At 45.3% G+C, this 72,089-nt stretch overlaps 1 protein-coding gene and 3 long non-coding RNA genes across 4 annotated transcripts; 1 reads left to right on the top strand and 3 right to left on the bottom strand.

Annotated features, from left to right (window-relative positions):
* Positions 1-26,937: 26,937 nt before the first annotated feature.
* On the bottom strand, positions 26,938-28,523 carry LOC127323317 (uncharacterized). The gene is made up of 3 exons (XR_007865542.2): positions 28,410-28,523; positions 28,061-28,304; positions 26,938-27,202 (listed from the first exon to the last, which is right to left on the bottom strand). It is a non-coding gene; the product is annotated as an uncharacterized lncRNA (long non-coding RNA).
* A 7,257-nt stretch (positions 28,524-35,780) lies between these two features.
* LOC139838895 (uncharacterized) lies at positions 35,781-37,622 on the bottom strand. The gene is made up of 3 exons (XR_011756723.1): positions 37,520-37,622; positions 37,234-37,401; positions 35,781-35,931 (listed from the first exon to the last, which is right to left on the bottom strand). It is a non-coding gene; the product is annotated as an uncharacterized lncRNA (long non-coding RNA).
* Positions 37,623-41,589: 3,967 nt separating this feature from the next.
* On the bottom strand, positions 41,590-44,974 carry LOC127323254 (uncharacterized). Its single transcript, XR_011756722.1, has 3 exons — positions 44,881-44,974; positions 43,461-43,578; positions 41,590-41,913 (listed from the first exon to the last, which is right to left on the bottom strand). It is a non-coding gene; the product is annotated as an uncharacterized lncRNA (long non-coding RNA).
* A 3,015-nt stretch (positions 44,975-47,989) lies between these two features.
* Positions 47,990-61,789, top strand: LOC127323312 (uncharacterized). Its single transcript, XM_071829334.1, has 8 exons — positions 47,990-48,270; positions 48,342-48,652; positions 48,727-49,279; positions 49,490-49,625; positions 49,697-49,981; positions 61,099-61,257; positions 61,411-61,600; positions 61,708-61,789. The coding sequence occupies exons 1-8, from the start codon at positions 48,109-48,111 to the stop codon at positions 61,787-61,789; spliced, it is 1,878 nt and encodes a 625-aa protein (XP_071685435.1). The 5' UTR covers positions 47,990-48,108.
* Positions 61,790-72,089: the final 10,300 nt, after the last annotated feature.

The raw sequence follows: 72,089 nt of genomic DNA, 5'->3' as shown, positions 1-72,089 counted from the left end.
GAGAAGGAACAAGTATAATGCTCTTCGGAATAAAGCCGAACGATTCATGAGGCTACCAGATGAAGATCATGAAGTCATGTATGGAAGACTTCTCACCGTTGCCAATGCCTTCCGGATTGTTGGTGCCACCCACATCAATGACTCTGGGATCAAGGAGAAGTACATCGATTGCATGATGCCGTTTGAACCCATTGATGTCAAGACTCTTGTCGGTAGAGAATGCTATCCCTCTCTCACTTCTCAACAAGTCGTGCACGAGATGCAAGCTCTCAAGGTGCTTGAGCAAAACTCTCATGATTCTCGCAATCGAGCTCTTGGGATGACAAAAGGGTCCAACCTTGCCTTGGTGGTCAACTCCGTGGAAGAAGTGATTCCTCCAGAATCTTATAGGGCATCTTGGAGTATGTCCTATCCGGAAGACTTGGAACACCACTACCATGACCACATGGCATTTGATGCGGCCTAAGGCCACGTGGGTTGCCCGATCTCACGAATTGACCGAGTGAAAGACGGGGGAGAGGAAGAACACGAAGAACACGGCGATGAACACGATGAACACACGCAAACACACACCAACCCGATACAATTCCGGTTTACTCCCGATAGCCCGAACCACTATCCCGATAGAATCTCTCAAGGGAGAGACACACGGTAGAATCCCCGAGAGGAAGATCGGTATACGATCGGTGGAATCACACGAGTGAGAGACCGGTGGTAGAATCACAAGTGTGAGAGACTAATCATATAAGGAGTGCCTTGTACAATAGATTTGGATAATCTAAGGAGGGGGTTACCCTAATCCCAAAGGGATGGTGGAGGCATGAGCCTAATTCTCTCAAGTTCATTCCTTTCCTCATAGGTGGGAGCCTATATATAGGGAGCCACTAAGGAGGGGTAGTTTAGGCATAGAAGGGGTACATGGGCCTTGGCCCTAATTGACTTGTGGCTAGCGCTTCACATAGTCCGTAGACTCTCGTGTATGTAGGCCGGAGACTCCGGTCTTGATCTTCATGGGCCGGAGACTCCGTTGTGAGTTGGCGAGGCCGGCGACTCCGGTGTAGCTGCGCCTGCAGCTTCTTCCATGCTTCCACGACCTCGGCCTTGAGTCCTCGAGCATCCATGGCATCCTCCACTTCCTCCGTACTTGGCGATGTATTCCTATCATGGTCATATGACGGAGGATGAAGTAGCATACCATTCCACATAGGTAACTGTACGCACGCATAAAGGAGAAGATTCACCTTTGCGTGACATGTCGGCGTCGATGCATATGATGTGGCGAAGACCGAAGGTCGGGCTACATCATCTCCCCCCACTTGAAAAAGAGTCGCCCTCGATGATAACTCATCATGAACGGGTAGAGGTGGGAGATGACAACAACTCTTGAATGTGGCATCACTTATCATGAACCCTATCAATAGCACAAGACAAGCAACGCAACACTCAAAGAGTAGCCGAAGTTCCATGGGTATAGCAAGAGAGCGCAAGTTGAAGGAGGTCACCTTATCGAAGTGTCGTTGTGCTCTCATTGAGAGATCTTGTGTAGTCGATGTGTGTGGGCGAAACCACTCATTGGAGCTCACTTGTATCATGCTCTCAAGAGCTCGTTTGGTCAACTCATGCTCAATCGAGGTTGACCTTGTCTTCCGTGTACCTACACACACAATAGGCAAAGCAAAGAATGTGTGTGCATGGTATATGAACACATCATCCATCACGATGGTCCATTTCTTTTGCACATCACCATTAGCATTAAGCAATTTACCATAGTAGATGTGGTGAATATGCGGAGTAAACATGGGAACATGCTCAACATGGATATATGCAAAGTCTCCAAAATGTGAGAGAGCTATGGGGGCAATCTCATTTACAAGCATATTAACATTATGGCAAACCAAGCATTGGAAAGAGAAAGTATTCAACATTTTGGTTGCACTAATGGGAGAATATTGCAAGCATGTAGCACAAAACATGTTCAACATTTGATCATTGTTGTCGACAAACCTAGGGAAAGAGCAATTGTTCGGCAAGGTTGTCACAACACAAGCATCATTAGCAACATTGCAAGCAATACATGGGAAAGAGAAATTGTTCGACATATTGCAAGCAATAGGATAGAAATCGAAACACTCATAGCATGGCATGGTCATGTTATCACAAGCAATCAAGTCCACATGATCAACAATGTGGTATCAAGCAAAGCATCACATGGGAAAATGAAAGAAGCATATGACATAGCATTTGTATCATCAAGATCATGCATGCACTCATCAATCTTCATGTCCACTAGTGGGATCATGGCATCATCAACACCCACATGCGTACCTTTGTAGTCCCGCTCATATGAGGTAGGTGTTGTGGAAGTGGTAGGCTCGATGTGGCCTTCATGTTCATCTTCAAGCAACAAGCATGGTGTGATATCATCATCTTCATGCACCATGTACATCTTCTCCGTGATCGGCGTCTCGTCATCCATGGCACCTAATGAGACACAAGAGAACACACTAGAGGTAGAGGGTAAGTTGTTAGAACTTGAAATGGCCTCACATGACCTATCAACTACCACTCTCATCTCACTCGGTGTATCACTCATGCTCTCGAAGTGGAGGCACTCATCAAGCTCGCATATAGTGGAGTCACTCATCTCACATATAGTGGAGTCGTTCATCTCACATATAGTGGAGTCCCTCATCTCCATGGCAATGGCGTCGTCGATGTCCGAGAAACCTAGCAAAGAGGAAGACAACACAAGAGGAGTAGAGGTTAAGTTGTTAGAAATCGAAACATCCTCACTCGACTCATGGAGTGTATCACTCTTGCTCTCAAGGTGTTTGAAGTAGGATTTGCACTCGGCTTTGTCTTGGATGGTCATTTTGGCCTCTCGAGCATCTAGCTCGGCGAAGTATGCTCTCATCTCGGCTTGCTCTTGTGGGGTCATCATGTATATATCTCACTAGGAAGGTGTATATGTATGTGGTGGAAGGAAAGCTACACAAGTATCTCACCTATCAAGAAAGTATCGGAAAATGGTTCAAGCCAAGAGCAAAGTCGAAATGTATCGGGGTTACTCACACACACACACTCAAAGCACACGCAAAAGGCTAAGAAACACTATATGTGGTGGGTAAGGGGTGGATAGCAAACGAAAAAGATCAACGGAAAAGTCTATTGTCAAATGTGGGTAAGATCCAAAGTCAAATGTCAAAAGTGGTGATCTATGTCAAGGAAACACGGAAACACACACAAGAAGATCAATGGGGTTAGCGCGACCAAGGAAGTGAGCAAGTAACAAGATGGTCCTAGCGAAGACTATTAGCTCGGTGTCACGCCAACACAAGAGAGACCGTAGCTTGGTTGCACAAGAAAGAAGCAACAAGATTTGCACAAATGCCACTCTTCTCTTTTCTCTCTTAGTGTTCACAAGCTTTACACTTCTCGGTATCGGTGGACACACACTCTTTTCTATTTTTTTTTCTCTTTTTTTTCTCTATGCTTAGAAGCTTTATTTCTCTCTATGTATATGTCACACTTTCTCTTCTTTTGTGTATCGTTCTCACCGAGCTTGCTTCGGAGCTTCGCTCAACACAACGCACACACACAAACCCTCTCACGGTCGTGACACTTGTGCAATGCTTCGCAACGCTCGGAAAGCCACTCTCAATGGGATAGGTACGCAAAGAAAGAAAGGGCTACAAGGGGTAGGGGAGGCAAGTTATACCTATTGACGTTAGGCGGTGTCAAGCACACGAACTTGCGATGATGATGATGACGATGGTGTCGAAGATGCGCCAGAATCCGGGGTGCCAACGGTGTCGTCGCGGTGTTGATGTAGGCGCGGAAGCGGAATAGACAACCGATGCAGTCCAAATCGGAAACCGAACAAATTAAGTCAATGCCCGAAAAGTTGGGTCAAAACGGGCGGTCAGAAAAATATGTTCCAAAAATCGTCAAAAATTAGAGATGGGCTATGTGGAGTATTTGGGGGATGCTGTTAAAATTTGGAGTTAAACGGGCTCCGGAAAGTTGTCAAAATTTGGGGCAAAAAGTGGAGTCAAAATTGGCCGAAATTTGGGTCAAAATCGTCAAATCCGGTCATGGGGCCGGTTGGACCGGGTCTGGGGCCGGACCATCCGGTTGCCGCCCGGTTGGCGCCCGGTCCGAGCAGTTTTTTGCGAGAAATCCGGCGTGACGTCCGGTTTCAACCGGGTTTTGCGTTGGCAGCGCGTGCGGGAGCTGATGAATGGATGCAGGGAAGAGCAGCGATGGATGGGTGCGGCCAGAGCAGAGGCGTGCCCGCGTGATGGGGCCCTGCAGTGCGGGTGCGGGCGGAAGGCGGGCAGGCAGCGAGCGGCGCTGCTTGATTTGGCGCGGCGGCCTTGTGCTGCTGTGGCTGTTTGGCCGGGGCCGGGCGCGGGCGTGGAGGCGAGCAGGTGGCTTGGTTGGCGTACTGTGGCGAGCAAAGCTAGGGAGGAGCGGGCCGGCCTGTCTAGGCGGATCGAGGCGGGCGCGCGGTGGTAGTTGGCTTGCTGGGGCGCGCGCGAGGATGCGGAGGAGGGCAGCCGGCGGCGGGTCTTGGGCGATGAGCGGAGCTGGGGCAGGCGCGCGTGGAGTAGGGGCGGCAGCCTGCTGCGGTAGTTGCGGGCAGGGTGGGCCAGGGGCGGCGGCGGCAGCTGGTCTGGGCGAGCGGGCGCGCGGAGCCCGGAGGAGTCGGCGATGGTGAGGAACTTGGGAAGAAGATGAACACGTGAGCTGTTCTTGAGGACAACCGGACCAACTTTGCTCAAATTCGCACCAAAACGAACGGAATTGAAGGGGAAATTATGGGGGAAACATAGATCAGCACCCTAAACAACAGATCTGTGGATCAAAACCACAAAAAACTCAACAAATCCGGAGATCAATTTTCGAGCTATTTTTTTGGGAAAATTTTTGGGCGAAATTGGAGAGATTCGAGGGTCAAATTCGTGGCAACCTTTGCTCTGATATCATATGATGCGGCCTAAGGCCACGTGGGTTGCCCGATCTCACGAATTGACCGAGTGAAAGACGGGGGAGAGGAAGAACACGAAGAACACGGCGATGAACACGATGAACACACGCAAACACACACCAACCCGATACAATTCCGGTTTACTCCCGATAGCCCGAACCACTATCCCGATAGAATCTCTCAAGGGAGAGACACACGGTAGAATCCCCGAGAGGAAGATCGGTATACGATCGGTGGAATCACACGAGTGAGAGACCGGTGGTAGAATCACAAGTGTGAGAGACTAATCATATAAGGAGTGCCTTGTACAATAGATTTGGATAATCTAAGGAGGGGGTTACCCTAATCCCAAAGGGATGGTGGAGGCATGAGCCTAATTCTCTCAAGTTCATTCCTTTCCTCATAGGTGGGAGCCTATATATAGGGAGCCACTAAGGAGGGGTAGTTTAGGCATAGAAGGGGTACATGGGCCTTGGCCCTAATTGACTTGTGGCTAGCGCTTCACATAGTCCGTAGACTCTCGTGTATGTAGGCCGGAGACTCCGGTCTTGATCTTCATGGGCCGGAGACTCCGTTGTGAGTTGGCGAGGCCGGCGACTCCGGTGTAGCTGCGCCTGGAGCTTCTTCCATGCTTCCACGACCTCGGCCTTGAGTCCTCGAGCATCCATGGCATCCTCCACTTCCTCCGTACTTGGCGATGTATTCCTATCATGGTCATATGACGGAGGATGAAGTAGCATACCATTCCACATAGGTAACTGTACGCACGCATAAAGGAGAAGATTCACCTTTGCGTGACATGTCGGCGTCGATGCATATGATGTGGCGAAGACCGAAGGTCGGGCTACATCAGCATTCCATGCTAACACCTTTTGGGTTGACCCATCCAAGGCCAAGGAAGACAACATCAAGAGAAACAACTCAAGGGGGTTCACAAGTTCGGGCCCAAGGACAAGATCTTGCTACAATTGTGATGACAAGCGCCATTTCATTGCCGAGTGCCCCTATGAGAATAGGGAGACTCATGGTGGAAGGCTCATCCCCAAGGACAAAAGCAAAGACTCAAAGGGCAAGTATTCAAAAACCCCCAACAAGAAATTCTACAACAAGAGCAAGAAGGGCAAAAGGCCCTCAAGGATTGTGCTAGTGACTAAAGAAGAATATTCTTCCGATGAAGTTGAAAGTTCTAGTGATGATGAAGAAGAAAGCTCAAAGGAAGTGGCCGCCATTGTCACTACCAACATTCCCTCTTCCTCTCTCTTTTATTCACCCAATGAGAATCATCAAATCAAGAATGCACATTGCTTCATGGCAAGGTCCTCCTTGGACACATCAATTGTGCTATCAACTCAAGAAGAGTATACCTCTGGAGATGATGATGTTGATGATGAAGAAGATGCAACCTCAAATGGTTTGGTTGCCCTTGCCTCCCTCTCCACTAACTCTTCATCAGCAAGTGAATCTCCCAATGAGGTCATTCATGTGGAGGAAGAAAGTTGCCTCATGGCTAAATCTTCTGAGGTATCATCTCCTAACCCCTCTACGCCTAACATTTCAAATGATCTAGGGGTTGATCTTGCTAGTCTAAAAGTGAAACAAGAAATGCTAGAGTTTGATGATTTCATTCTTAACCTACAAGGTAACACTAAAAAGCATGTTTCAAATCTCATGGTTCGTATAGCTCAACTAAATGGTACTCTTGAGAAAAAATGCCAAATAGAGAGAGAAGACTCTCTTGAAATACATGCTCTTAAAAATGCTCTTGAGGAATGTCAAGAAACCATAGCGTCTCTTGAAGAGAGGCTAGAAAATCTTGAACAACCTCAAGATAAACTTAACAAGCTCACTAAAGCTAGAGATCTTGCTAGAGCTAAGACTAAAGTGCTTATAAAGGAAAAGGCCAAATTTGGTGTTGATCATGAGAAACTTGTGAACTAGACAATGCTTACAAAGCCTTGAAGAGTGAATACTCTCTCCTCTCCAAGTCTTATGAGAAACTTCAAATTAGGCTTGCTTCATATGACATACCTAGTACCTCTACTCATTCATGTGATCATGCAAATATTATTGAGGAAAATGCTAGGTTGAAGGATGAACTTGCTAAGGCCTCCTCTCCCCAAAGTAAACTTTCCTTGGATGATCTTTTGAGTAAGCAAAGGTCAAACAATGGGAAGGAGGGACTTGGTTTTAATGCCAAGGCTAAAAAGGCAAACAAGCCAAAAGCCAAGCCCGCAGAAAAGAAGGTCATCACTAATGATGAAGCCCCTAATGCCAATGTCATTAATAATGATGATGCGGGAATTGATAATCCTCACTATGTTTTATTTAAAGATTATTATGGTGATGTTTATGCAAAGTATGTTGGTCCATATGATGGTTATGTTGCTTGGTCTATTTGGGTCCCAAAGACCCTTGTTGCTAACAAAAGAGGACCCATTGAGAAATGGGTACCTAAATCCAAGAATTGATCTCATGTAGGACTATGCCGCCGGAGGTTCAAAATGGGTACTTGGTACTGGATGTACAAGTCATATGACCGGCGGCAAGAACCTCGTCAAGGAGTTGAGGCGCAACATAAATAATATCACCGTCTCCTTTGGCGATAATTCTAAATCCGAGGTAGTGGGTTTTGGCAAGGTTGTGGTTGCACACAACATTACTCTTGTGGATGTCATGCTTGTCAAAACCCTTGGTTACAATTTGCTTTCCGTTTCCGCCCTTGGCAAGATGGGTTTCGCCGTCTTTATTGATAAAGATATTGTGGTCCTCTTGTGGAGCAAGACTCTAAAAGTCGCTTTCGTTGGGTATCGCGAACACAACTTGTATGTGGTGGACTTTTCGGGGACCACCACGACAAGTGCGATGTGCCTATTCGGAAAGGTGGATGTGGGTTGGTTGTGGCATCGCCGCCTAGCCCATGTCAACATGAGAACTTTGCAAAGTCTTCACAAGGGGAACCATATTGTGGGACTAATGGAAAATGTGTCTTTTGCCAAAGATCGTGTTTGTAGGGCTTGTGTTGAAGGAAAAATGCATGACTCTCCGCATCCAAGCAAGACTATCATCTCTTCCAAGAGGATCTTGGAGCTCCTTCATGTGGATCTCTTTGGTCCCGTTACTCATGCAAGTCTTGGTGCAAAGAAACATTGCTTGGTGATTGTTGATGACTACTCAAGATACACTTAGGTCTACTTTCTCAAGACGAAAGATGAGACTCAACAAATATTCATTGACTTTGCTACCGAGGTGCAACGCCAACACAACCTCCTCATTATGGCAATAAGAAGTGACTACGGCTCCGAGTTCAAGAACTATACACTCAATGATTTTCTTAGTGATGAGGGGATTCGACATCAATATTCCGCTGCTTACACCCCTCAACAAAATGGTGTTGCGGAGAGGAAGATCCGTACTCTTATGGATATGGCAAGATCTATGATGGCGGAGTATAAATCCCGCTATAACTTTTGGGCCGAAGCCATCTCCACCGCTTGCCACTCCTCTAACCGACTCTATCTCCGCAAGGGCTTGAACAAGACTCCATATGAAATACTCACTGGGAACAAGCCTAATATCTCATACTTCAAGGTGTTCGGGTGTAAGTGTTTCTACAAAATCAAAGGAGTTCGTTTATCTAAATTTGCTCCTAAAGCTTTGGAGGGTATATTTGTTGGTTACGGTGCCGAATCTCACACTTATAGAATCTTTGATGTATCCTCCGGGATTATCATCGAATCTTGTAATGTGAAGTTCGAAGAAAATGATGGCTGATACGTCTCCGACGTGTCGATAATTTCTTATGTTCCATGCCACATTATTGATGATATCTACATGTTTTATGCATACTTTATGTCATATTTATGCATTTTCCGGCACTAACCTATTAACGAGATGCCGAAGAGCCAGTTGCTGTTTTCTGCTGTTTTTGGTTTCAGAAATCCTAGTAAGGAAATATTCTCGGAATTGGACGAAATCAACGCCCAGGGGCCTATTTTGCCACGAAGCTTCTAGAAGACCGAAGGGAAGACGAAGTGGGGCCACGGGGCGCCGCCACACTAGGGCGACGCGGCCCAGGGGGGGCCCGCGCGGCCCTAGCGTGTGGGGCCCCCGTGTGGCCCCCTGACCTGCCCTTCCGCCTACATATAGTCTTCGTCGCGAAACCCCCAGTACCGAGAGCCACGATACGGAAAACCTTCCAGAGACGCCGCCGCCGCCAATCCCATCTCGGGGGATTCAGGAGATCGCCTCCGCACCCTGCCGGAGAGGGGATTCATCTCCCGGAGGACTCTTCACTGCCATGGTCGCCTCCGGAGTGATGAGTGAGTAGTTCACCCCTGGACTATGGGTCCATAGCAGTAGCTAGATGGTTGTCTTCTCCTCATTATGATTCATTGTCGGGTCTTGTGAGCTGCCTAACATGATCAAGATCATCTATCTGTAATGCTATATGTTGTGTTTGTTGGGATCCGATGGATAGAGAATACTATGTTATGTTGATTATCAATCTATTATCTATGTGTTGTTTATGATCTTGCATGCTCTCCGTTATTAGTAGAGGCTCTGGCCAAGTTTTTACTCTTAACTCCAAGAGGGAGTATTTATGCTCGATAGTGGGTTCATGCCTCCATTAAATCTGGGACAGTGACAGAAAGTTCTAAGGTTGTGGATGTGTTGTTGCCACTAGGGATAAAACATTGATGCTATGTCCGAGGATGTAGTTATTGATTACATTACACACCATACTTAATGCAATTGTCTGTTGTTTTCAACTTAATACTGGAAGGGGTTCGGATGATAACCTGAAGGTGGACATTTTAGGCATAGATGCATGCTGGATAGCGGTCTATGTACTTTGTCGTAATGCCCAATTAAATCTCACAATACTCATCATATCATGTATGTGCATTGTCATGCCCTCTCTATTTGTCAATTGCCCAACTGTAATTTGTTCACCCAACATGCTATTTATCTTATGGGAGAGACACCTCTAGTGAACTGTGGACCCCGGTCCTATTCTGTTACATCGAATACAATCTACTGCAATACTTGTTCTACTGTTTTCTGCAAACAATCATCATCCACACTATACATCTAATCCTTTGTTACAGCAAGCCGGTGAGATTGACAACCTCACTGTTTCGTTGGGGCAAAGTACTTTGGTTGTGTTGTGCAGGTTCCACGTTGGCGCCGGAATCCCTGGTGTTGCGCCGCACTACATCTCGCCGCCATCAACCTTCAACGTGCTTCTTGACTCCTACTGGTTCGATAAACCTTGGTTTCTAACTGAGGGAAACTTACTGATGTACACATCACACCTTCCACTTGGGGTTCCCAACGGTCACGTGCTGTACGCGTGTCAAGCTAAATTTCTGGCGCCGTTGCCGGGGACTGAAGAAAAGTTGCACCACAGAGATTTCTAACTCCCTCGTCAACTACGCACCAGCAAGTAAATTTCTGGCGCCGTTGCCGGGGAGATCAAGACACGCTGCAAGGGGAGTCTCCACAATCCAATCTCTTTACTTTGTTTTTGTCTTGCTTTATTTTATTTACTACTTTGTTTGCTGCACTAAATCAAAACACAAAAAAATTAGTTGCTAGTTTTACTTTATTTACTATCTTGTTTGCTATATCAAAAAAAAAAACAAAAAATTAGTTACTTGCATTTGCTTTACTTATTTCAACATGTTTCCTTTTAATTTCACTGTAAAAGATATACCTGTGGAACAAGGGTCTATAATTGGAAGAGATAATATAGAAGAATTTTTCACCCATGTTAGTATGCATGAAGATCTTAAAGATATACCTCTTGCAAAAGCTGTCCCTACTTATGAAGATGCCTCTATTTGTTTGGTACGCATGATGGAAGCTAGATTTATTAGTCTCAACCCCATGATACAACACATGTTTCTTGCACTTTCTGATATGGAGAGGGGAGAGAAGAGAGATTTTGTTCTGAAGGTCTTAGTGCGAGAATTTGCGGATATAGCTAAAGAAGCTAGAAAAGTTTTTAGTAAGCATGATAGGCTTGGCATGTTCACCGATTTTAAAAGAACACTTGAGAAGATGGATATGGATAGAATTAAGTATACTAATAATGTTAATAATGGTGGGGAGATTAAAGCACCAATACCATGTAAGCTCCTAGCAATGCATGAGGCACTAGAAAATAACTATGCTTGGCTTGTTCCGGAAAATTTGTTTGATGAGAGTAGCAAGCCCAAGACTAATGAAAAGGGAGCCGCTGAAACTTATGTATCCAAAATACTATGCATGGTTGAGAAAACTCCACACCCCGCTGTAGATGCACCATCTTTTGATAACACTTGATATACACTTTCTGCGCCTAGCTGAAAGGCGTTAAAGAAAAGCGCTTATGGGATACAACCCATGTTTTTACTACAGTACTTTTATTTTATATTTGAGTCTTGGAAGTTGTTACTACTGTATCAACCTCTCCTTATCTTAGTTTTGTGCATTGTTGTGCCAAGTAAAGTCGTTGATAGTAAGGTTCATACTAGATTTGGATTACTGCGCAGAAACAGATTTCTTGGGTGTCACGAATCTGGGTCTAATCCTCTGTAGGTAACTCAGAAAATTATGCCAATTTACGTGAGTGATCCTCAGATATGTACGCAACTTTCATTCAATTTGAGAATTTTCATTTGAGAAAGTCTGGTGCCTCAATAAAATTCGTCTTTACGAACTGTTCTGTTTTGACAGATTCTGCCTTTTATTTCGCATTGCCTGTTTTGCTATGCTTGATGGATTTTCCGATTCCATTAACTTTCAGTAGCTTTGTGCAATGTCCAGAAGTGTTAAGAATGATTATGTCACCTCTGAACATGTAAGTTTTCATTGTGCACTAACCCTCTAATGAGTTGTTTTGAGTTTGGTGAGGAGGAAGTTTTTAAGGATCAAGAGAGGGAGATGATACAATATGATCAAGGAGAGTGAAAGCTCTAAGCTTGGGGATGCCCCGGTGGTTCACCCCTGCATATTTCAAGAAGACTCAAGCGTCTAAGCTTGGGGATGCCCAAGGCATCCCCTTCTTCATCGACAACATTATCAGGTTCCTCTAGTGAAACTATATTTTTATTCCATCACATCTTATGTACTTTGCTTGGAGCGTCGATTTGTTTTTTTTTTGTTTTGTTTGAATAAAATGGATCCTAGCATTCTTTGTGTGGGAGAGAGACACGCTCCGCTGTTGCATATGGACAAATATGTCCTTAGGCTTTACTCATAGTATTCATGGCGAAAGTTTCTTCTTCGTTAAATTGTTATATGGTTGGAATCAGAAAATGTTACATGTAGTAATTGGTAAAATGTCTTAGATAATGTGATACTTGGAAATTGTTGTGCTCAAGTTTAAGCTCTTGCATCATATACTTTGCACCTATTAATGAAGAAATACATAGAGCTTGCTAAAATTTGGTTTGCATAATTGGTCTCTCTAAGGTCTAGATAATTTCTAGTATTGAATTTGAACAACAAGGAAGACGGTGTAGAGTCTTATAATGTTTACAATATGTCTTTTATGTGAGTTTTGCTGCACCGCTTCATCCTTGTGTTTGTTTCAAATAGCCTTGCTAGCCTAAGCCTTGTATCGAGAGGGAATACTTCTCATGCATCCAAAATCCTTGAGCCAACCACTATGCCATTTGTGTCCACCATACCAACCTACTACATGGTATTTCTCCGCCATTCCAAAGTAAATTGCTTGAGTGCTACCTTTAAAATTTCCATTCCTCTACCTTTGCAATATATAGCTCATGGGACAAATAGCCTAAAAACTATTGTGGTATTGAATATGTACTTATGCACTTTATCTCTTATTAAGTTGCTTGTTGTGCGATAACCATGTTCCTGGGGACGCCATCAACTACTCTTTGTTGAATATCATGTGAGTTACTATGCATGTTCGTCTTGTCTGAAGTAAGGGAGATTTACCGCTAGAATGGTTAGAGCATGCATAATGTTAGAGAAGAACATTGGGCCGCTAACTAAAGCCATGATCCATGGTGGAAGTTTCAGTTTTGGACAAATATCCTCAATCTCATATGAGAAAATTAATTGTTGTTACATGCTTATGCATTAAAGAGGAGTCCATTATCTGTTGTCTATGTTGTCCCGGTATGGATGTCTAAGTTGAGAATAATCAATAGCGAGAAATCCGATGCGAGCTTTCTCCTTAGACCTTTGTACAGGCGGCATAGAGGTACCCCTTTGTGACACTTGGTTAAAACATATGCATTGCGATGATAATCCAGGTAATCCGAGCTAATTAGGACAAGGTGCGGGCACTATTAGTATACTATGCATGAGGCTTGCAATTTGTAAGATATAATTTACATAACACATATGCTTTATTACTACCGTTGACAAAATTGTTTCTTGTTTTCAAAACCAAAGCTCTAGCACAAATATAGCAATCGATGCTTTCCTCTTTGAAGGACCTTTCTTTTACTTTTATGTTGAGTCAGTTCACCTATTTCTCTCCACCTTAAGAAGCAAACACTTGTGTGAACTGTGCATTGATTCCTACATACTTGCATATTGCACTTGTTATATTACTTTGCATTGACAATTATCCATGAGATATACATGTTATAAGTTGAAAGCAACCGCTGAAACTTCATCTTCCTTTGTGTTGCTTCAATGCCTCTACTATGAATTATTGCTTTATGAGTTAACTCTTATGCAAGACTTATTGATGCTTGTCTTGAAGTACTATTCATGAAAAGTCTTTGCTATATGATTCATTTGTTTACTCATGTCATTTACATTGTTTTGATCGCTGCATTCATTACATATGCTTACAATAGTATGATCAAGGTTATGATGGCATGTCACTCCAGAAATTATCTTTGTTATCGTTTACCTGCTCGGGACGAGCAGAAACTAAGCTTGGAGATGCTGATATGTCTCCGACGTATCGATAATTTCTTATGTTCCATGCCACATTATTGATGATATCTACATGTTTTATGCATACTTTATGTCATATTTATGCATTTTCCGGCACTAACCTATTAACGAGATGCCGAAGAGCCGATTCTTTGTTTTCTGCTGTTTTTGGTTTCAGAAATCCTAGTAAGGAAATATTCTCGGAATTGGATGAAATCAACGCCCAGGGGCCTATTTTGCCACGAAGCTTCCAGAAGACCAAAGGGAAGACGAAGTGGGGCCACGGGGCGCCGCCACACTAGGGCGGCGCGACCCAGGGGGGCCCGCGCGGCCCTAGCGTGTGGGGCCCCCGTGTGGCCCCCTGACCTGCCCTTCCGCCTACATATAGTATTCGTCGCGAAACCCCCAGTACCGAGAGCCACGATACGGAAAACCTTCCAGAGACGCCGCCGCCGCCAATCCCATCTCGGGGGATTCAGGAGATCGCCTCCGGCACCCTGCCGGAGAGGGGATTCATCTCCCGGAGGACTATTCACCGCCATGGTCGCCTCCGGAGTGATGAGTGAGTAGTTCACCCCTGGACTATGGGTCCATAGCAGTAGCTAGATGGTTGTCTTCTCCTCATTATGCTTCATTGTCGGGTCTTGTGAGCTGCCTAACATGATCAAGATCATCTATTTGTAATGCTATATGTTGTGTTTGTTGGGATCCGATGGATAGAGAATACTATGTTATGTTGATTATCAATCTATTATCTATGTGTTGTTTATGATCTTGCATGCTCTCCGTTATTAGTAGAGGCTCTGGCCAAGTTTTTACTCTTAACTCCAAGAGGGAGTATTTATGCTCGATAGTGGGTTCATGCCTCCATTAAATCGGGACGATGACAGAAAGTTCTAAGGTTGTGGATGTGCTGTTGCCACTAGGGATAAAACATTGATGCTATGTCCGAGGATGTAATTATTGATTACATTACGCACCATACTTAATGCAATTGTCTGTTGTTTTCAACTTAATACTGGAAGGGGTTCGGATGATAACCTGAAGGTGGACTTTTTAGGCATAGATGCATGCTGGATAGCGGTCTATGTACTTTGTCGTAATGCCCAATTAAATCTCACAATACTCATCATATCATATATGTGCATTATCATGCCCTCTCTATTTGTCAATTGCCCAACTATAATTTGTTCACCCAATATGCTATTTATCTTATGGGAGAGACACCTCTAGTGGACTGTGGACCCCGGTCCTATTCTTTTACATCGAATACAATCTACTGCAATACTTGTTCTACTGTTTTCTGCAAACAATCATCATCCACACTATACATCTAATCCTTTGTTACAGCAAGCCGGTGAGATTGACAAACTCACTGTTTCGTTGGGGCAAAGTACTTTGGTTGTGTTGTGCAGGTTCCACGTTGGCGCCGGAATCCCTGGTGTTGCGCCGCACTACATCTCGCCGCCATCAACCTTCAACGTGCTTCTTGACTCCTACTGGTTCGATAAACCTTGGTTTCTAACTGAGGGAAACTTACTGCTGTACGCATCACACCTTCCACTTGGGGTTCCCAACGGTCGCGTGTTGTACGCGTGTCAAGCTAAATTTCTGGCGCCGTTGCTGGGGACTGAAGAAAAGTTGCACCACAGAGATTTCTAACTCCCTCGTCAACTACGCACCAGCAATGGCTCCCAAGTGGGGCAAGTTGATGTATGTGCAGGTGATGAAATACCTCAAGATGCCATAGTAAGAATGGGTGTGGGATTTTTCCGCCCCATTGAGGGACATGGTGTGGCGTCTCGGGAAGAACTATGCTCTACCACGGTGGAGCCCTCATCTTCTCAACATCAACAAACCCCTTCTAGTGAAGCAAATGATGCACCAACCCAAGAACAAGAACAAGACCCTCCCTCTTGTGTGCAAGATCAAGGACAAGATCAACCAAGCATTCATGATGGCTCCAATGAGGATCCATTCAATTCATTTCATTCACCTCATAATGTCCAAGATCAAGTACATGATGTTGAGTGATGTCTACGCACGCTTCTTTTCCTGTAGACAGTGTTGGGCCTCCAAGAGCAGAGGTTTGTAGAACAGCAGCAAGTTTTCCCTTAAGTGGATCACCCAAGGTTTATCGAACTCAGGGAGGAAGAGGTCAAAGATATCCCTCTCAAGCAACCCTGCAATCACGATACAAGAAGTCTCTTGTGTCCCCAACACACCTAATACACTTGTCAGATGTATAGGTGCACTAGTTCGGCGAAGAGATAGTGAAATACAAGTAGTATGAATGTATATGAGCAGTAGTAACGGCGCCAGAAAATAGCTTGCTGGCGTGCAGTTGATGGTAGTAATATTGCAAGAAGTAAAGATGCAGTAGAACAGTAAATAAGCGATGATTGCAGTATTTGGAAACAAGGCCTAGGGATCATACTTTCACTAGTGGACACTCTCAACATTGATCACATAATAAAACCACTCTACACTCTCTTGTTGGATGATGAACACCATTAATTGTGTAGGGCTACAAGAGCACCTCAATGCCGGAGTTAACAAGCTCCACAACATTCGATGTTCATATTTAAGTAACCTTAGAGTGCATGATAGACCAACACAATTATACCGAGTACTAACATAGCATGCACACCGTCACCGACAGACTATGAAAGGGGGAATAGATCACATCAATACTATCATAGTAATAGTTAACTTCATAATCTACAAGAGATCACAATCATAAACTACGCCAAGTACTACATGATGCACACACTATCAACATTACATCATGGAGGAGGAATAGAGTACTTTAATAACATCACTAGAGTAGCACATAGATGATATTCAACTAGATCGCAAAGAGAGAGATGAACCACATAGCTACGGTAGAGCCCTCAGCCTCGGGGGAGAATTACTCCCTCCTCATGGGAGACAGCAACGGTGATGAAGATGGCGGTGATGTCGATGGAGATGCCTTCCGGGGGCACTTCCCCGTCCCGGCGGCGTACCGGAACAGAGACTTCTGTCCCCCAGATCTTGGCTTCGCGATGGCGGCGACTCTGGAAGGTTTCTCGTACCGTGGCTTATTCGTCTCGAAGATTTAGGTCAGGGGGCTTCTTATAGGCGAAGAGGCGGAGTCGGAGGGGTTACGGAGCCGCCACACAATAGGGGGGCGCGGCCCCCCTCTTGGCCGCGCCGGGCACACGTGTGGGGCCTCCAGGGCTCCCCTCTGGTCCCCCTTTGACTTTCTGGAAGGTTCCGGGAAAAATAAGATGTTGGGCATTGATTTCGTCCGATTCCGAGAATATTTCCTTTGTAGGATTTCTGAAACCAAAAACAACAGAAAACAACAACTGGCACTTCGGCATCTCGTCAATAGGTTAGTTCCGGAAAACGCATCAAAACGATATAAAGTGTGAACAAAACATGTAGGTATTGTCATAAAACAAGCATGGAACATAAGAAATTATCGATACGTTGGAGACGTATCAGCATCCCCAAGCTTAGTTCCTACTCGTCCTCGAGTAGGTAAACGATAAAACAATAATTTCTGAAGTGACATGCTATCATAATCTTGATCAATACTATTGTAAGCATATGTAATGAATGAAGCGATCCAAAGCAATGGTAAAGACAATGGTTAAACAACTGAACCATATAGCAAAGACTTTTCATGAATAGTACTTTCAAGACAAGCATCAATAAGTATTGCATAAGAGTTAACTCATAAAGCAATAAATTCATAGTAAAGGCATTGAAGCAACACAAAGGAAGATTAAGTTTCAGCGGTTGCTTTCAACTTGTAACATGTATATCTCATGGATATATTCAACATAAAGTAATATCATAAGTGCAAATATGCATGTAAGAATCAATGCACAGTTAACATAAGTGTTTGCTTCTTGAGATGGAAGGAAGTAGGTAAACTGACTCAACATAAAAGTAGAAGAAAGGCCCTTCGAAGAGGGAAGCATGGATTGCTATATTTGTGCTAGAGCTTTTATTTTGAAAACAAGAAACAATTTTGTCAACGGTAGTAATAAAGCATATGCATTATGTAAATTATATCCTACAAGTTGCAAGCCTCATGCATAGATTACCAATAGTGCCCGCACCTTGTCCTAATTAGCTCGGATTTACATGGATTATCATCGCAATACATATGTTTTAACCAAGTATCACAAAGGGGTACCTCTATGCCGCCTGTACAAAGGTCTAAGGAGAAAGCTCGCATTGGATTTCTCGCTTTTGATTATTCTCAAATTAGACATCCATACCGAGACAACATAGACAACAGATAATGGACTCCTCTTTAATGCATAAGCATTCAACAACAAATAATATTCTCATAAGAGATTGAGGATTGTTGTCCAAAACTGAAATTTCCACCATGGATCATGGCTTTAGTTAGCGGCCCAATGTTTTTCTCTAACAATATGCATGCTCAAACCATTCAACTCATGGTAAATCGCCCTTATTTCAGACAAGACGAACATGCATAGCAACTCACATGATATTCAACAAAGGGTAGTTGATGACGTCCCCAGGAACATGGTTATCGCACAACAAGCAACTTAATAAGAAATAAGATACATAAGTACATATTCAATACCACAATAGTTTTTAGGCTATTTGTCCCATGAGCTATATATTGCAAAGACAAATGATGTAAATTTAAAGGTAGCACTCAAGCAATTTACTTTGGAATGGCAGAGAAATACCATGTAGTAGGTAGGTATGGTGGACACAAATGGCATAGTTTTTGGCTCAAGGATTTGGATGCATGAGAAGTAATCCCTCTCAATACAAGGCTTAGGCTAGCAAGGTTGTTTGAAGCAAACACAAGTATGAACCAGTACATCAAAACTTACATAAGAACATATCGCAAGCATTATAAGACTCTACACTGTCTTCTTTGTTGCTCAAACTCTTACTAGAAAATATCTAGACCTTAGAGAGACCAATCATGCAAACCAAATTTTAGCAAGCTCTATGTATTTCTTCACTAATAGGTGCAAAGTATATGATGCAAGAGCTTAAACATGATCTATATGAGCACAACAATTGCCAAGTATGTGCTCGGTGAATGTCTTGGAGTTATTCAAGACATCATACCAATTACCACATGTAGCATTTCCCGTTTCCAACCATATAACAATTAACGAAGCAGTTTCAACCTTCGCCATGAACATTATGAGTAAAGCCTAAGGACATATTTGTCCATATGAAACAGCGGAGCGTGTCTCTCTCCCACACAATGAATGCTAGGATCCATTTTATTCAAACAAAACAAAAACAAAAGCATACAGACGCTCCAAGTAAAGCACATAAGATGTGATGGAATAAAAATGTAGTTTCACTAGAGGAACCTGATAATGTTGTCGATGAAGAAGGGGATGCCTTGGGCATCCCCAAGCTTAGATGCTTGAGTCTTCTTGAAATATGCTGGGATGAACCACGGGGGCATCCCCAAGCTTAGAGTTTTCACTCTCCTTGATCATATTGTATCATCCTCCTCTCTTGATCCTTGAAAACTTCCTCCACACCAAACTCAAAACAACTAATTAGAGGGTTAGTGCATAATCAAAATTCACATGTTCAGAGGTGACATAATCATTCTTAACACTTCTGGACATTGCACAAAGCCACTGAAAGTTAATGGAACAAAGAAATCCATCAAGTATAGCAAAACAGGCAATGTGAAATAAAAGGCAGAATCATCCAAAGCAGACGATCAGTAAAGACGAATTTTTAAGAGGCACGGACTTGCTCAAATGAAAATGCTCAAATTGAATGAAAGTTGCGTACATATCGAGGATCACTCATGTAAATTGGCAGAATTTTTTGAGTTACCTACAGAATTCAACCCAAATTCATGACAAAGAAGAAATCTGTTTACGCAGCAATCCAAATCTAGTATGAACCTTACTATCAAAGACTTTACTTGGCACAACAATGCAACAAAATTAAGATAAGGAGAGGTTGCTACAGTAGTAACAACTTCCAAGACTTAAATATAAAACAAAATTGCTGTAGTAAAATAAACACATGGGTTATCTCCCAAGAAGTGCTTTCTTTATAGCCATTAAGATTGGCTCAGTAATTTCAATGATGCACTCCTAAGAAATAGTAGTTGAAGCAAAAGAGAGCATCAAAAAACGAATTCAAAATAAATTTAAGCCTAACCCACTTCCTATGAAAAGAAATCTTGTAAATAAACAAATTCATGAAGCATAATGCAACAAGCATAGAAAGATAAAACAAGTGCAACTTCAAGATTCTCAACATAAAGAGGGGAAACTTAATATTATTAGGATGCATATAACCATGTTTCCCTCTATCATAATAATGTCCAGTAGCATCATGAACAAACTCAATAATATAACTATCACATAAAGCATTCTTATCATGAGTCTCATGCATAAAATAATTACTACTCCCAACATAAGCATAGTCATTCTTATTAATTGTAGTGGGAGCAAATTCAACAAAGTAGCTATCATTATTATTCTCATCAAGTGTAGGAGGCATAGTATAATCATAATAAAATTTACTCTCCATAGTAGGTGGCACCAAAAGACCACTATCATTATAATCTAAAGGTATAAACGATGCCCCCCATAGGGGACTTCACAGCGATCAGCGCACGTGAGCCGTCCGATCTTCACATCTGAGCAATTTCGTCCGTTTATTCTAGGCAGAAAACAACGCTTTGATTGGCCTTCCCTGCGTGGGCGTTTCCTGCAGGTTCCTCCACTAGCTAACCCATGTAACAGCGGAGTTTTACCCGTCTCTGGCTGCACGTTGGTCCCACTTTCGGTCGGGACCGCACGTCAGTCACTGCGAGTGAGATTTGGTTCGGTCACGCTTGGCGTCGGGCCGTGGAAAAGATCTCCACGAAAGGGGTAGGTTCGGGTTTTCGTCGCGCGCCGTATCGCTGGTCAGCGCTGCTCCTCTCCCCCAATCCCCTAACGCAGTGAACCTAGACCAATCCACACCCCTCTCCCGTGCTGCTCCTCTCCCCCAAATCCCCTTCCGTGCTGCTCCTCCCCAATCCCCTACCTCCACCCTATCTCCGGCGAGCCGCCGTCGGCCGCATCCTCTCGCTCTGCCTGCCGCCGCCACACCATCGATCTCTGGGCCGGGTCGAGCCGTCGCTGTAGCCGCACGCTGCAGATCCGCCTTGTTTTTCGCGCACGACCGCTGGCGCAGCCCAGCCTCCGCCTCTGGTTCCTCGTCTTCATCGTGTGCATCAGCTGGCCGAGCTCTATCTCCTCCACCACAATTTTTTTCTGCACATACGAGAAGGAGGCAGTTGGGAGATGGCTCAAGGGCACGGGATCCAAGTCGTCGTTCTCGTCCATCCGAGGTATCTATCTCCATGAGCAGCTCCAAGGATCCTCTCTCTTTATATCCCTCTCAATTAATCCCCAAAAATCCTCAAAATTGTTTGTACAGATTCTGTTTTACCTCTGCTCAAAGGCGTTTGGCATAATTGTTGCAAGGAAAGATTAATCTATTTTGTATATTTGCTATACTGATTACTCAATAATTTCATTCTTTTCTGATGGCATGATGTATATACACATCCTCCCCAATAAGAGAAGAGCATCGGTGTTCATCTGCTTGCTTCTCATGGAGAGGGCTCGTTGGCAGATGATTAGGCCGGTTGGGTGGTCGGTTCTGCTACCAGTAGCAGAAGGTGAGCATCAGGTGGGTCACTAGCGTTGCTGGTTTAGTCGGAGATGGCAGGGGCACGAGGAGGAGGGGTGAGTGGTCATGGCCAGCGTTCGTCCACTGTCAGATCAGGCGAAGGTGAAGCAAGGGTGGAGGTTGCAGCAGTGCCTGAAGGAAACTCTAAATGTATTTGCTCACGAAATAATTCCTTTCTATGTGAGTACTTTGCAGATGTTTATGCATGACCTGGAATAATACATGTTGCAGGCTATTATGTGTCATCGGCCTTCTCATGCCCACAAGAATAGAATGTTTGATGTTATCGTATAAACACAAGTTTCTCCATGTTGGAAGTTGTTTCAGGAAGGATAACATGTTTCCTGCTAATTTTTCTCATCTTTTGTACATTGTTGGTCTGCTGCAACTTCAATCATTATTTGGGTGCATTCTAGGTTTGCTAGAGCTTCTTCCACGGTTAAAGGAAAAGCAGAAAGTTCATGCCTACTAAACTTGGTTCACAAAGATTAGCAGGTTTGCTACTAATTCTGGTCGTCTTGGTGCGTCGCAGGTTTGTTACTAATGTTGACTTTTTAATGCATTATAGGTTTGCTACCAAATTTCAGAAAATAATTAAACCTCTTTTTGAATTCCCATCCATAGAGGTATTACCTGAATCCAGGGTATTCAGAGAACACCTAATATATTTGTGGACCACTACTTGTTCTGGTGTTACAAGGTAAAGGTATTTTTTCAGTAATCCTTTCAGAGTAGCTTTTATGCTTTTCTAAATAGATGCGAACATCTAAAGCATCTGTGTTTTACATATTTCTTAGTTGCAATCATGCATCATCGTATTTCATTACCATAGTAATCAGGTTGTTGTTTAATTTTTGTTACATAAATATATGTTATATATACGACCTAGCGCTTGCAGATTTATAAATACAGAATCTTTTTGTCGTGTTCATGCTCTCATCTTCTTCCAAGTTTGCCTGAAAAATGGTCTCTGGTACTTTTATGTCTCCAAGGAGTCTGGGTCTGATCTGCTGTTACCCAATCTTGCCAAGAAGGTTTCATAGAGGTGAGGTATTTGACCTAAAGATCTGATTATATATTTTTATACGGTCCCCAGCAAGTAGCAATGCAAGTTTTGTGATTCCTTTTTTTGTATATTCCCACAGGTTATACTTGAGTGGTGCGTCTGGCAGGGGCAAGCTGGAGCATGTCTATTCCTCTCCGATAGAAGGCAGCATGCCTCCCTGATGGAAAAGAAGCAAAGGGACCTCAAAAGGTAGGAATCTCTTCTCATGCTATTCAGTTTTGAGTCTCTCTTCGCCTTGGATGATATCGACCTTTTTGATCCAACACATTAGGTCAGGAATAGTTTCCCTTTTTAGGATTAAATAATGCAAGGGTGCTTTTACATATTTGTTAAGAAAACGATTAATGCGGATATCGATTCCCACAACGTTACATACAGGTTCAGAAACAATGACATGAATTATCCTCTTAACATACATGTTCAGAAACGATGACATGATGTCGCTAGCTTTTTAGATATTTTTACTGGCTATATGAATTGTCAGGTGGATTTTCCAAACATGTATTGGAACACAGTAGAGGTTGATTCGAGTGACATTTGTTGGTACATATTGTATTTTTTGTGCTTTGTCAGGTGGCTTGGTCCGCAGGTTAAGAGGACAATGCGAAAGAACTATTGTGCATGTCCAATGAATGACATTCTCTTAGCACGGTCCATATTTTGTGTTCTGGTAGTGCGATGGATTATATTAGCCAGCAGCAGTGAATGAGAAACCGCAGCGGAGGGCGCCGCTTGGCCTCCGCGGCAGCCGTTTGCGTGGGCTCTTCTGCTTTGGATGAACTGCAGCAGCGTCGCCTGCAGCTAGCACTCTGGATTGCCATGATCAATCGCAACAGCTACATCACTCGGTTTTCTCATTTGAATTGTTAGGCTGGTGTTGAGTCTGACATCGACCATGGCAAGTTCGCTCACCGAAACAATTAAGCACACTAATGAAAATTTGAAATATCCATTGGGATTACTTCATATGAGTTTTTTAGGTTGGTGTTGAATCAGGTATTATAGTTTACCCATTTATACAATATTGTGGGGTTTTTCATTTAGTTTCTCCTTTTTTCTATAAACAATGCAGCTACTTTGAACCTCTGGTTGTATACGAGTCATTTGTTGTGACGAATGAGTCATATTTTGATTATACTTACTAAATCAACTAGAAGAGAAGTAGCTCACAATGTTGCAAGAAATACCAAGCATGATATACCTGACATGTCCTTGCTCAATATAAAGCGGATCCACAATATGCCTTTTTCTGTTCCTATTCCTAGACTAAAAACCATTGTGAAGACAACTTATCTAAATAAAATAATATGAAGTCCTGTAGTAACCATGTTGTTGTATGTTGTCTTTTGTCTAAAGTATTTTGTTATTTCTGAAATGTCATATAGTATTGTTTTCTATGCTCTTTCTTGGACTGAATTGCTCAGTGTGCATCTTCAGTACTGCTATGTAGTAGTTATGTTTTATCCATTCTCAGTGTACAAGTTGTAATGTTTCTATTATCTTGCTTCCCTATATCAGATAATACTTCTCCTAGCTAGGTTCACACATTTGGGTTCTTCTTGTGTGCTGCATACATTTCTCTTTATCCATTGTAGATGGTAAATTATTAGTCGCACTGAACATCCATCTTTAAGTCAGAGCAGAATTATATGTTTCCAAGAGTTTTCTTCTGTTTTTTTAATTAACGGTGAGAAATTAGATTCATTGGCATCACAACAACAGTGCTTGCTTTCACGCTCATTGGCCAAACTTCAAGGGAAAGCTGCTGCTACTAGAAATGGTGGTGGAACCATGGTGTCACACTGTATCTATATTGTTTGTGCTTTACAGGTTGCTACTACTGTCATTCGGCCCATCTATTCATTGCTTGACCTTGAAACTGGCTTTTTTTTAAAAAAATTAATGGTCTTCACTTACTTAAAATCAGTACCACTCCGTGATTTGAACTCATTTGACACACTTATTTGGATGCACGTGCAGAAAACTCAACTTGGCAAATAGGCATATATTTTGTCTTATGTCTCCTTTCTCATTATCTTTCTAATTGGGTTTTAACTGATCTACTCTCCTCTTCTTTAACTGATCTAGACCTCTGGCTTATAGATCACGAAATAGCTTGAGAAATCTGTGTTCTATCTCCTCTTGTATGAACTGCTTGTTTATGTCCAAAGACTCAATTTATTCATGTTTGTTGGCATGTGTTTGCACTCTTCTTGCAGTTTCAGGTCCGCCTTGCAGCTGACAAGGTCTCGAGCATCTGACAAGAGGGAGAGGAGGAACACAGCCGCGTTCTAGCTCGGCGATGAGAAAGCTAGAGGATAATAGAAGATGAGCTTGCGTTCTAACATGGTAAAACGGAGACAGACCATACAGCCAAGAAGTAGCTCACTACCATGTAGTGAATTTGTTGGTATCCTTTTTCTCTTATACATATATATTCTAAAGAAGATAGGAAAAGTTGCTGCTGTAACTGGATTTTATTTCTGTTTTACCTTTGGATCTATCGGTATATATGGTGCATCACTTGGTAGCTATATGGCTATATTAGAGCTTCTGCTATTTCTTGACTGCGGCCTTTGGTATCTATATGGCTATATTAGAGTTTAAGTTCTTTTTTCGTAAAGTAAGCTTTGCTACTATTTTTTACGAGAAATCTCCTTGCTAAAATTTCTTGTGGGGCCTATCATCAGTAGTCAATTGGACTTCTTCTAGGCACATTTGTAGAGATGTTTTTGGTCGATATCATGGCACCTGGCATGGGAAACTTCTCGCTTAGCTCTCCATTCTTGCTCTGACCTCCTTTCATGTTGTCATTAGAAGAAACATCAAAGGCAATACTCGCTATCATGTTCTTCAATTCAAATGCAGTTCCAGTGCTTTGATTTCAAATGCTACCTAATTTGTTCTTCATTGCCATGGGCTCGGACAAATTTTGAAACCAATAATTCTCTGAACCCTATTGATCCCTAAAAAAACATTGATTTTCTATGTTCTAGAGTCTATGTCACACTTGTGCCTCTCTGTGTTGCTTTCATATTTTTTTTTGAGCACGTGTCATGAAGAGGTAAGCATATCTAGCACATCACTTTACCATTGCCAAACCTTTGATAGAAGATAAAGATTTACTTATTTTATTCAAACAACATGTTTGAGCATTCCAATCTAATTTAGAGACCATGGTACTTGGATTTATGCCTCCCCATGTATGAAGTACAAAGCCTAAAAAACCAACACGCATTATTTATTTCCTATTTGGCTATTTGTTCTGAGGCATGGCAGCTGCAGCCTCTGTGGCTGAAATGATGAAAGCATGATATTTGCCTCCTCTGTTTTCCGAGACTCCTCTCCTTACTTTTGTGATGTTTTTTTCTACCTAGACTTTCTACTGATATTTCCATTTTATAATTAATTGTCCTGATCTGACTGCACTTGATAAGAAACAGTTGACTGCACTGATATATCCTTTTTAGGAGTTAATAGTTCTTACCTGACTGCACTTGGTAAGAAACACTTGATGCTATTTAGTTCTAAATTAGGCAACTTTGTTGTTTTCTAAATTTATAATTGTATGATACTTCTTTATAATGGCGCGATGGTACAAATGTGTTCTTTAATTTTGGCGTCTTCTGAATAATACTCTTTGGTCTATCCCATATCTCTGAACTCTCAAGTTATTGGCTTTGTGTTCTGTTTCGTCCTTTCAAGTCATATTTCCTCCATAATATATATTGGTTTGAACATGGTATTTGTTCCCATATAGCTTAATGATTTACATTGGTTACTACTTGGCTGGAGAGTTTGAGCTTTTGTGCTACCATTCATGTTTCTCTCATGCTTAAAAGAATTTTTATTGCATATTTCCATATTTTCTGAATTTGGCTTCTAACTGAAGCGGAAATTATATAACATTCAAGGAGAAGGATCGGAGATGTTTCTCACTACCTGAGTAATTAAGTAGTACCATTTTAAAACAAAAATACATGTATTCGTATGTGTATTAATGGGCAGTTGTACTGGCAAGAGATGCATACAAAGGAATCTGGGGGTGATTGGCAACACAAGAAGCCTAGAACATCGGCTAGAAAATCTGGCATGTTTCCTCTTATTTTGTAATCTGTGTGGCATAGGCTGAATGGCAACACTAGGCATTTATATTTTTTGATATAATTTGTACATGCATTTTTTCTTGGTTTGAGTGATGGAGGTGTACAGGAGAACAAGCTAAGATTAAGAATGATGATATGCTACTTGAGTGGTGATAAAAGACCAAAAAGTTTCGATGACGTCCTGAGCAAATGAAAGGGAAGGTGTACAGTTGAACTCTGTCATGACTAGCCACTGTCCCCCGCAAAAAAAATGACTTACCACTGTCAATTGGGGCTCATCTTATGTCTCCTGGTGCCCGCCGGTTTTTCTTGTATAATAGTACCTACCGGCAGGGCTTCTCTTCTTCTGCTTTTGATTGGGTTTTCCTTGCAGCTACTGCCTCACCAGCGCTCCGGTTATTTGCCAAACAGAGCAGCTGCCTACAACACAAGTCGGTAAGTTAGCTGACATTCTACACTGTCTTTGCCAAAATTACAACAGCATTTTTAGAGAAAAAAATGCTAAAAATACTTTGCAGAATTATGTATATACTGTTTTGTAGAATCGAAGATACCCAAATATATTTTTTTCTCTTCCTTCATAGGTTAGATGTCTACCTAATCGAGAAACAATTTCTATGAATTATTTCTTGAACTGAACCTTTCTCTGTCCATAGTTTAAGCTTTCTTGAAGCTAAAACAAAAAGAAATCATCTTTGCAAGCATGGATGTTTATTACATACACAGCTTATGGACAACTCTTTTATGTTCTGTTACTATCTTTTAACCTGCAAACTTGTATTTATGTTTTCTTACATTTACTTTTAACAGCTGCAGAGCGGACGGGGCTCATGGGCTATTCTGTGTGCTCAGAAGGCGTGAGCAAAGGCGGAAGGACATGCCGGTGGCGATGAATCTGTGGTGCAGGTCATGAGCATTGTAGTGCGCTCTTCTGCATCCATTGGTACTCCGGCCAGAATTGAGCAGAGGTGGTGGCAAAAAGGATGCAACCAGGGCGTGGCGTGGCGCCATGCCTAACTTCATAGTTTCCGTTTCAGTGGTCCATACACGCTTCTTCTGAATTTTGTGAGATTTCGAGTATGTGTGTACCTATGGGTGAAGGGTGATAAAAAACATCTGCTTCAATTTTGTTTCAATCATGATAATATGCTGTCTTTTCAGCTTTTAAGTATTATAAATCTGCGACCAATGTATGATCTCTTCTACACGTACACTATTTCAGTTAGCTATTAATCATCTGATTAATGATTACCGAAGATTTCAGTTAGTGGATTTTACCTTTGTACATCAGCTCCTTGGTCACAACACTAGACACGAGGCTGAGCAACTGTCTCTTCTCAAGGCGTCTATGACCTTCGATGCCATGGCCCTCGCCTCCTGCGGCAGTGCATGTCAATAGCTTTGAAGGCGGCGGCAGCTGTCTAGCATGCAGTCAGGGTCGCAGGTTTGGCAGCCCAGAACAACAAATCGATGACGCCCACCTCGTTCAAGCAAGGACAGAGGAGCTCACTGCAGGCTCTGACTGTAGTCACCAGTATCGATTGGTGGTCAGAGTATCAGCAGAGACGGCAACGATTTGTGCGCTGAGAAAAATAGTTGGAACACAATTTGGAGGGGTGGCGGTTACCGAATCAGGTCGTACTGTCGAGGACGCCATGAATTGATGGCGATAGAGCTGAGCTCCAAGCTCGAGGGAGAGGAGTGAGAAAGGGGATCCAGAGAGACGACATGTTGATTCCCTATTTATATTGCATACGTAGTATTGCATAATAAAAAGTTAGTCCACAATGCTGAAAAGCTCACGCATAGAAGGACTATAGCCCATGGCGTCACTAGCAGCCCATGTACACCAAACTGCAGTCTGTTCACACGAATGTTCACGTCATAACTACAATATAAAAAAGTTCAACTCTGTTAGCTCTCACCACTCTAACCTTCCTCATATTTGGGTTCACATGCAAAATATTTTGTGTTACCACCATGTCATGTGTGTCGTGTGTGTTGTTTTCTTTCGACCATGTCAACTATTGAAGACCACGAAAGCTGCATGAAGAGTACTAATAATTGACAAGTTCCCACATTTGTTTGACTACTTATGGTTTCTTTGCATGTTTGTTCATATTCTGCTAAATTATCATTCCTTCCTACTCTAATGTTTGTGGCTTAGTCCTGTGTAATGTTAACTTAACACTTTCTCATAATAGATTTTCATGCATGTTAATTTAGCGGTTGCTAAATCCTTTTATCACTTCAAAATTTGGGAACCATGGGCAAAGGAATGCGAAGTTTGGGCGGCAAGCCCAAAATTTTGGATGCCCAATCTGCAAATAAAATTGCAGTAAAATTAAATCAATGGTTGTTTATCTTTTTTTGTGGCATAAAAACCATTTTATAAATGTTTGATACATTTTTTATAAAAGGTTTATCAGCGTGTTTCCCTAATTGTATGTAGGCGTTTGCTTGTTCGTGTACTTTATCCTAATTTCATCCCATTAACATTGTTTTGTAAAATCTAACAAATATACTACTCCCTCCAATTCAAATGTGTCTAGATACATCTATTTTAGCATCAAGTAATATGAATCGGAGGGAGTATCATATTGGTGGTTAATTTTTATCGCTCTTATACAAAATAAACTTTGTCATGGCCTCAACGGGGTCGTGCGCCAAGGCGCACATCTAAATCTAGTCATCATAAATAGGAGGCAAAGTATCATCAAAGAAAATTTTCTCCTCAATGCTTGGGGGACTAAAAATATCATGCTCATCAAAACCAGCTTCCCCAAGCTTAGAATTTTCTATATCATTAGCAACAATGGTGTTCAAAGCGTTCATACTAATATCATTGCTACTAGCATGCAAATAAGGTTCCATAGGTTTTTTAATTTTCGCAGCAAACAATCCATGTCTTAACTCAGGAAATAGATTAAAAAGCTCCATGTTGCTTTCCATTATGCCTAACTAGTGAAATAAAAACAAGAAACAAAAAGATGCAATTGCAGGATCTAAAGGAAATAGCTTCGAGCACTTACAACGGTACCAGAAAATAACTTAGTTACCTGGGACCAGAGTGTGAGTGCCTTTTACCTTTCTTCCCCGGCAACGGCGCCAGAAAATAGCTTGATGTCTACGCACGCTTCTTTTCCTGTAGACAGTGTTGGGCCTCCAAGAGCAGAGGTTTGTAGAACAGCAGCAAGTTTTTCCTTAAGTGGATCACCCAAGGTTTATCGAACTCAGGGAGGAAGAGGTCAAAGATATCCCTCTCAAGCAACCCTGCAATCACGATACAAGAAGTCTCTTGTGTCCCCAACACACCTAATACACTTGTCAGATGTATAGGTGCACTAGTTCGGTGAAGAGATAGTGAAATACAAGTAGTATGAATGTATATGAGCAGTAGTAACGGCGCCAGAAAATAGCTTGCTGACGTGCAGTTGATGGTAGTAATATTGCAAGAGGTAAAGATGCAGTAGAACAGTAAATAAGCGATGATTGCAGTATTTGAAAACAAGGCCTAGGGATCATACTTTCACTAGTGGACACTCTCAACATTGATCACATAATAAAACCACTCTACACTCTCTTGTTGGATGATGAACACCATTAATTGTGTAGGGCTACAAGAGCACCTCAATGACGGAGTTAACAAGCTCCACAACATTCGATGTTCATATTTAAGTAACCTTAGAGTGCATGATAGACCAACGCAATTATACCAAGTACTAACATAGCATGCACACCGTCACCGACAGACTATGAAAGGGGGAATAGATCACATCAATACTATCATAGTAATAGTTAACTTCATAATCTACAAGAGATCACAATCATAAACTACGCCAAGTACTACATGATGCACACACTATCAACATTACATCATGGAGGAGGAATAGAGTACTTTAATAACATCACTAGAGTAGCACATAGATGATATTCAACTAGATCACAAAGAGAGAGATGAACCACATAGCTGCGGTAGAGCCCTCAGCCTCGGGGGAGAATTACTCCCTCCTCATGGGAGACAGCAGCGGTGATGAAGATGGCAGTGGTGTCGATGGAGATGCCTTCCGGGGGCACTTCCCCGTCCCAGCGTCGTGCCGAAACAGAGACATTTGTCCCCCAGATCTTGGCTTCGCGATGGCGGTGGCTCTGGAAGGTTTCTCGTACCATGGCTTATTCGTCTCGAAGATTTAGGTCAGGGGGCTTCTTATAGGCGAAGAGGCGGAGTCGGAAGGGTTACGGAGCCGCCACACAATAGGGGGGTGCGGCCCCCCTCTTGGCCGCGCCGGGCACACGTGTGGGGCCCCCAGGGCTCCCCTTTGACTTTCTGGAAGGTTCCGGGAAAAATAAGATGTTGGGCATTGATTTCGTCCGATTCCGAGAATATTTCCTTTGTAGGATTTCTGAAACCAAAAACAGCAGAAAACAACAACTGGCACTTCGGCATCTCGTCAATAGGTTAGTTCCGGAAAACGCATCAAAACGATATAAAGTGTGAACAAAACATGTATGTATTGTCATAAAACAAGCATGGAACATAAGAAATTATCGATACGTTGGAGACGTATCATTGAGCACTCTCAAGAAATTGAGGAAGCTCAAGTTGAAGGTCAAGATGGGGACCCAAATGATCAAGTTGATCAAGTGATACCTCCAAGGCCAAGAAGAACCAAGGAGGAGATCGAGGCCTCTCGTCTAGCAAGAAGAGAAAGGAACCTTGAACTTCGTGGACACACACATGACAAGGTCCTTGGTGATGTAAGGGCAAAAGTTTCCACAAGAAGGCAATTGGCTAACTTTAGCAATCATCATGCTTATATCTCCTTAGTGGAACCCAAGAAAGTATTTGAAGCCCTTGAAGATTCGGATTGGTTGGAAGCTATGCACGTAGAACTCAACAACTTCAAGCGCAACAAAGTATGGACCTTAGTAGAGAAGCCAAAGGGGTGCCGCAATGTTATAGGCACTAAATGGATTTTCAAGAACAAGCAAGATGAGTTTGGAAATGTTGTAAGGAACAAGGCAAGATTGGTGGCTCAAGGGTTCTCTCAAGTTGAGGGAATTGACTTTGGAGAAACCTATTCTCCCGTGGCTCGCCTTGAGTCCATCCGTATCCTTCTTGCTTATGCATCACATCATAACTTTAAGTTACAACAAATGGATGTGAAAAGTGCATTTCTTAATGGTCCCTTGCATGAAGAGCTTTATGTTAAGCAACCCCCGGGGTTTGAGGATCTCATCTTTCCTAACCATGTCTATAAGCTTGACAAAGCACTTTATGGTCTCAAACAAGCTCCTAGAGTTTGGTACGAGCACCTTAAAGAATTATTGGTAGACCGTGGGTTTGATGTTGGGCTAATCGATCCCACTCTTTTTACTAAGAGGGTCAATGAGGAGCTTTTCGTTTGCCAATTATATGTTGATGATATTATCTTTGGCTCTACTAACAAAGCTTTCAATGATGAATTCTCAAAGCTTATGACCGATAGGTTTGAGATGTCTATGATGGGAGAGATGAAGTTCTTCCTTGGTTTTGAGATCAAGCAATTGAGGGAAGGAACCTTCATCAACCAAGCAAAATATCTCCAAGACATGCTCAAGAGGTTCAAGATGACCGAGTTGAAGGGTGTAGCCACTCCTGTGGTTACTAAATGTCATCTTGCACTTGATCCCAATGGTAAAGAGGTGGATCAAAAGGTATATCGCTCCATGATTGGATCCTTGCTTTACCTTTGTGCATCTAGACCGGACACAGTGTTGAGTGTTGGTGTGTGTGCAAGGTATCAAGCTTCTCCTAAGGAGAGCCACATGATGGCTCTCAAAAGAATCTTTCGGTATTTGGTTGATACCCCAAGATATGGTATTTGGTACCCCAAAGGCTCAAGTTTTATTCTCAATGGATACACCGATGCGGATTGGGCAGGAGACAAGGATGATAGGAAATCAACTTCCGGGGCTTGCCAATTCCTTGGTAGGTCCTTGGTGTGTTGGTCTTCTAAGAAGCAAAATTGTATATCTCTCTCCACCGCCGAAGCCTAATATGTTGCCGCCGCAAGTGGATGCACTCAATTGTTATGGATGAGGCAAACTTTAAAGGAATACGGTGTCATTTGTGACAAAGTGCCTCTATTATGTGACAATGAAAGTGCCATCAAGATTGCCTATAATCCGGTGCAACATTCAAGAACGAAGCATATTGTGATCCGGAATCATTTCATTAGGGATCATGTTGCCCGTGGTGATATTGAGCTTATCTATGTTCCTACCAAAGATCAACTTGCCGATATATTCACGAAGCCTCTTGATGAAGCAAGATTCTCTTATTTGAGGAATGAGCTAAATATCATTGATTCAAGGAGTATAGCTTGACCATCTTGCAAACACACCTTTTGTCTCAAAACTTTATTTGGTTTAGATGTGGGCATTGAAATAGGGGGAGTGCGATTTAAATTATTGAGCTATCCCTCCCCCATAATGCCAACATTAAGAAATCATTCTCTTTATATCATATGTTGATATGTGAGCTTCAATGATGAGTAGTGGCTTGGATCCAAGATATATCTTCGTGGTGCCATGCCATAACACTCATATGTGGTGGCCTAGGCCACCACACTCTTCTTTGTGAAGAGTTGGAGTTATTTGGATCTTATCGCCTTTTATTTGACAACTCCTTGTTCTTATGGGAAATCACTCTAGTTTGGCCTTATTTACTCATATCTTGCAAACTTGAGTGACCATGTACCATTAACAGTTTGTACCCTCTAAACCTAAGCCTACACTCATCTATAAGCCATTTCCATCTTGCTCATATGTCATGTTTTGGTAAAAACTTGGAGTTTGAGGATTCTCGGTCGGATGATCTAGGTTGCCCCATCTTATTGGTAAATATGCATCTTATATGTGACGTGATACATTATTGCATCACATATGATTTCATGCAAATAACCAACTAAAGATAGGCAGGATTTCCGGTGTTCTGGAAATTTCCAGAAAATCGGATAATCCGGCCTAGTGGTGCCCCGGAATATCCGGCCGGGCCGGATTATCCGCCCTTACTTGGGGCCGGATTATCCGGCCTGGGCTGGTTGCCAGAGGATTTAGAGTGGCTGCGGGGTGGACAGTTGCCACAGCAACCAGTTCCTCCCCACGCGTGTGGGGTCCCCGGACTAGCTATCCAAAATTCCCGTTATGTATACAGTTCACGATCCCATGATCAGTGCGTCGTGAACACATAACCGAACTGATATCATAGTTACATCATCCATTACAAAACGGAATAAGAAAATTACAACAAGGTTACATGACCAATCTTTACATAATAGCCTCGAAGGGCCTAACTTAATCATCAGAGTAGCGGAATCACATCAGCAGCGTAAAGCCCGAGTCATCTGCCTTAACCCTACAGGCAACTGACTGGGAGAACGTTCCTAGCTCGCATAGATGTCGTCCAATCCTTCTTCATTTGTCGAATTCCTCCAAGTCTGGCCAAGTAAATAGCCAGGGACAAAGCCGTGAGTACATTTGGAATTGTACTCGCAAACCATCAAGAAGGTACTTTGCAAGAGTGCAAGATAACAAGTGCTAATCTAGATGACAAGAGGGAAGAGCTAATTTCTCTTGTGGAAATAGCATGTAGAAGAGAGTTAGTTTCTCTTGTGGATATAGCATGAGAAAGAGAAATAGTTTCTCTTGTGGATGTAGCATGAGAAAGAGAAATAGTTTCTCTTGTGGATGTAGCATCCCAACATCACAGTTGAAGGGGACACTAAGAAGATCCTATGACATCTCTATATCTTTGTTGAAGAAGATACTTCAAAAGAGTTCTCCAACATAAAACACTAGGATGGGAGTAACCGAGTTTATTTCCTTTCCGACCATCTCCAAATGGTCATCACAACTTTCCAGTACCTTCCCGGTACTCCGAAAACAAGTTCCTTTCTTTCCTTTGTCAAACACTTTCATAAAACAAAACTCTTTAGGCTAAGCAACAGCCATTCCAACCGTCCATGACCGCGGACATGGCTATTCGAATAGATTTGACTCTGCAGAGTTTGCACACTTTCCCCACAAGATCCGCGAGTTCATCATGTGGGCATCATCCCCGCATATCAACTATGCCATGACGAAAACTCGGACATAGCCTTTCTTCTATTCGTCTTAGCACGGGATCCTACCCTATGGAGTATGTACCTCCCTGGCACCGTGGCAGCTCACCTCACTTTGAGCATGGCTCCACCGCCAAGCCAGGAGACCCATAGTGTCTTCCGGATGGGTCAGCCCCGAAGGCCTCCCGTTATACTATTGTCTCCACCTACGACAACCCGGACTCGGGGGTAACCTTACCCCTGTATAGTTGTGCGGTGTCCCATGCTAAGAAGAACAAACTACGAGCTAAGCCCTGTCCCACTCCAGGGTAATGTGGTTGCGCGGGTTAATTGTCACGGGTGAATACTTAGACGCCAAAGTTTTTGAAAACAAGATTTTCTTTCCAACCATCTTTTCCAAGATCCTTTCCTTTCATAAACACACGCTTGGGTAAGTCCAACTCACCCAAGGTTTTCAAAAATTCTTTTCAACAAGGTATTTTTCCAAGGGGGTTCCCAACCTATAGTTTTATGGATGAACTAAGATACATCAAGGGCATGATGCTAGCCATCATACCACTAAGGAGATGATAATTGAGGTGTAAAGGGGATCATACATACTTAGGATAAGCATGCATAGGGACATCATAAATAAGATGATTCAACAAGGGTCATGATGTTAATCATCATACCACTAAGAAGGTGACAATATAAGTGGTCAAGGGGGCATACATGCTTAGGGTAAGCATGCGTAACATCAACAAGGTGTTCAACATACTTGGGAGTAAGTATGCATAGCATCAACAAGGGGTTCAACATACTTGGGAATAAGTATGCATATAGTAGAGGACCAAACATCACACATGATACAAGGAACCGAGTATATAATGGAGCAATGAACACAACAAGAAGGATAAATAGCAAGAGATCAAAAGATGGCTTGCCTTGGTTAGCTTATTTGTCCCTGGACTTCTTCAACCCCATCAAATAAGAATACCAACAATATAAATAAACTCCTTGTCCAATCCACTTCTTCTTCTTCTTCTTCTCCGGAATTGTTCGCATCTATCGCCGAAAAATATAAAAGAAACACAATCAGCACATTGCACCAATCAAAACAACATTCAACAATCAGAATTTGACATGCAACTTAGGGCTAACATACTAAGGTCTTAAAGTCACTATAAAACAATTTTATAAATTCTATTTTTAAGAAAATCCCATTTATTTACCTAGTGAAGGCATGAGAGCATTAAAACTTAGCAATTGCCTCTCTTGTTATCACCATGGCACAAACTAATTATCCCCTGGTAGATAACACCCCAAAGAAGACAAGCGCATTGGTTTTGTACCAAAAACTTTTATACTTTATTTTTATACATTTTTGGAAAAAAGCAGAAATCATTTTCCTACTTTATTTGGCTCACAAAACAATACACAATTAAAACAATAAAACATTAAACCTCTGGATAGCTATTGAAACAAAGATCCATACAAAGTTGGATTCACCAATTTTAAATTTTTTAAAAGATTTTTAATAAAAAAAAGAAACTGGACAGAGGGTCCTTTTCAGTGTTTAAAATCTTACAAAATCTCAGATGCTCAAATAAATCTGAGCTACGGATATCTTATTAACAAAACTAATATGAGTACAACAAAATTAGTTTCACTCAAAAATATTATTCGGCGCTCCTAAACTAAATTGTCTAACAAAGATTTGGAACAAACTTTACTAAAATCCACAATTTCATAGTTTGTCCTAAAATACTCAAACCAGTGCCAAGAGATGAGCAGTACTGTGTAGTTTAATAAAAAATTGGATTTGGATCAACAATGTTTCTGAAACTCTTAAAATTGAATTAACAAGGTTATTGCATGTGTTTACCATTTTAAAAATCAGAGAAACGTGCATGATAGGTATGGGTCTAATTCTTCTCTGAGGTGGTGAGGGTTTTATTTTGGCACACTATAAAATTAGAGTTACTCAGTTTTGCTCTTCTATAAAATTTTGGTGAATTTAGACTGAAAGGCTATGTTTGCAGGATTAAATTTCAGAAAAAGGGAAAAGAAAGACGCAGGCTAGATGTTAATTGGGCCACCGTGACTGAGCAGGCTGACCCAGTTCGGGTCTGAAGCTGAGATGGAAAAAGGTTAAAAACCTGACTAAGGGTCCCACATGTCATTCTGTCACTTAAAACTGAAGGGGTAAGCTGTCCTTGGGTCTCCATCTAACGGCTGTAGATGATCAACTTGACTAAAAAGAAAAAAGGCTACTTCAATAACCGTGCAAACAGGCCAATGGTGCATGCATCTATCTTTCACTCGTTCCTGCTAGCTGAAGTTGATGACGGGGCCATGGGAGCTCACCGGGAGAGGGCGCTGGTCGACGGAGAGGTGACGGCGGCGAGTCGGTGGGTTGAGGCAGTACAGCAGCTCCTCCCGAACGTCCAGCTGCTCCTCCAGGCGACGACACAGATGGCTTCTTCTTCGTCGTACTTCCCGGACCAATGACGTCGGCGGCGGCTACAGGCGGACCTGGGCAACGTGGAGTGGCGTGTTAGAAGCGGGATAGACAGGAGAGTGCAGGGGAGTGGAAAAGAGGGGCAGAGAGCGCCGGAGTCGGGCGCCAACTTCTGCGCCACCCGGCGGCGACCTCGGACAGAGATGGAGCTCCTCCGAGCGGGAGGCAGCAGGGAGCGTGCCGCAGCGCTTCCGTGAGCTGGGACAGGGGAGTGTTGAGGTGTGGCGAGGTGTGGTGGAGGGAGGGGAGCTCAGCCGGCTTTTATAGCCGAGGACGGGCTCATGGTGGACGCGGACCATAGAGGCGGCGTACGAGTCTACGGGCTCGCCATTGGGTAGAAGGGCGGTGGGGGAGCGTCTCTGCGCGGGTTAGGGTTTTCGGGGCGAGGCGCTGCGCGGGAAAACGGTCGGGAGAGAGCGCAGGTCCACTGCACAGAGGGTGTTCGACGGATTGCTGGCGTCACGGTTGCGCCTCGTGCGCCGCGCTGCTGACGTTTCCAAGCTGGCGTCAGCGGGGTGTAGCCGTTGCACGCGTGCACGCGGGCGAGCGAAGCTTGGTTTGGTCGTTTAGGTCCAGGTGCATGCAGCGACCTGACGGTGACCGCATCGTGCACGAGCAGCTGTACTCGGCGCGCGTGCGTGTGTTTGCGCTCGGACGAGCATGTCCCGCTCCATCAGTTTTGGCTCCAGATATGCGGTGCTGCCGTGACGATTGTGAGCAGCACCCTGTGCGCGCGTGTGAAGAAAAGAAATGGATCAGAGAGAGGTGCTGGATGGCTTTGGTCGGCTACAAGCAGGGCACGAGCCAGGAAGAGTTGTTACACATTTTCCGATCAAAACTAGTCTCAGCCATATATTCTCCTTCTCTATTTTCTGTCCAAAGCAAAACAGGTAAAGCTAGTAAGATTAACCAAGATAGGGAGGTGGAGAAGAATCTTGGTAAGATTGTGAGGAGCAAGGTTTGAACGGAAGGGGGTGGAGATGGAATCGGTGCAAAACTGCTCAAAATTGGGTTTGAATTAGATTTAAAAAAATGCTGAGCAGAAGAGAAGTATATTTTTCTTAGTGAAAAGTGATGGAAAAGGTGCAGTGCACCAATTCACAAGCTTTGGGAATTTTATGAAGAGATTTGGTCCCCCTTTTCTTTTTGTTAAGAACTTCAAATATAACTAAAAGGATATGATGGAGATTTGAAGATTTTTTTTAAAAAAAAACTCACGATGGTCCTCGGGCTACTTATGTTCTTTGCCTGATTATGGCCTCGCATAATTTTCCCAAATTTTAAAATATATGGTTTGATTTATGCACAATATAACCATTATTTCAATGTGTTAAGTGCAAGGGGAATTTTGGAAAATATTATGATTATTTTTTTTGGGGAAAAACTAATGAGGTATTACTCCTCACACTCTTTTATTGATATCACAAACCGAAAATCAATTTCGTAAAAGAGTTTGATAACCAAGGAGAGATATAGTTTTAAGTTGCTAAAATGAGGGAGGAAACAAAAATATAAAAATGAATTAAAGTTGAGAGAATAAGTAAAAATATAGTATCTCCAAACCTCTTTTTTTATTAAAAAAAAACAAAAGAGAAAGAATTGTATAGGTAAGAGAGACATATGGTTTTGTTGGCAAAAAGAGGAGGATTTCAAAATAGAGTTGTAGTGGGAAAACTTGGTATGCGAGGTTATTTTTAAGGAAGTGCACAAGATCAGGGTTAGAAGGTTAGTGCCATAATGCTAAGAAGATAGGTGTTGCTTAGGAGACAACTTAAGGGTCTGATTGATATTTAAGCACAAAGTTTTTGTTAGAATCGAGGTCTTGCAGTTCAAGAGTAGATGTCGATATTGGGTTGAGCTTTGTTTTGATGTTTAATAATGTGAAGAAACTCTTTTGATCATTTTTTTAGCACACAAATATGTATTCGAAGACTGGGCCAGATGCAGATGCCCACTGGACTAAAACCACACACAAGAAAAGACACAATAATAAAAAAAAGGTTATCAACAACAACTATTCAATCACCCCAAGAATAATTGTTGACCAAGTGCTCAAATACAATTTTCTATAAGCATAACAAGACAATTCATCTACCAGCAGATTAAGGCAATTCATCTCAATTAGTCTTTAGAAAAAGTTTTTGTTCCCCATAATTTTTGCACTCAGGACAACAAAACATGGTTGCAAAAGTTGGGGTGTGACAGCTCTTCCACCCTTAAAATAATCTCGTCCCGAGATTACTAAGCGTAGGGGTACATGGGTTGTAAAGTTTAACGAAAGTTAGACTCCATTCTTCTGTAGAGGTGCCAATGTTGAGAAGGTTGTTGCTTCATCTTCTGGGAGACACGGTAGATTCCCGCTGATGGCGATCTTCATGAAGAGGGTGACTACTCCATGTAGGTGTTAGATCTATAGCTTCTAAGCGATCCTAGTGGGTGTTTAAGATTTTGGGAGAGTTAGTGCACTCCAGCGGTGCTTTAGCATGGTTAAAAACTTTTTAGAGTTAACTTTAAATTTTAGTGGGAGACGAAGTCTTCCACCCTTAAGATTTTTCATCGGGTATTCGGAAAAACTAAGAGCTTCTGCCTTGTGGTCCTGTCTGGGCTTCTGAAGAAGTCGTCGATCTTCCGTATTCAGTTGAAGAATCTTCAGGAGGCGATGTGTAGTCCACGACTTTAAGAAGCTCTCACGGTGTTTATTAGACCCTAAAACACGCGGTAAGTTAGTAAGTCAGTTAAGCGCCTGGTTGTTGTCCATATGAAGGAGTATCAAAGGTTGTCGGAGACAATCTTCAGCTTGGGTGTCAGTGCTGACTTATACCAGCTAAGAGATAAGCGGGTAAAGTACACCTAATCTTAAGTCTTGAGGTATCTTCAGGAGCTTCATTTAATGAGGAGCGAATGAACCAGGTGATGCAGGTTGGCTTTGACACTATTGCTCTCTCAGCTTGTTAGACGGTGTGTTAGAGGGTAGTTTTCAAAAAGTTATCCTTGGAGGTTAGCGCGATTATACTCCAAGGTTAGACAAAGTTAGTATGTCTTCTCGTAGAGGTGCAGTTACTCTTGAATGTAGGGGCTTCTGCTTTCTTGGCGTAGTAGGGATGCTCCAGCTGATCTTGAAAGTAGTTAGTGCAGATAGGGGTCTTGGTTAATTTTTTTGAAGGTTGAAAAACAACTACTAACGGAGTTAGAGTTAGAGCCTTTTGTTAACCTATCCAACTAACCAGATGTTAGCAATCCATCGGCGAGGTAGATGAGGGTGAAAACATCTTTGGGAGGTTTCCTAAGTTGGTTTATCACACTAAGAGGGTTTTTCAGGCCGAAGGACCAAGACAAACATACACAACAAACAGATAAAATCACTCAAGCAGCACACGAGGAAATTACAAGCAATCATCAAACCAAACAAGGCACTCTAAGTATCTAGGGATACCTATTACGTGGGGGTAGCTCAACCAAAGCGATTGAGTTTGTCCTATCCATCCTATATGTTTGGGGGTGGTCACATATGTTGATGTCTTTAACCGGCTGACATCGTCTTCAACAAGGATTCTCGAAGCAGTTGGTGGTGAAGCAGCTTGGTGTTGAGTTGTCGATGTTGAAGTGGAGGTGAAAACTGCGTAGAATTTCTGGTCTTAACATCCCAGGGGCGTGAGGTCTTCAGAGGATTAATTGCTGAAGAGCTCCATAGATGACAACTTCTCGTGACGAACCCTAAAATTACTAGTCAAGAAATTGAGGACTTGATCCTTGATGACAGCAAAAGTGCGAGTCCAAAGAGGAACAAGGTCAGTTCCTTGGAAGACTTTGGTGACAACCAAGGACATGATCGTTTCTCCCTTTATGTGCATGGCTAAGTCGGCATCCAATCTTCAATAGCTGCTGTTGGAGATACATGAGTCTTCCCGAGGGATTGACCCATCTTCGAGTCTCCGGGTCTGGGTTAGGGACATCGTCCAACATGTAGGTTTGGAAAAGGATGAGGTAGTAGAATCAAAAACTTTCAAATTCTTTGGAAATCACAGAGTGGGGTAAGAATTTGAAGTTTTGGACGGGATAAGAAAATTGGAAGCTATTCTTCCGTTTACTAAAGAAAGAATTTGTTTTGTACATAGTTTTTTCCAAGTACTTGTTTTCTACCTAACGTCCATGCTAACTAAGGTCTCCTACAGTCAGGATGGCTCTGATACCAGCTCTGTGGGTTCCCCGGACTAGCTATCCGAAATTCCCGTTATGTATACAGTTCACGATCCCATGATCAGTGCGTCGTGAACACATAACCGAACTAATATCATAGTTACATCATCCATTACAAAACGGAATAAGAAAATTACAACAAGGTTACATGACCAATCTTTACATAATAGCCTCGAAGGGCCTAACTTAATCATCAGAGTAGCGGAATCACATCAGCAACGTAAAGCCCGAGTCATCTGCCTTAACCCTACAGGCAACTGACTGGGAGAACGTTCCTAGCTCGCATAGACGTCGTCCAATCCTTCTTCATTTGTCGAATTCCTCCAAGTCTGGCCAAGTAAATAGCCAGGGACAAAGCCGTGAGTACATTTGGAATTGTACTCGCAAACCATCAAGAAGGTACTTTGCAAGAGTGCAAGATAACAAGTGCTAATCTAGATGACAAGAGGGAAGAGCTAATTTCTCTTGTGGAAATAGCATGTAGAAGAGAGTTAGTTTCTCTTGTGGATATAGCATGAGAAAGAGAAATAGTTTCTCTTGTGGATGTAGCATGAGAAAGAGAAATAGTTTCTCTTGTGGATGTAGCATCCCAACATCACAGTTGAAGGGGACACTAAGAAGATCCTATGACATCTCTATATCTTTGTTGAAGAAGATACTTCAAAAGAGTTCTCCAACATAAAACACTAGGATGGGAGTAACCGAGTTTATTTCCTTTCCGACCATCTCCAAATGGTCATCACAACTTTCCAGTACCTTCCCGGTACTCCGAAAACAAGTTCCTTTCTTTCCTTTGTCAAACACTTTCATAAAACAAAACTCTTTAGGCTAAGCAACAGCCATTCCAACCGTCCATGACCGCGGACACGGCTATTCGAATAGATTTGACTCTGCAGAGTTTGCACACTTTCCCCACAAGATCCGCGAGTTCATCATGTGGGCATCATCCCCGCATATCAACTATGCCATGACGAAAACTCGGACATAGCCTTTCGCCTATTCGTCTTAGCACGGGATCCTACCCTATGGAGTATGTACCTCCCCGGCACCGTGGCAGCTCACCTCACTTTGAGCATGGCTCCACCGCCAAGCCAGGAGACCCATAGTGTCTTCCGGACGGGTCAGCCCCGAAGGCCTCCCGTTATACTATTGTCTCCACCTACGACAACCCGGACTCGGGGGTAACCTTACCCTTGTATAGTTGTGTGGTGTCCCATGCTAAGAAGAACAAACTACGAGCTAAGCCCTGTCCCACTCCAGGGTAATGTGGTTGCGCGGGTTAATTGTCATGGGTGAATACTTAGACGCCAAAGTTTTTGAAAACAAGATTTTCTTTCCAACCATCTTTTCCAAGATCCTTTCCTTTCATAAACACACGCTTGGGTAAGTCCAACTCACCCAAGGTTTTCAAAAATTCTTTTCAACAAGGTATTTTTCCAAGGGGGTTCCCAACCTATAGTTTTATGGATGAACTAAGATACATCAAGGGCATGATGCTAGCCATCATACCACTAAGGAGATGATAATTGAGGTGTAAAGGGGATCATACATACTTAGGATAAGCATGCATAGGGACATCATAAATAAGATGATTCAACAAGGGTCATGATGTTAATCAGCATACCACTAAGAAGGTGACAATATAAGTGGTCAAGGGGGCATACATGCTTAGGGTAAGCATGCGTAACATCAACAAGGTGTTCAACATACTTGGGAGTAAGTATGCATAGCATCAACAAGGGGTTCAACATACTTGGGAATAAGTATGCATAGAGTAGAGGACCAAACATCACACATGATACAAGGAACCAAGTATATAATGGAGCAATGAACACAACAAGAAGGATAAATAGCAAGAGATCAAAAGATGGCTTGCCTTGGTTAGCTTATTTGTCCCTGGACTTCTTCAACCCCATCAAATAAGAATACCAACAATATAAATAAACTCCTTGTCCAATCCACTTCTTCTTCTTCTTCTCCGGAATTGTTCGCATCTATCGCCGAAAAATATAAAAGAAACACAATCAACACATTGCACCAATCAAAACAACATTCAACAATCAGAATTTGACATGCAACTTAGGGCTAACATACTAAGGTCTTAAAGTCACTATAAAACAATTTTATAAATTCTATTTTTAAGAAAACCCCATTTATTTACCTAGTGAAGGCATGAGAGCATTAAAACTTAGCAATTGCCTCTCTTGTTATCACCATGGCACAAACTAATTATCCCCTGGTAGATAACACCCCAAAGAAGACAAGCGCATTGGTTTTGTACCAAAAACTTTTATACTTTATTTTTATACATTTTTGGAAAAAAGCAGAAATCATTTTCCTACTTTATTTGGCTCACAAAGCAATACACAATTAAAACAATAAAACATTAAACCTCTGGATAGCTATTGAAACAAAGATCCATAAAAAGTTGGATTCACCAATTTTAATTTTTTTTAAAGATTTTTAATAAAAAAAAGAAACTGGACAGAGGGTCCTTTTCAGTGTTTAAAATCTTACAAAATCTCAGATGCTCAAATAAATCTGAGCTACGGATATCTTATTAACAAAACTAATATGAGTACAACAAAATTAGTTTCACTCAAAAATATTATTCGGCGCTCCTAAACTAAATTGTCTAACAAAGATTTGGAACAAACTTTACTAAAATCCACAATTTCATAGTTTGTCCTAAAATACTCAAACCAGTGCCAAGGGATGAGCAGTACTGTGTAGTTTAATAAAAAATTGGATTTGGATCAACAATGTTTCTGAAACTCTTAAAATTGAATTAACAAGGTTATTGCATGTGTTTACCATTTTAAAAATCAGAGAAACGTGCATGATAGGTATGGGTCTAATTCTTCTCTGAGGTGGTGAGGGTTTTATTTTGGCACACTATAAAATTAGAGTTACTCAGTTTTGCTCTTCTATAAAATTTTGGTGAATTTAGACTGAAAGGCTATGTTTGCAGGATTAAATTTCAGAAAAAGGGAAAAGAAAGACGCAGGCTAGATGTTAATTGGGCCACCGTGACTGAGCAGGCTGACCCAGTTCGGGTCTGAAGCTGAGATGGAAAAAGGTTAAAAACCTGACTAAGGGTCCCACATGTCATTCTGTCACTTAAAACTGAAGGGGTAAGCTGTCCTTGGGTCTCCATCTAACGGCTGTAGATGATCAACTTGACTAAAAAGAAAAAAGGCTACTTCAATAACCGTGCAAACAGGCCAATGGTGCATGCATCTATCTTTCACTCGTTCCTGCTAGCTGAAGTTGATGACGGGGCCATGGGAGCTCACCGGGAGAGGGCGCTGGTCGACGGAGAGGTGACGGCGGCGAGTCGGTGGGTTGAGGCAGTACAGCAGCTCCTCCCGAACGTCCAGCTGCTCCTCCTCCGGGCGACGACACGAGATGGCTTCTTCTTCGTCGTACTTCCCGGACCAATGACGTCGGCGGCGGCTACAGGCGGACCTGGGCAACGTGGAGTGGCGTGTTAGAAGCGGGATAGACAGGAGAGTGCAGGGGAGTGGAAAAGAGGGGCAGAGAGCGCCGGAGTCGGGCGCCAACTTCTGCGCCACCCGGCGGCGACCTCGGACAGAGATGGAGCTCCTCCGAGCGGGAGGCAGCAGGGAGCGTGCCGCAGCGCTTCCGTGAGCTGGGACAGGGGAGTGTTGAGGTGTGGCGAGGTGTGGTGGAGGGAGGGGAGCTCAGCCGGCTTTTATAGCCGAGGACGGGCTCATGGTGGACGCGGACCATAGAGGCGGCGTACGAGTCTACGGGCTCGCCATTGGGTAGAAGGGCGGTGGGGGAGCGTCTCTGCGCGGGTTAGGGTTTTCGGGGCGAGGCGCTGCGCGGGAAAACGGTCGGGAGAGAGCGCAGGTCCACTGCACAGAGGGTGTTCGACGGATTGCTGGCGTCACGGTTGCGCCTCGTGCGCCGCGCTGCTGACGTTTCCAAGCTGGCGTCAGCGGGGTGTAGCCGTTGCACGCGTGCACGCGGGCGAGCGAAGCTTGGTTTGGTCGTTTAGGTCCAGGTGCATGCAGCGACCTGACGGTGACCGCATCGTGCACGAGCAGCTGTACTCGGCGCGCGTGCGTGTGTTTGCGCTCGGACGAGCATGTCCCGCTCTGTCGTTGCCTAATCGACGGTACCCCGGAGGAGGGATCCTCACGAGGGGGAGAAGAAGTAGGGGCCATAGGGCGGAGTGCTCTCGGGACGGTGGTACGCGAGTTACCCAGCTTCGGAACACCTGCACGATGACAGGGCCTACTGCTGCTTGTCTGGAATTATCTGGGCGCTTTCGCGTTGTTACAATGAGTTGTGGTTGTGCCTCTAGGGCTCCCGGGATCCGGCTTATAAAGGCGCACGGATCTAGGGTTTTACATGGAGAGTCCTAGCCGGATTACAGATAGCCTAGCTACGGTACAATATCTTGCCGTGCACGTCACGGATCCGCCTTCCATACACGTCGTACTGGATCCGGGTTCCTCATGGGCCTCCCTGGATCCGGGTCACTCCTAGGTCGGTACGGATCCGGCCTGCTGATCCTGGGCTGGACTTCTTCCTTCATGATCAACAGCAACTGGGCCGCCCGATGGGCCACATGCCTCATCACCGTCTGTGGGCCACCCGGGCTTGCCAGATCTAGGCACTGTCGATGGTACACCCATGAAGTATACCCACAACAGTAGCCCCCAGAGTTCTCCGAGTTTCCCCTGCGGTTTCCGACTTGCTGGTCCATCATGATCTCCGGCAAACGTTGGTAACGCGGAGAAACTTGAAGAGCTCCAACTTTGCATTTTCTTCTTTTTCCAACTTATAGCCGGAAAATGCTCCCATCCCGAGGGACTTCATCCATCGACGTTCCAAAGAACATTTCCGGGTTACTCCCTGCTTGAACGTAAGCCAATCTTATCTTCACAGAATCACCCGGAATCTTAAAAGACTCTAACGGTTTCGGAAATCCTTCATCTTCAGATCATGCTTAACAACGGAAGTTCCGTATTTCGCGCACAACTTCCTCATTTCCCGCGCTAAAGTTTCGCAGATGCAAATCTTCACTGAATTTTCGAGTGCATGGTTAAGTTACCTCCACGTCGTTTTACCGCATTTGACCTAAACACGTGTCATCCATCCAACGGCGCGACCGTTCAGTTTCCACCGTTGGATCCGGATCCCGAAACTCCGAGCGCGCCCTATAGATACCCCGCGGCCCGGTAAAAATTCATTCTTTCACCCCCTCTCACCACATCGTCTTCCTCCTCGCGCCGCGCCGCCAGATCTTGATTCCGGCGAACTTCGCCAGTGAACTTCGAGTGCCGCCGTACCAAGGCTTCCTCGCCCCAAGATTCTCACGTTTGAACGGAAACTTGCTCCGCCGCCGATTCGTGGTCACGCGGGCCGATTTCCTTCAAGTTCGGCGACCTCATCTTCCGTCGGAGCTCCGTCGCACCACCGCGCCATTAGCGGTAAGTACGCGGACTTGTAGAAGACAACCTAGTGTAGAAGATAGGCTTAGTGATCCGGGTACTCAGACACTTTGTATGGGTGCAGCCGGAAGCATGCCACTCGAATCGTCACTTTGCACTGGTAGCTCTTCGAGTAGCCCGGATCCCAACCAAATAGAACCCATATGCCAGGATCCGATATCATTCCTGCCCGCGTATGTGTCCGACATCGGTCTAGCTCAACCTTTTTCCGCATCTTCCAAAGACCGCTCCAAGCCGGATCCCTACCCTCCAAGAGCTCCAAGAAGAACTCGAGGGACAAGCTCGGATGGCAGCAAAGGTGCAGGAGGCGGAAAACAAGAGGGCGTCCAAGGCCCGGATCCGTGAAGGAGAACGAGGTCAATGGTGGCCTTGCGCAACCACCGACGTGGAGCTTAGAGAGCTCCAGAACGAGGGAATGATCTCCTCACACTGGAGTTTCGTTCGTGACTCCGACGCCCCCAAGCCAGAAGCCGGAGAAGTTGTCATGACCAAGGCTTGGGTGGAACGCGGACTTTCACTCCCTTGTTCGGAATTTTTTCTCTCCATCCTCAACACCTACGGGCTCCAGCCCCACAACATTTGCCCCAATTCATACCTTCTCTTGTCCAACTTCGTGACTCTCTGCGAAGGACATCTTGGGATCCGGCCAGATGTCAAGTTGTGGCAATTCTTTTCCGAGTGAAGAAAGAAACTAAGGACAAAGCAATGGTGAACTGCGGAAGCATGACGTTTATGCTCCGCCCTAATCGTATGTATCCTCCCCACGATTCACACGAGTCCGTCCGTCTTGGAACGCCGGATGGTTCTACGAGAAGAATGCTCCTGTTCCGGATGTCCACGAAGGCCTTCCCGATTCGTCAACGAACCTCCGGAAGAACTTGCAAGCTGGAGCTTCGTCCCTCCACTCGCCCGACTCCAACCTTGGAGAAAGCTGCGCGGAGAATCTCCTGGCTAGTCCACGACGGACTTACCGGAGCCCAGCTTACACTTAGCTGGTTTTCCCGGAGAATCCAGCCCCTTCGCTACAACGCGCGGTTGATGTGCTCTTACACCGGGGCGGATGATCTTCTCCGGGTTACCCGCCATGATCTTCCGGCTGACTCTCTGAAAAGAAGACTCAAGACGCTGGTGAAGATTCCGAGGGGCCAACAGGTCCCGGAACTGTTCAAGGATATCTACATGAACGATCAGTGTCCTCCGGTAAGCTTCGTTCTTTCCGTTGCTTCAAACTTCACAAGGATAACTCTAACTTCTGTTCATTTTCCTTCCAGCTCAATACTTTGGCGGAGGACAACTTCCGCACCATCATTCGCGTCCCCGTTACCAGCGACACGGCGGAGGAGGCTCCGGAAGACGACGAGGAGGAAGAGGACCAGGCACCCCGCAAGGCGGCCCCTCGACCTACAAAGCGTCCCCGCGCCAAGGCTCCCGGCTCTGAAGCCGGAGCTAGCGGCGAGGCCTCCGCCAAGAAGCCAAAGACGACGAAACCACCTCCGCTTGACTCAAGGAAGGCGGAGCGTGCGCGTCTACGGATGCTCTCGACGGCTGGCCAGGGCACACGCCCCATCATTCCCGGTGCCCCGTGAGTTTCCGAGCATGATGCGATTTTTACTTAGCGAAATTATTTCTTGTCTAAACCCTTTCACTTGTTTGCAGGAATCCGAAAACCGCTGCCACGCGGACCACCAGCCAGGAGCCCATCACGAAGTACATGAAGAAATCTCCGGCTGTTGGTCCCTCTACTCCAGTTCCACCCAGCGCTTCCTACCCAACTCCTCAACCGTCGCCTCCTCAGGCTGACCCATCTCCCCCGCCTGCCGCAAACACTCCACCGGAGATAATTCCGGTTAGCAGCGGGCATGTGGAGGAAGAAGATCCCAAGGCCAAAAGCCCTGCCCAAGAGGAGGCGGAAACACAAGGCCAAGGAGATGCGGAAGTCACTTCCGAGAAGGCTGGAGAGGGCGCTGGCGACATAGTCGTTTTTCCGAAGAACTTCGGGGATCCGGCGGACACCACTTCCACCCCCAAGGCGTATGCCACCAAGTTTTTTAACAAGCTGACTGAGGCGGAGAAGTGGGAACTTGAACAAGACCTGCTCAACGCCATGCTGAACAACGCCTGGGGGAAGCCGGATTCCAGGACATCAGAGATCCAGGACTTCAAGAAAAACATTGGCCAGTTCTGCGATCAACTTATCTGCAAGCAAAAGGTACTCCCCAGTAGCCCCCAAGCATGTAGGCGGAAACTCGAAAAGTAGTTAGCGCTTGAATGCTTAGAGAAAAAATTACTTCCGGGAAAGTTTTTTAGAATGGACCAGTAGCCCCCAAGCATTATGGCGGAAAAGTTCCGGCAATGATGCTTTAAAAGAAACCACTGCCATAGGCGGAATTTTTACTCCTGCACTGTTTAAATTTTACAGGAACAGCAGGCGCTGCATTACGAGCTGCACAAGAACATTGCCCTGCAGCGCCGCGTTACTCTGAGTCAGGCGGAAAATATCCGGACCCTGAAGGATGAGAATGCGGAACTGGCTAAACAACTGGCAGACGCCCAAGGTTGGTTCCCGCCTTCTTCATTATTAACCAAATTCCGACTTCAAATTTGCTGTTAACGTATATTATTATAGGCGCATCCTCCTCCCTTGCAACAGCTTCGACTGAACTTGAGAACCTGCGCTCCTCGTACCAAGAATTGGAGACGAAGCTAAAGGAGGCGGAACTTAAGAGGGAGCAGGCCGAAAAGCAGCTGGCGGAGAAAAACTCCGAGCATATCAGGGAAAAGGGCGAGCTGGAGCTGAAAAAGAATGCTGACAGCGAGACCATCAGGAGGCAGCAAAAGGAGCTCAACGGACTCCGGAAATTTATGGAGACAATGAGCAAAGACTGGGACTTGCTCAATGAGAACATCTTGGGTATGATATCGGAACCTTGTCAAGATATTTGCTCCGATTCTTTTTACTTTGCGCTCAAATTGCATGCTTATATCCTGATTATCTTTTTATGTAGAGCCGCTTGGGTACCCGGAACAGCGCCAGAATTTATTCCCACGGGACGATCTTCTGCAACTCGCGGGTGATGATCGCAAGGATCTCATCTCCGCCTCCCGCAAAATATGCCATAATTTGAACATCAAAAGGAGCCGCACTTGTGACGTGCGCAAGCTTATTGGTAAGATGGACGTTCTGCCGGAGCTGGTGACTGATCTACAAGCATCTTCAGCCCGAGGCGCAGCTGCAATGGCCTTGACCATGTGCCTAGCACATACTCCGGGTCTTGATCTTGATGAAGTGACCACGGGCGTTCCTCCGGATGCGGACGTCGGCGAGCTGCTGGATGCAGTGAGCGGCTACGACACCCGCATCGCGCGCAGGATCCGGCACGAGGAATTCTACGACAAGGTCGTCCTCGCTGCTGACGAGGCCTTAGAAGCGGAACTTTTGAAGGATCTCGACGCCTGTGCGCGACCTGCGGAATCCGGAGCCGAGTTTACCCGGACCAGCTCCAAGGATGCGCCCCAAGAAGAACCCAAGACCAGCACCGCTGCTTCCGAAGAAAAGGAAAGTGAAGAAGACGTATCTTCTCCGGCCGAAGGCGCCAAGGAACAAGATCCAGAGGGCAAAACTTCTCCGGCTAAGGGGAGTGAGAACTTTTATTCCTGCGGGAAAAGCAATGCATCATTTTGGCCCAGCGAGGGTTTTGTAATAAGACTTTAAATTCTTAAGTAGCTAGGAACGAAACAATTATGCATGGGGCGGAAACACTTATCCTGCTATCCGTTAAATATTATGTGCATGTTTCGTTTTATGTCGGAAAGCAAGTGCTGACTTCGTTATTTTCCGGCTTGCTCGTTTGACCTTCCACGAGCCGGAAAACCTTAGCCGGAAACGCTCGCCAGCGGCGACGAAGCCCAATGGCAGTCCGTCCATAACCGTGGAAACAAGCCCCCAGGCATAGGTGCCGGAAATCGCTACTAGGAATCCACGAGTTCGCAACAGATAACAACTTTATCAGAAAACTTAAGCTTACGTCCTAAAGGACGATTTTGAAAATCACAACTTTCATACACGCCTAGGCGGAAAAAATCCAGCTCTGCGGTTTTAGTTGGAAAAAACATACACAATCTAAAATGAACAAGTAAAGGAGGTAAAAGACTCAAAAGAGTGAACCAGAAGCTTTATTTCATTGATCATGTATAACTATTACAGAGTTTAGAACTCGGAAAATATATGCTAAGTGTAGAAAGGACGTAGCTGTGCGATATTCCAAGGGCGATCTGTTTCATCGTAGATGTCATCCGGATCCTCACGCTTGCGTTTCCGGTGCCAATTAGCAGGTCTATCCCTTAACTCGCGGAAATCGACAAGGTAGTACGACCCGTTATGAAGCACTTTGCTAACGACGAAGGGTCCTTCCCATGGAGATTGCAGCTTATGGTCTTTCACCTGTCGAAGGCGGAGGACCAGGTCTCCTGCCATAAAGGAGCGTTTCCGAACTCGACGACTGTGATAACGTCGGAGCTTTTGTTGATAGATGGCGGATCTCTGATCCGCTAAGTTCCGAGCTTCCTCGATCAGGTCCACAGATAGCTGTCTTGCCTCGTCACACTGCTTTCTTCATTGTAGGCGGAAACTCGCGGTGAATCGTGGATGATGTCGGAGGAAGTACGGCTTCGGATCCGTATACCAGGAAAAAGGGGTAAACCCCGTTGATCTGTTAGGGGTAGTTCGTAAACTCCACGTAACAGCCTCCAACTCGTCAGCCCAAGCTCCGGCTGCTCGTCGCAGCGGTCCTTCAAGGCGTGGTTTAATTCCTGATAATATTAGGCCGTTAGCCCTTTCAACCTGACCATTGGACTGTGGGTGAGCCACAGATGCGAGGTCCAGTCGTATCCCCATTGTCTCACAATAATCCCTCAATTCTCCTTGAGCAAAGTTCGTGCCATTATCTGTGATTATGCTGTGCGGGATGCCGAATCTCATCACGAGGCTGCAGACGAATTTTAGTGCCGTAGCACCGTCGGCTTTTCTCACTGGCTTAGCCTCGATCCATTTGCTGAACTTGTCAACAGCGACCAGGAGGTACTCAAAACCGCCAGGAGATGATTTTTTTAACTTACCAACCATATCAAGCCCCTGCACCGCAAATGGCCAGGTGATAGGTATGGTCTTCAGCTCTTGGGCTGGAGCGTTTGGTTGAGTAGCGTAGTACCGACAACCTCGGCAGGTCTTGACTATTTTATCAGCGTCTTCTTTAGTCGTAAGCCAATAGAAACCTAACCGAAAAGCTTTTGCAACGAGTGATCCGGGAGCGGCGTGATGCCCGCAGTCCCCTGCGTGGATCTCTCGAGGATTTCAATGCCATCTTGATTGGAGACGCATTTAAGAAATACCCCTGCCGCACTTCGTTTGTAGAGCTGTCCATCAACTATTGTGTAGGTTCGTGCTCGCTGACGACCGTCGCGCGAGGACCTCGTCCTCGGCAACTTGATCGATGAGGTAGTCCAGAAAGGCTGGGTCCAGGCCGGAATGATAGCCATCACTTCCCTAGCCGGAGACACCGCCAGCTCTGGGTTTTCCGGGTTAGCGCCCTTAATCGAGGGTATCCGGAGATGCTCCAGGAAAATGCCAGGCGGAATTGGTTTCTGCCGGATCCGAGCTTGGATAGCATGTCCGCCGCTGTGTTATCGTCTCTCCGACGTACTTGACTTCGTATCCGAGGAAGCTCTTGGCAATCTCGTCAACTTCGTCTCTCGTAGGCCGCCATGACGGAATTTCTCGGCGTTCCAGGTTCCGGCTACTTGTTGTGCCACCAGGTCGGAATCTCCACAGCATATGATGTGCTTGATCCCTATTTCTTTAGCGATGCGCAGACCGTGTAGTAGAGCCTCATATTCCGCCATGTTGTTGGTAGCTTCGAAGTGGATCTGCAGAACATACCGCAATTCTTCTCCGGTAGGGGATTTCAGTGGTGACTCGGCTCCTGAGCCTTGATGCTGCTTGGATCCGTCGAAGTGCATGACCCATGTTTCTCGGTTCCGGCTCCAGGACTTGCATCCGGAGCTTCTGTCCAATCTGCAACGAAATCTGCCGTAACACGAGATTTTACCGCAGTCCTTGGCTTGTAAGCGATGTCGAAGGCGGATAATTCGATGCCCCATTTAGCCGTACGTCTGTTGCGTCGGCGTTGTTGAGAATTGTTGACAGCGGAGCCTTGCTCACGATCACATCGGATGCTCTTGGAAGTAATGCCTCAGCTTCCGGCTGCCTAGGAACACGCCATAAGCTAACTTCGAAAGTGAGGATATCTCTGTTTTGATTCCGTCGGCACCTCGCTAATGTAGTAGACAGGTCTCACGGACGTCATATTCATGACCTTCTTCCTTTCGCTCCACCACGATGACGAGGCTGATGACCTTGTTGGTAGCTGCCAGGTAAAGGAGCATTGGCTCGACTCACTGGGCTGCCAAGATAGGAGGGGAGGTAAGTATTTCCTTCAACCCTCGAAGAGCTGCATTGGCTGCATCATCCCAGACAAACTTGTCTGTTTTCTTCAGCAGCTTGTACAGAGGTAGTGCCTTCTCGCCAAGACGGCTAACAAACCTACTGATTGCCGCAACACAACCAGTTAGTCGTTGCACATCTTTGAGACAAGTTGGCCTTTTGATGCACAGGATTGCCTTGATCTTTTCCGGGTTAACCTCAATGCCTCTGTGAGAGACTATGAAGCCGAGGAGTTTTCCGGCTGGCACGCCAAAGACGCACTTTAGCGGATTCAACATCATCTTGTACCTGCGGAGGTTGTCGAAGGTTTCTGTGAGATCGCTGATCAAGTCGGATCCTTTCCGGGTCATGACCGCGATGTCGTCGACGTAAGCGTGCACGTTCCGGCCAATTTGGTCCTTCAGGCACCGCTGCATCGTACGTTGATAAGTAGCACCTGCGTTTTTCAAACCAAAAGGCATAGTAACATAGCAGTAAGTACCAAAGGGGGTAATGAATGAAGTCGCCTTTTGGTCGGATTCCTTCATCCGGATCTGATGATACCCGGAATACGCATCAAGAAAACACAGAAGTTCCGCCCCCGCCGTCGAATCAATGACTTGGTCAATGCGCGGCAAGGGGAACGGATCCTTCGGGCAATGTTTGTTCAAGCCAGAGTAATCGATGCACATTCTTAGTATTTCAGTGTTCTTTTTGGGTACAAGGACGGGATTCGCGACCCAATCGGTATGGATAACTTCTATTACAAAACCTGCTTCTAGTAACTTTGCTAGTTCCATTCCTATGGCGCGGCGCTTCTTATCTCCAAAGCGTCGCATAGCTTGCTTCACTGGTTTGGCCCCCGGATTTATGTTGAGGTAGTGCTCGGCGAGTTCCCTAGGTACTCCGGACATGTCAGAAGGTTGCCATGCGAAGATATCCATGTTAGCGCGGAGGAACTCGACGAGCGCGCTTTCCTATTTGGGGTCCATGTTGGCTCCGACTGAAACCTGCTTGGAAGAGTCACCTGGGATGAGGTCATGCTTCTTGGTTTCTGTCGAAGGCTTGAAGGAGGTTTTCTGCTCGGAGATTTGCTTCTTGGTGGTCTGCATGTCAGTCGGATCCACCGCGGCTCTATAGCCTTTCAGCTCTTCTCCGGATATCACAGACTCTGCGAAGGCGGCTTCGCCTAACTCGCACTCATGAGCCTTTTTGTAGTCTCCGGATACGGTAATCATACCTTTAGGACCCGGAATCTTGAGCTTGTTGTAGATGTAGCACGCTCTTGCGTGGAACTTGTGGTAGGTGGGCCTGCCGAAGATGACGTGGTAGGAGCTCTTGAAGGGCACAACTTCAAACGTGATCTTCTCTTCGCGGAAATTATGAACATCGCCAAAAGCCACGGGAAGTGTGATGCTGCCGAGGAGTTCGCCTTCTTACCCGGAACCACGCCATGAAACTCGGTGGTACCGTGTTTGAGCTGTTCCTTGGTGAGGTTCATCCGCTCTAGAGTCTCCAGGTACATGATGTTCGTGCTAGCTCCACCATCCATGAGGCACTTGGAGAAGTCATACCCATCGATGCGGGGACTTACAACCAAGGCGTAGCATTCCTTCGGCACAATTGCGGGATGATCCTTCCGATCAAATGTGCACGGGATTTCCGACCACCTGACGTACTGCGGCACAGCCGGAACTATGGCGTTCAGGATCCGGGTAGCTGACTTGGAGGCGCGTACTGTTGGGGTTCCGAGGAAAGTGTGGTAAGCCCCCACGCTCTTTTTGTCGAATGGGTTGGATTTTCCTGCGGATCCTGCCTTGGGATCCGGCGAGTTATCATCCTCATCCATCGCCTCGGAACTATCGTCCTCCTTGTCCTTGTTCTTGCCCTTGCCACCTTTTCCGCGAGGGCGGTGCTTCCGGGCGCGCTTGTATCCGGCCTCCGGGTCGTTCTTTAGATCATTGACCCACTTGCAGTTGCGGTTGGTATGAGTGGACTTCCCTGTAACCGGATCCAGATGGGCCAGGCAGGGCATGTCTCTGTACTCCTCATAGGTTTGCGGTGCGCGGGATCCGGCAGCAGTGACCTCGGAGGTATGCCGCCGACCCCTGCCGGCTCCGCCTCCGCGTCCGCGTCCTCTTCCGCCTCCTGGACCTCCGCGTTGAAACGCCATGGCGACCATCTCGGATCCGCCACTCTTCTGGTCATCAGGGTTCTTGCGTTTATGGCTGCTGCTGCCGCCGTTGTCACGGTTCTTCTTTTGTTGGTGCAGGGGGATTGCTGTGGCTGCGAGATCACCGCCTGCGTCGTCATCGGCGGCAGTGTGATCGCTAGCGATGGTGATCATGTCATCCAACGTCAGTTGATTTGCATTGACCATGCAGGTTAGCTTGTGTCGCAGCAATCCTCCTCGCTGCAAGCCCCCAATGAAGGCGTGCATTGCTGTGCGGTTGTCAACGTTCTCGCACTGCTTTCGCATGCCAACCATCGGGTGAGGAAATTCCTTGATGTTTCGCCCTTCTTCTCGGATGCAAGCCTGTAGGTCGCTTGTTGTGGCAGGTCTCTTGTAGGTGCCCCTGAAGTGTTTCTCAAAAGCGTTCTTCAGGTCGAACCAGCAAAAGATGGAGTTCTTCTCGAGGTCACTGAGCCAGATCCGGGCTGGTCCTACAAGGTACAACTGGAGCATGCGGCAGGCGATGTTAGGGGTTCCTCCGGCGAAGGTTACAGCATTGTAGTAATCCTCGATCCAGGTATCCGGCCTTTCGGTGCCATCATAGTGCTTCAGATTTCCGGGTAGCTTGAGGTTCATCCTTGGCTTTGGTTCCTCTCGAATCATCCTGCCAAAGCACTTCGGGCCAATGTAGTCGGTTCTGTACTCGTTAAGGCGGTCCCGCGCGTCGCGCGAGCCGTGGCGAGGAGACTTTGAGCGAGAGCGAGATCTCCGGCCATTGCCTCCGCCTCCACCTCCGCCGCCACCGCTAGGTGGTGGGGAGGGAGACCTGCGAGGTGGGCGGTCTGACTTCTTGCTTCCGCCATCTGAATCTCCTCGGCCTTCCCGGTGCCGACTCCGGCTCCCGTGGCTGCCTTCGCCTTGGCGCTGGCGGCCCTGGTCGTGCCGGCGAGGCGCCGGGCCCCGGCTCCGACGAGGCTCGGGTCCCGGCTCCGACGAGGTTACGGATCGCGGTTCCGGCGAGGCTCGGACCGCGGTCTTCATTCCGACTCCTCCTGGGCTCGGGCTCATGAACATTGTTCGATTCCGGCGAGGTTCCGGCGAGCGCTCCCTGTTTCTGTTTCTTGGCGGCACGTTGTCGCGGATAACAAGCGCACCATGCCCTACGGGCCTGGTGTTTCCGGCTGGACTACGGCGGCGAGGGGGTCGCGGGTAACCGTTGGGTGGAGGTGAGGGGTTGCGGTATTTGTCTCTTCCGGAGTACATCGCGTCCTTTCCCTTCCTTGGATCCGACGGAGGCGTTCGTGACGGAACGGGGATCGGATTTGGGTGCTCCTCGGCCCTTCTTACGCGCTCCGACGATCCGGTGTGCGATTCATCGTCCTTCTGCGCGGTAGATACACGTTATCCGGATTGGATTCCAACCTGCGTGAAGTATCTCGCCTTGTTCTGCTGCTGCATTCTTTGAAGCGACAAGTGTGCGGAGATAGTTGATGTCAACTTCTTCGTCCTTCTTCTTCAGCAATTCCGCAGCTTTCGCATGTTGTCCTTTGGAGTTTCCGGCTGGTGATCTGCGGGCGTGTTGAAGGGTATTCTGCGAGGCGGAATTGCTTCTCTAACAATCCGATCGGCCTCCGCCTGCGCATAGGTCATCTTTACCTCCCACTCAGCCCTCATGCTCTTGACCTGCTCGAGTGTGGCAGCAATCTCGCGGTCCTGTCTCTCGAAGTTTTCCGTCCAGTGCCGCATGATCTGCCCTTCCTATCCTTAACGCAGCTTCGGTATCGGCGAGCCTCTTGGCTGTGGCCGCATTTCCTTTCTGGCGGTCTCTAGGGCCTCCCGGATCTGCGGCGTCGCCCGGGGTTAAAGGTGTGTTAAGAACTGCTCGCGCGGCCACCTCCTCTCGCCGACAAGATTTCCCAGGGAGAATCCCTTTGGGGTCGCACTCGAGACATTGGAGATCCTTGATGGGATGGTTGGGGGTCGATTGGCTGACTTGGTCTCCGGATCCAGTTTGTCCCAGTTGCTACCGTTGCGAGAACCTGCTTGGGCTGGGCGGAGTCGACTTCAGGCTGATCGCCGTATCCGTACTCCCTTATCTTGCGAACGAAGTCATCAGATTCCGTGGACGGGGTGTCGCCGGAAATTGGGCTCAGATTGCCCAAAATCGACTCTTCAACCGGAGCTTCGCTTTCTCCGACAAGCTGAGCACGATCCGGATCTGCGCCGCTTCCGGTGCCTCTACTGCTCAGGACCAGCTCCGTCTTCTTGAGGGGCGGTTCGGCGGTATGGGCCAAGAAGTGTACGAAGTGGCACCTCTGCTTTTCTAACACCTGGGAAACCTGTGCGGATTCGCATTGGTCTTCCACCTTTGTTTCCTGCTCGGGGGCGGATTGGGTGGGCTTTGAAATTTCCAGATCCGAGGCGGAATCTTCCTTGGGAAGCTCCTGCATCTCAGATCGGATCTTCGCGACAGCGTCCAGCTCTGCGGCGGTCGCGTCTGCGTTACTTACCAGTGGGTTTCCGTCGGAATCGACGGTTTCCCCGATGAAGATGTGAATGCCGCCAATTGGGACGATGGAGAGCTTGACGGGGTTTGTCCTAGCCGGAATCCAGCACTCATCCGGAGGGACGATCGGCAGATTTCCGGCGTAAAGGACGCGCCCCACAGCGATGGTGTCGTCGTAGCTTCCCATGGCGGAACCCTCCCGGTTCCGGCCTCCAGACGCCACAGGCCCCACGGTGGGCGCCAACTGTCGTTGCCTAATCGACGGTACCCCGGAGGAGGGATCCTCACGAGGGGGAGAAGAAGTAGGGGCCATAGGGCGGAGTGCTCTCGGGACGGTGGTACGCGAGTTACCCAGCTTCGGAACACCTGCACGATGACAGGGCCTACTGCTGCTTGTCTGGAATTATCTGGGCGCTTTCGCGTTGTTACAATGAGTTGTGGTTGTGCCTCTAGGGCTCCCGGGATCCGGCTTATAAAGGCGCACGGATCTAGGGTTTTACATGGAGAGTCCTAGCCGGATTACAGATAGCCTAGCTACGGTACAATATCTTGCCGTGCACGTCACGGATCCGCCTTCCATACACGTCAGATCGGATCCGGGTTCCTCATGGGCCTCCCTGGATCCGGGTCACTCCTAGGTCGGTACGGATCCGGCCTGCTGATCCTGGGCTGGACTTCTTCCTTCATGATCAACAGCAACTGGGCCGCCCGATGGGCCACATGCCTCATCACCGTCTGTGGGCCACCCGGGCTTGCCAGATCTAGGCACTGTCGATGGTACACCCATGAAGTATACCCACAACACGCTCCATCAGTTTTGGCTCCAGATATGCGGTGCTGCCGTGACGATTGTGAGCAGCACCCTGTGCGCGCGTGTGAAGAAAAGAAATGGATCAGAGAGAGGTGCTGGATGGCTTTGGTCGGCTACAAGCAGGGCACGAGCCAGGAAGAGTTGTTACACATTTTCCGATCAAAACTAGTCTCAGCCATATATTCTCCTTCTCTATTTTCTGTCCAAAGCAAAACAGGTAAAGCTAGTAAGATTAACCAAGATAGGGAGGTGGAGAAGAATCTTGGTAAGATTGTGAGGAGCAAGGTTTGAACGGAAGGGGGTGGAGATGGAATCGGTGCAAAACTGCTCAAAATTGGGTTTGAATTAGATTTAAAAAAATGCTGAGCAGAAGAGAAGTATATTTTTCTTAGTGAAAAGTGATGGAAAAGGTGCAGTGCACCAATTCACAAGCTTTGGGAATTTTATGAAGAGATTTGGTCCCCCTTTTCTTTTTGTTAAGAACTTCAAATATAACTAAAAGGATATGATGGAGATTTGAAGATTTTTTTTAAAAAAAAACTCACGATGGTCCTCGGGCTACTTATGTTCTTTGCCTGATTATGGCCTCGCATAATTTTCCCAAATTTTAAAATATATGGTTTGATTTATGCACAATATAACCATTATTTCAATGTGTTAAGTGCAAGGGGAATTTTGGAAAATATTATGATTATTTTTTTTGGGGAAAAACTAATGAGGTATTACTCCTCACACTCTTTTATTGATATCACAAACCGAAAATCAATTTCGTAAAAGAGTTTGATAACCAAGGAGAGATATAGTTTTAAGTTGCTAAAATGAGGGAGGAAACAAAAATATAAAAATGAATTAAAGTTGAGAGAATAAGTAAAAATATAGTATCTCCAAACCTCTTTTTTTATTAAAAAAAAACAAAAGAGAAAGAATTGTATAGGTAAGAGAGACATATGGTTTTGTTGGCAAAAAGAGGAGGATTTCAAAATAGAGTTGTAGTGGGAAAACTTGGTATGCGAGGTTATTTTTAAGGAAGTGCACAAGATCAGGGTTAGAAGGTTAGTGCCATAATGCTAAGAAGATAGGTGTTGCTTAGGAGACAACTTAAGGGTCTGATTGATATTTAAGCACAAAGTTTTTGTTAGAATCGAGGTCTTGCAGTTCAAGAGTAGATGTCGATATTGGGTTGAGCTTTGTTTTGATGTTTAATAATGTGAAGATCCTCTTTTGATCATTTTTTAGCACACAAATATGTATTCGAAGACTGGGCCAGATGCAGATGCCCACTGGACTAAAACCACACACAAGAAAAGACACAATAATAAAAAAAAAGGTTATCAACAACAGCTATTCAATCACCCCAAGAATAATTGTTGACCAAGTGCTCAAATACAATTTTCTATAAGCATAACAAGACAATTCATCTACCAGCAGATTAAGGCAATTCATCTCAATTAGTCTTTAGAAAAAGTTTTTGTTCCCCATAATTTTTGCACTCAGGACAACAAAACATGGTTGCAAAAGTTGGGGTGTGACAACGCGCCCTCTTTCTCCTCCATAGCCGCCGGAGTCGCCCCGTCCGCTCCCTCTCGGAGTTTTTGGGTGGATCGGGTGCCTCTCCTCCCTAGCTACCATCTTCTCCAAGTGGCTTCTCCAATGGATGCGGGTATGACTCACAATCCCTAACCCTAGGTGTTGTGGTTTGTATGTGTTATTTTCTTGGTGGAGATGGTGTCTAGTTGTTCCAAATCATGTGTAGTATACTCCTCTTGCATTCTAAAAGGCCGATCTGGTTGTAGACAAGCTTTTGATTGCAATTTCTGCAAGTCTCGCAGGGCCGGATTATCCGGCCCCCACGCAGACCGGATTATCCGGTCGGACCGGATTATCCGCCCCCGGGGACACCGGATTATCCGGCCTGGAGCTTCATCGCCGCTGCAGTGTTGATTCAATCTATCTTGTCTAGACTCGTACCGACTTATAGTATGTTTATAGAGTACATTACTGTATCATACATGACTTATGAGCATTATCTTCTCTTTGCTATCCGCCTTTGCTGTTCACAGGTGGTGTTTCTCGGGGTGCTCGGAGATGCCCAAGGCGTGATCGTTCAAGTGATGAGTTCACACCGAATGCTCCTCGCAAGTCCTCAGCTTCTAGGCAGAAGAACAAGGCTACTAGGGACAACTACAAGACAATGGACATTGTTTCTTATGCAGCAATCCGTATGAAGAACTGGTATGAAGAACTTCCAAGGGATGAAGAGACAGAGGGCAGGCAATTCTGGTGCATGGAGCAGGAGTTCATCTACAAGGATATTTATGAGCCCATGAAGAAAGTGCGACCCATGCAAGCAATTTATGTGGGTCTTCTGGCAGAAAATGATCATTTTGAGGATGCCATCTGGGTGACTGGTAGGCTGGGCTTGCAGGATCTGATGAAGATTCAGTGTGACTATAGTCCAGAGTTGATTAAGCAATTCTTTGCTACTCTGGCCATCAGGAAAGATGCTGAGCGCACTATGGAATGGACGACTGGCTCCACTAAATGTGAGGCTACCTTGCACCGGTTTGCCTCTATTCTTGGACTTCCTGAAGAAGGAGGCCGACGCCTCCATGGTCCTCAGAAGACGGATAAGAATGTGCTGTTTGATCTCTATAACTCTTCTGGTGCAGTTGGTACTACCAAGGGGCTGCTTCTCATCTACGGTCAGTTGCTCCAGTTCTTTCGGGCCACCATTGCTCCAAGTGGTGGTAATAATGATGCACTCCGGGGACCTCTTGTGGATCTTATGCACCTCAGCCTTAGGTGTGCTCGTGATGGTGATGAGGAACAGGACTTCTCTCTTGATGTCATAGACTTCATCTTTAATGAGATTCATGATGCCATGGTCTCCCGGACCACCATGCCATATGCACCATATATCCAACTTCTCATCAACAACTCTGTGACCATGGTTGAAGACCTGAGCCGGTTCCCTTTGGAGAAGCACTCTGTCAAGAAGGCCTACAAGCTTAAGCCGGTTCCCCATGCTGCACCTGCTCCTGACTCCTTTATGGGAGATGCTCGCAGTAGTGGTTTTGCTCCTGCTCGCCATGCTGACCTTCCTGCCATGAAGAAGCAAGTGAGAAGGCTTAGTTGGTTTCAGCGTCACATTCTTTGCATGAATATTGAGATCCATAAGGAGAACTATGCGGCCAGCCAAGAGCGTTCTGAGATTCAGCATACTCAGGCGGTCATTCTGCATAAGCTCAGTGGTGAGCGAGGACCCCCGCCTCAGCTCCAGTTCACCCAGGTTACAGTGGGTGGCATTCTTCACAGGTTCCGTGGAATGATCTTGAGGACTGCATTCAAAGGGCCAACTACACTCGCCGCTCTCCGGATGCCCCTGACACTGAAGATGAAGAGGAAGAGGTGTACCAGTCCGATGATGAAGATGGCTCCGAGTGATCTCCATGGGGCGAGTAGCATCACACTTTTCCCTTTTTGGCGTCTCGATGCCAAAGGGGGAGAAGTGTTCTATTAGGACTTCTCTCGGGGATTTGCATGGTTTGGGCACAAGCATATGCGTTTATCATTCCTTTATTGCTTTTGTTCCTCTTATTTGAACTATTTGGTTTGGTTGTGTTCCGTTTAAAACTATGTGCTATGTGATGTGAGACATTGTTACGGTTTTCGGATTTCTATATGTTGAGATCAAGGTTATTATATTATGTGTGATGCTATATCTTCGTATTATATATCTACATATGGGTATGATTTCTATCACCTTATCTCAACTCCATATATGTCTATGTCTCTTGTTAGAGCTCATGTTGGATACCTCTTGTGTTGAGGCACCTCGCACCTATGTGTTGTGTATTTGTATTCAAATGCAAATTACTTGTATGCACACATGTAGGGGGAGTGCCTCTATTTTTTGCCAACATGCTTGATCTCTATAGTGATTCTCTTGCAAATCCGTATATTGTCATCAAACACCAAAAAGGGGGAGGTTGAAAGAACATCTCTCATATTATGTTTTGTGTGTTTGATGTCAATGTATGTGATACACTAATGTTTGTTTAAGTGGTACAGGGATTATATAGATACATATATATGTGTGATGGATGTGGTTAGTCGTGTCAAAAAGAAGCTGTAACAGGATCACCAGGCCGGATAATCTGGGCCGGATATTTCCAAAATATCCGGGGCCCATTTTTCGGCTAAGGACTTGAGGAGTTGTGGCTCAGTATACCCCTGGACATGGGCCGGATAATTGCCCGGATATTTGCCCGGATTCATCCCAGGGCCGGATAATCCGGGCCCGATATTTCCAAAATATCCGGCCCCCTAAAAATCGGCTAAGGACCTGAAGCAAAGCGGCTCTAGACAGGGGCCGGACATTTGGCCGGATATTTGGCCGGTTTTGTCCCTGAGGCCGGATTTTCCGGGGGGGGGGGGGGGGGATTATCCGGCCCTAACTTAGGCCGGATTATCCGGCCCCCTGGAAGCTCCAACGGCTGGATTTTGGAGAGGGGTATTTATACCCCCCTTCTTCTACCTTGCTCCTTGCTCAATCATTGCACAAAAATCTGCCAAGCTTCACCACCATTAGAGCCACCTCAAGAACACAAGATTTGCAAGATCTCCTTCCTCCCCAACCAAAGCTCTTGATCTTTGGAGATTCGAAGGAGAAGACACCGATCTACATCCTCACCGAAGCGATTTACATTTCCCCCTCATTTGTTTGAGGGCCCTCTTGCTAGTGTTCCTTTTTGGTTCCCTAGTTGATTGTTGTTGATGTGTTGTTGTTGTTGATTGTTGTATTGCTACAGATTTGGGAGCCTCCAATTCGGTTGTGGATGTGTGCCCCAAGAACCTTGTAAAGGCCCGGTTTCCGCCTCGAGGAAATCCCTTAGTGGAAGTGGGCTAGGCCTTCGTGGCGTTGCCCATAGGAGATCTGAGTGAAGCCTTCGTGGCTGTTGGTTTGGCTTTCGTAGCAACCACACTCCTCCAAACATAGACGTACCTTCTTGCAAAGGAAGGGAACTACGGGAATCATCTCCGTGTCTCCGCGTGCTCCACTCTCGGCTACCTCTATCCTATTCTATCTCTCATATTGTGTAGCTATATCTTGCTTAGTTGATTACCTTGTCATATAGGTAAATTCACTTAGTTGCATATCTAGAGAATTTACCTTTGTGTCAAGCCTAAATTGAAAAAGAACTAAAAATTGGTTAGCACCTATTCACCCCCCTCTAGGTGCGGCATACGATCCTTTCAACAACATATCAATTTGCATTGAAAAGTAAGGTGCACAAATATGAAATCATCACTCCCACAATATCACTCAAATCAAAAGATACCAAGTGAAATAAAGATTTATGATAGCCGTAAATGGGTATTTTAAATAAAATGAGGAGGCTCCCCATGGTACGTGCACAAGTTAGAATATTGCATTCGGATACAATATGCACACCATGGAATCCTCACCCCCTCATTACTATTTAAAACACAAACATTTGCAAGATATAATAGAGGATATTAGGCATCACTTGGAGCAAACAAATGGTTGAGCATCAAGCAAGAGACAACATAAGAGAAGGCTCAACCAAAAGGATGTGTGGGAGGCATGACAAAGCATATTATAAGACTAATACAAGGATGAGCATTGAGAATCAACATGGTCTTCAATGAATGAGATTGCTAAGCATAGCCATACAACCCACAAGATTCAAATAAGATATCAAATGAAAATCAAAAAGAAACACAAGCTTAATAAGAAGAAAATAAAATCAAAGCTTGTGCCAAAACCAAATATGAGAACGCGAAGATGCAATAGAATAAAACAAGCACTCATAACCCAATTCTTTGTGGAGCCACCAAAGAGACAAACAATAATAAAAGGACTGACTCCCACAAGAGAGATATCTAAAGGATATGTATCATCTCTCATGTATATAAGTTTCTCTAAGTGGACAACATCACAAAGATATTTATCCGTCAAGACCCATGTACACACAAAATAGATACAAGAGAATAAAATAAGAATTTATGACCAAATTATTTGTGGAGCCATCAAATCAATAAACAAGAGTAAAAGGATGGATTCTAGCAAAGAGGGATATCAAAATCATATTATCATCTCTCATGTATATAAGTTTCTCTAAGTGGACAACATGACAAAGATATTTATTCACAAAGAAACATATACACACAAGATAGATAAAAAAGAAATAGAGAAAGATATCCAAGATGAAGTAATACAATATACCAATGAAATATTTGCTTTATAGCACGACCAAAGGCTCAAATTTATCTTATTGTAAATTGAAGAACTTCAACCACAAACACATCAAAGACATCACAAGAATCACCAAAGGAAAGGAGATAGTTGAGATGCTTTGAGAAAGGCTAAAAAGTATCACAAAAGAAATACCAAAAGAAGGAATAAAATTTTGCAAATTCATATTTATTGCACATGTGAGCATATTAAGGAAAAGATATGCAATTAAATTTCTAGGTTGACATAATTGGGATTAGGTGAATCATAAACATGATTTTTATACTCCCCAAAATATGCTCTCATATCAACTTACTCATATTTGCAATAAAGTGGTTTTATTTAATAGCTTTGCAAGACCACAACATTTTCAAACAACAATTCATGCCAAAGATAACCACATGGTTGGATACAAGATAAGAATTCATGAAGTAGATAGATACTTGTTACTCATATGCAATGGTGTGATGTAGTAGATATGAGTTTATCATAACATCATAGCTCGTCTCCAATAGTCACTTGTCCTTCACTTCTTCCTCATGAGTAAGATGAGAATCCAATGCATCTCCAATGTACCTAAGACAAAGGTCAAGTACAAAATGGTCCCCAAACTAATTGGGTCCGAGTAGTTAGTGGAACTACAAATGAATGTATCGTGGCACGACTAGAGGGGGGGTTAATGGTCTAATCTAGTTTTAGTGCTTTTTCAGTTTTAGGAAATGCGGAAGTAAAGGTGGCTACTTTAGCAAGTACGGTGATCCTAATATGATGCTATGCAAGACAACAAGTAAATCAATCTATGAGCAAGTAAAGAGGAAGCGAAACAACAGGGCGGTAGCGGAGGCGAGACGCGATATGTTTCCCGCAGTTCCTCCCATAAGAGGGAGTACGTCTGCGTTGAGGAGGTGTGGACCACAAAGGTCCAACAGCCATAAAGTCTTCACCTTGTTCCTCGTGAAACCCCACAAAGGATCTTTCACTTCTCCACTATCAAGGCCGGTCGAGGTGGGGGCGATCTCCACAACACCGGAGGCTCGGGCTAGCACAACTCCAAGCTAGCCTCCACAGGAGCTCATCTCCAAGAGATCCCACAATACGAACCCTAACAACAAGATCCAGTAAGGACTAGGTGGGATAGGTGAAATCTTTCTTGGTGGAACTATAGATTGGGATCTCCTCCACTACTCCTCAAAGTTAGGGCTTGATTGGATGGATGGGGAAGGAGATCCTCAAGATTTGAGCTCAGCAACAATGGAGGAGAGAGAGAAAGAAGAGAAGGCTTGATTCGAGTTGGGGAAGAAGACCCCCTTTTATAGGGGTCCACAAATCCAACCGTTATCCTCTAGTCCCGCACAACCGGTACTACCGATGTGGGGAACGGTACTACCCTTTTTGGTTAAGCTCTGCCCTTTTGCGAAGGACACGTGGGGCTCAACCGGTACTACTGGTACCGGTACCGTCAAGGTATCGACATGGTCTGTGGGAGCCCCTGACCCCCTGCCTACTGCCAGTGCGGTACCAAGGCGGAAGTACCGCCGTGTTTGCATGACTGGTACCTGGCTGGTACCTGGGCGGTACTACCACGTTCCACCATCGCTGGTGACTCAAGCGGTAGTGCCGGTTCAAGTAGGTACCAGCATGCTCTCTACAAGCTTTTCCCAAAAGGCGGTATCGACAGCGGTACCTCGACCGGTACTACCGGTCTTGGGAGGGAGCGGTAGTACCACCGCAAGGTTCTAGGTTGATGTGTACCTGGTGCTGAAGGCGGTAGTGGTACTACCACTTTTATTACCGGTACTACCAGTTTTGCTGAATCGGGTTTATTTTCTTCACCTCTCCAACCACATCGTCTCGCGACACACACAAAAATAGAAGACCTATCAACTACTAACTTGAGTCTTTCGATCATGAGGTGTTCAACGAGAACACCGTGCACCTGCAAATCTTCAAGGCAACTATGCCCACGGTGAAATATATTCGAGTGTTGTTATCAAACACACAAAACACTTATGAAGAGACCTTGCTCTTTCAATCTCCCCCTTTTTGGTGTTTGATGACAACACAAGATTTTGCAATATGGCACAAGATATTATGATACGATTTGAGATTTGCAAAATATAGACGGAGCTCCCCTAGATGTGTGCATAATCGGAATATGCATTTGAATACAAATGCACATCATCCTAGGAGCACAACTCCACCTAGATTTTACAAACCAAGCACATATGCAACAACGGATATATGACATTATATCTAGCATAGGCACAACTTGAGGCAACACAATTAGATACAAGGGGTTTGGGTGCATGAATCATACCTTTGCCTTGAGAAAACCCAAACTCCAATACATGTGCCTCAATTGAGATGATATGGCCAATAGATATGAATACCGAAATCCAACATTTAGGCATACCATAGTAAGTCTTAATACAAACCGGGGGGTCCACGAATAAAAGAGTCTCAAATACGAATAAAGTTTGCACTAACTAGGGATAAAAGTGATGCCAAGGCCAAAAAGACCAACACAAAGCACCAAGATCTTGGCATCCCCATGCGAATTCCCGTTCCTAATAGAACAATGTCTCCCCCATTGGCATCAGAACACCAAAAAGGGAGAAGAAGCATGCTAACGGCCCAAAGGGATCACTCGTCATCTTCATCATCCTCGTTCTCCTCATCCTCATCATCATCATAGTCCTCATACTCCTCACCACCGTCGCCTTCGTCTTCGTCTTCCTCCTCATCATTACCTTGAGCTTGAGTCCTTCTGGGGATGGAGTCTTCGGAGCTAGTCCACTTGTGCCTGGACTTCCATTCCTTAGGAGGGGTGATGATGTTCTAGGAGCCAACGAAGGCGATGAGACCCATGTGAACCATCATGGCATTTTGATGTAGGGAGCAAAGGCGGGAAGCTTGCGAAGAAATCACAATCACGCATCTCATGCCATATGTAGTCCATGACGTCCAACTGCTTGCCGCTGCCCTTATTGAGGTGAGTGAGCACCAAGAGTTTAACAAGAAACCCATGGAATTCATCAAGGTTGCCCTTCTCAGGGTTTACGGTATTGCGGAAGACCCGAAGCATGAGGTCATAGGTGGGGAGGAGGTCGTAGGCACTCCCGCACATCGCCCTTCCAACGAGGTAGAGGTCGATCATATTTTCCTTCTTCACAGGCTTGTGGGCGAGGTGAACCCAGAAGGTGTTGAAGTTGTTGGGGGCGATGAGTTCATAGCCGAGACCTTGTGCCAAATCCTCCCACTTAGCCTTCATGAGGTGCTCCTTGGTCATCCAAGTAAGAGAGTAGACGCCATTCTCAGCAATGTCGAATTGGACGGTGGCATAGAATTGGCATATGACCTCCTTGGAGAATGGATGGTTGAAAGTCATCATGGAAGGAGCCCCAATTTTTCACATATCGCCTTGGCTTCTCCGAAGTATTCAGGGTCGGAATCAAGTTTCTCCAAGCTAATAGACCATTTAGGGCAATAAGTAAATTCCTTGACTCCATATATTTCATCATAGATCATCTCTTGATTCTTGTGGTAGAAGTATGAATCGGGTCACAAGTGGACATTCTTCTTGACCACATACGGATTGACATTGCGAATCGCCAAGAATTGGTTCTTGTACAATTGGTCCATAAGCTTGACGGATCTCGTGGTGGTCTTCTTCTTGGCTGTCGCTGTTCGTTGGCGCTTGGTGGTGCGAGGATAGAGGATATCTTCTTCTTCAATTTCGCTTTGACGGCGAGAGACGGGGAGATTCGTCTTCTTGGGAGCTCTTGGTTTCGAACCCGTGAACAACAAGCCCTGGAGGTGAAAATAATGAGACACTAACAAGCAACATCTGTAAAAAGTTGTTTCAAGCGGTAGTACCACTGCCAGGTCCGGTAGTACCGGTAAAGACCGGTAGTACCGGTCAGAAATAACCGGTATTACTGCTCGAGCCCAGCACGCCTAGATCTGGCAATGGTCCATGGCATTGCGGTCCAAAACTTCACACAACATGGCTAGCTAGTATCTACATGCATTGAATAGCTTCTAGGGTGAATCTCCACCAAAATCTCCAAGAACCCTAGCCTATTCATCTAGGGAATTCAACAAACCGTAGAGAGGGAGGATCGAGTTCATACCCGAGGCCATGGTGGAGAAGAAGGTGGGGAAGCTTCCCCATGGAGGAGATGGGGCCGAGGATGGACGGGGGAGGAGATCAGGGCGGCTCTCCTTGGGGATCTTGAAACCGGCGGTGCTCTTTTACTTGAGGTGGGTTGGGGGAAATTGATGGACTGTGTGGTCCGGCCCCAACCCGGTACCTTAAGTCAAAAGATGAAGAGGTAGTACCGATCACAAAAGCAGTAGTACCGCTTCCTGGTACTAACCGGTACCACAAGCGGTAGTACCGCGCCAAGGCAGAATTCTGACGACATCAGAACACTGCATCGGGCGGTAGTACAGACCTGAGCACTGATAGTACTGGTTGCCAAATTCCAGAAATCCAAGATTTTAAGTGGGGGCTTGTGCTTTTAGACGAAATAGTTTGACGACGTAGGGAATGGCTTGGGATTAGATGTTGTAACTGGTAAAGGTACTATTCATCTGAGTTTGTAAAAATCAACAAGGAAAAGCCAAACTTGGATGAATCTCCCAAAAAGAAATACAAGAAAAAGAGGGTAAAACCAAACACAAAAGAAAGCAAGAAAAACTCAAAGAAAGTCAAAAGAAACCAAAGAGAACACAAACTCCTCAAGGAGTAGGTTGGTGGCCTAGGCCATCATGTAAGATTATAATAGTGTGAAGTCGCGTAGATGTATCTAGGACTCGCAACTAAGACTCAACATGAAGCTCATTAGTCACTTGATTGACAAATAGAGTATGTTTTTGTTTTCTTTATGCATTATGAGGGAGGGATAGCTCAATAAGTTTAAACCGCAATCACCCTATGTTCATGCGTACTTTCCATCAAGACATTAGCTAAAGAGTGGTATGTGCGCTCGACGGTTAAGCAAAACTCGATAGATCTATGATATTTAGCTCATGCCTCTACTCGATGAATCTCTTCGCGTCCAAATGCTTTGTGAAGATGTCCGCCAATTGATCTCTAGTGCCAATGAAAGATAGAACAATATCGCCCCTAGCAATGTGATCCTGAATTAAGTGATTCCGTATCTCAATGTGCTTCGTCTTGCCATGAAGTACCGGATTGTAGGCGATCTTGATGGCACTCTCGTTGTCGCATAACAGAGGTACCTTGCTATACTTAAGTCCATAATCCTACAAGGTTTGCCTCATCCATAAAATCTGAGCGCAACTACTCGCCACGGAAACATACTTGGCCTCCGCGGTAGAGACGGAGACGCAATTTTGCTTCTTCGAATGCCAACACACCAAAGATCGCCCAAGGAAGTGAAAAGCATCGGATGTAGACTTACTATCAACCTTGTCACCGGCCCAATCTGAATCGGTGAATCCACACAATGAGAAGTATGTGTCCTTCGGGTACCAAAGTCCAGTTGGGGGTATCAACCAAATACCGGAAGATCCTCTTCACCGCCATAAGGTGAATTTCTTTTGGATTTTCTTGAAACTGTGCGCACATACCAACACTCAACATGATGTCCGGACGGGAAGCACATAGTTAAAGAAGCGAACCTATCATGGAGCGGTAGAGCTTGCGATCCACCGCCTTGTCGTTCTCATCGAGGGCGAGTTGACACTTCAAGTGTATGGGTGTCGTTGCCTATTCGACGGTACCCCAAAGGAGGGATACTCACGGAGGCGGGAAGAAGTAGTGGCCATAGGGCGGAGAGCTTTCGGGACGGTGGTACATGATTTACCCAGCTTCGGAACACCTACGCGAGGACAGGGCCTACTGCTACTTGTCTAGAATTATCTGGGCGCTTTCGCATGGTTAAAATGAGTTGTGGTTGTGCCTCTAGGGTTCCCGGGATCTGGCTTATAAAGGTGTCAGGATCTAGGGTTCCTACGGAGAGTCCTAGCCGGAATACAAGATGCCTAACTACGGAATATACATTGCCGTGCGCATCAGGAATCCACCTATCTAACTTGTCGTCACAGATCCGGACACTTCATGGGCTTCTTTGGATCCGACTCCTGGCATAGGTCGGTATGGATCCGGCTCCAATTCCTGGGCTAGACTTCCTCCATCTTCTATCAATAACAACTGGGCCGCCTGGTGGGCCATATGCCACCACCACCATCTGTGGGCCACCCGGACTTGCCGGATCTAGACCATGTCGTTGGCATACCCATGAAGTATACCCACAACAGTAGCACCCGAAGTTCTTCAAGATTCATCATTCCTCCACCTAGCTTCTTTTTTTGATCCGGAGAGAATATCGAAGTTCTTCCAAAACTTTATCGTTTCCGACTTCATTCAACCGGAAATCATTCGTTCTTCTATGTAACTATGCGGAATCTTCGCCCCGTACTGCGCTTTTCCTCATTTCCCACGCGAAATCTTCGGAGAAACGAATCTTCGCCGGATAAATTGGATCCACGCAGTTAGGTCACCGCCGCTTCAGTTTCACCTCTCTTGACCTAGGACACGTGGCGGAAATCCAACAGTGCGACCGCTCAGTTCCCACCGTAGGATCCAACGCACATATCTCCATGCGTTGTCCATAAATACCCCGCCCGGGCGGTCATTCTCATTTTTTCACCATCCTCACCACTTCATCGTCTTCCTTGCGCCAGCGCCGCCCAACAAATCTCATTGACGTCGAGGACTCCCCGGAAAAGTTCCATGGGCCGCCCCTGCAAGGTCTTTCCTCG

The sequence above is a fragment of the Lolium perenne genome, chromosome 4, assembly GCF_019359855.2.
Source record: "Lolium perenne isolate Kyuss_39 chromosome 4, Kyuss_2.0, whole genome shotgun sequence".
In the NCBI taxonomy this organism is placed as follows: domain Eukaryota; kingdom Viridiplantae; phylum Streptophyta; class Magnoliopsida; order Poales; family Poaceae; genus Lolium; species Lolium perenne.
The sequence above is the reverse complement of the archived record's forward strand: the minus strand, read 5'-3'. Positions and strand labels throughout refer to the sequence as shown.

Coding starts and splice junctions, on each gene's coding strand:
- LOC127323312 (XM_071829334.1), top strand. CDS start 48,109: ATGTGCTCTTACACCGGGGCGGATGATCTTCTCCGGGTTACCCGCCAT. Junction 48,271..48,341: donor TGAACGATCAGTGTCCTCCG/GTAAGCTTCGTT, acceptor TTTTCCTTCCAG/CTCAATACTTTGGCGGAGGA. Junction 49,280..49,489: donor AACTTATCTGCAAGCAAAAG/GTACTCCCCAGT, acceptor TAAATTTTACAG/GAACAGCAGGCGCTGCATTA.